The sequence below is a fragment of the Tachyglossus aculeatus genome, chromosome 11 (assembly GCF_015852505.1).
Source record: "Tachyglossus aculeatus isolate mTacAcu1 chromosome 11, mTacAcu1.pri, whole genome shotgun sequence".
NCBI lineage: Eukaryota > Metazoa > Chordata > Mammalia > Monotremata > Tachyglossidae > Tachyglossus > Tachyglossus aculeatus.
The window spans coordinates 16,630,671-16,702,759 of NC_052076.1; the positions used below are offsets into that span (position 1 = coordinate 16,630,671).

General features: G+C 43.1%; 2 protein-coding genes and 1 long non-coding RNA gene across 3 annotated transcripts in view; 1 reads left to right on the forward strand and 2 right to left on the reverse strand.

Moving 5' to 3' along the window:
- Window positions 1-11,173: 11,173 nt before the first annotated feature.
- LOC119934674 (keratin, type I cytoskeletal 12-like) lies at window positions 11,174-22,181 on the reverse strand. Its single transcript, XM_038754239.1, has 10 exons — window positions 22,168-22,181; window positions 21,850-21,910; window positions 21,191-21,334; window positions 20,079-20,161; window positions 16,857-17,013; window positions 14,456-14,617; window positions 14,219-14,344; window positions 13,193-13,413; window positions 11,879-11,949; window positions 11,174-11,271 (listed from the first exon to the last, which is right to left on the reverse strand). The coding sequence occupies exons 1-10, from the start codon at window positions 22,179-22,181 to the stop codon at window positions 11,174-11,176; spliced, it is 1,137 nt and encodes a 378-aa protein (XP_038610167.1).
- Window positions 22,182-51,697: 29,516 nt separating this feature from the next.
- KRT23 (keratin 23) overlaps window positions 51,698-72,089 on the reverse strand; it is a 23,184-nt gene continuing 2,792 nt past the window's right edge. Inside the window, exons 2-8 of the mRNA XM_038753623.1 lie at window positions 62,927-63,009; window positions 62,482-62,638; window positions 59,812-59,973; window positions 59,604-59,723; window positions 58,119-58,339; window positions 55,979-56,010; window positions 51,698-52,011 (exon numbers count right to left, since the gene is read on the reverse strand). Of these exons, the coding sequence (XP_038609551.1) occupies window positions 51,917-52,011; window positions 55,979-56,010; window positions 58,119-58,339; window positions 59,604-59,723; window positions 59,812-59,973; window positions 62,482-62,638; window positions 62,927-63,009 (870 nt within the window). The 3' untranslated portion in view covers window positions 51,698-51,916. The remainder of the gene's footprint in view (window positions 52,012-55,978; window positions 56,011-58,118; window positions 58,340-59,603; window positions 59,724-59,811; window positions 59,974-62,481; window positions 62,639-62,926; window positions 63,010-72,089) is intronic.
- LOC119934205 lies at window positions 62,494-63,664 on the forward strand. Its single transcript, XR_005452879.1, has 3 exons — window positions 62,494-62,659; window positions 62,893-62,989; window positions 63,587-63,664. It is a non-coding gene; the product is annotated as an uncharacterized LOC119934205 (long non-coding RNA).

Sequence of the window (72,089 nt, forward strand, 5' to 3'; positions counted from 1 at the left end):
GGCTCATTGAACCCAGACTCATGATTCACTTTGCAGATAGATTCTTACTTTTCACTTGGGCAGTATAGCGATAACACTCCTGATAACACTGGCTCATTGAACCCAGACTCATGATTCCCATTGCAGATAGATTCTTACTTTTCACTTAGGTGGTTTTATTACAGATGTAGCTGATAAATTTGCGTGTCCTACTTGTTATTCCATAGGTACTATTCTCCAGTTTGGTTTTCATAAAAATTGCTTGAGATAAGACCACCTGGTGCCTACCTGTGGGCGTTGGAGTCACGTCCTGTTTACATGGCCACCCTGGGGATTTGAATGCCAGCCAGGGAACCAACAAATCAGCAGGCTCAGCCTTTTGTTGATAATGACTTTGATCATAAGAATACCAGCCCATGAACTGGATTTTCTCTCATGGACCTGATGGATCATTTCCGGTGAAGTCCAAATGAAGCGCTAGGGTCTTCGTGGATCGGAGTCGTGATCTGCGCAGCCCAGCATTTTAACTCCAACAGTGAAGCAGGATGCTTGAAGGAACTACTCTGGACCCCAACTCTCGTAGTTATGGAAGAACCATCCTACACCTCCAACTCATCCTTCTCCATTTCTCACTCGCCCCAATGGGTAAACCCAGATAGTCAAATACCCCAACTCTCTCTTCTACATCCCTGACTGTCTCCAAACCTTCCCTGAATCCACTGATATTTTTGTCTGCACAGTTTTGTAGGGTAACAATTCTACTTTCACCTAGGTGTTGAGCAAGAGAATGCTGAACCAATACATTTGCCTGGGGGAAAATCCTGGAAAGTTAGTTTAGACTCAGAAACAAATGCTGGAAAGTTGCAGTCTTCTCCCAACCCTCCAAGTCTCTGGCGGAAGGCATTTCCCTCTCCTTGTGACAATTAGGCAGGGACCCTTATGATAATCCCAACCAGACCCCTTCAGCCTGATTTACTGTTGTGTGGGAGCAATGCAGGATTTTAGTGATATGATCTTAACACTTTTTTGCTATGCTCTTCGTGTGGAAATCCTAAATAAGTGTGAAGTCAGCTCTAATTAAGATAGAAACCTGCCTTCTGACCTGGGTCAGTGTACCCAGCTGACCTTTGCAAGCCCTCTCCTTGATGTTTTCTGGGATGAGTGCTTCATGTTTATTTGCTCTGGCAGGAACCCAGAGTGAAACTGTGAGCTTCATTTCTTTTTCCCAGGGCCAGCTGTGCCCTTTCCTTTTGTGCATTTTTTCATTCCAGATCAACTTCTTCAAGTCTAAGCATGATTCAAGCAGATGATTTTCATGTCCTCTTCTTAGTTTGCTTGGTTGGACAATTGGACCAAAGCCAGTACCTATTGTGCAGCATAAAAGCTGATTTTCCTGTCTTCTCCTATTTGTTCTAAAGCTTCTCCGCCTCATATAATTATTCTACCCAATATACTGAATGAGAAAGAAGGATATATGAAGTCAGTAATCTTGGAAATGGCAAGAACAGTGTACATTTTAATAATGGAAATTCCTAAACTGAAATCTTGGCCACTCTTTTATCACCAAAGTGGAGGCCTTCAGCCTGAGAGAGAAACTGCCCAGCCTCCACCACATTGGAGCGTCAAGAAGCAGAGCAGCCTAGTTGTGTGGGCCTGGGTTCTAATTGTGGATTCACCACTTGCCTGTCATGTGACCTTGGACAATTCTCTGTCCCTCAGTTACCTCATCTGTACAATGGGGATAAAAGCTGTGAGTCCCACGTGGGACATGCACTGTGTCTAATCTGTTTGTCTTGTATCTACCCCAGAACTTAGTATATTACCTAAGACATAGTTAGTGCTTAGCAAATACCATAAAAAAAATCCAGTTGGTCCCTGTTTCATCCTGGGGACGATGAGAAGCCATCAACAGCAGTAACAAAGACTCTAGCTGCTCCTTAACCAGTGGCTCAAAAGCCTGCATCCTGATGCTCAGTTGCCCATCAGTCCCTGCTTTAGGCCCAAGAAAGGTGAGGAATCTTTAACAGTGTAGCAGTAGTAATAGCACTTATTAAGTGCTCACTTTGTGCAGAGCACTGTCCTAGGCACTGGGAAAGAGTATACAGGTGAGAATTAGACACGGACCCTGTTCCTGGAAGAGCTAAAAATTTATATGAGATCTTTTCAACTTTGAAGTCAGTGGCGTTTATTATTGAGCGCTTACTACATGCAGAACATTGCAGTAAGCGCTTGGAACAGTCAGTTGGTCAGTCAGTAAATAGTATTTATTGCATAGTTACTGTGTGCAGAACACTCTACTAAGCACTTAGGAGAGTACAACAATATAAAACACATTCCCAGTTCACAATGAGCTTACAGTCTAGAGGGGGTGTCAGGCAATATAAATAAATAATTTACAGGTATGTCAATAGGTGTCAAGGGGCTGGGAGGGGGAATGAATAAAGGGAGCAAGTCAAGGGAGTGGGACAAGAAGAAAGGAGGGCTTAGTCAGGGAAGGCCTCTTGGAGGAGATGGGCCTTCAATAAGGCTTTGAGGGTAGGGAGAGTTAGTGGACCTGTTCCCTGCCCATAATGAGCTTACAGTCTAGAGGGGGAGACAGACAATAATAGAAATAGATAATTTAGCATATGTAATTTAAAGATATGTACATAGGTGTGGTGGGGTTTGGGTGGGGTGAATATCAAATATTCAAAGGTCACAGATTGAAGTGTGATGATGGCGCGGAAAGGAGAGCGAACTGGGGAAGAAAAGGCTTAATCAGGGAAGGCCTCTTGGAAGAGATGTGATCTTAATAATGCTACATGGAGAGGGAGGGAGTTCCAGGCCAGGGAGGATTTGGGAAAGCAGTTGCAAAAGTTTAATTCCATCATTTTCATTTAAATATTTTCAAGAAATAAGAAAAACAAGGATATTTTTTTAAACGTTGTTTTTTATTTCTGAGGAAAATTATGTGTGTGTCTGTCTCTGGGTAATATCTCTTAGGAATTTTTTCAAAGAGTCCTGATCATTTAAATGAATCACAGTAATATCTCCAGGGTCCACCCCTTACTTCCCTCTCAAACAGTTTCATTCTGGCCCAAGCTCTGGTTACATTGTGGTTAGATTATTTCATCGATCTCCTCACTGAACCTCCCTGCCTCCAGCCTTTTCCCCCAACCCGTACTCCACGCTGCTATGTGAATCACCCTTTTGCATCATTGCTTGGCACTCACCTCCCTTCTCCTCAAAAACCTCCAAAGGTTACCTGTCTCCCTCTGCATCAAACACAGACTATCCATTATCTGTTCAGTAGCTCTCCTATTCTTCTCTGTCCACCTCCTCCTCCTGTTACTTCCCAACTCAGCTCTTTTCTTTTCCAAAACTCATTGTCTTACTGCTCCTCACCCTTGGTTCTCCTAGTTCATGCTGATCCCCTGGTCTGGAACTCCCTTCCCTGCCAAATCTACCAAACCCCAGCTCTCCTCATCTTTAAAATCCTCCTAGAATCTCACCTATTTCAGGAAGCCATCCTTGGTTAATTAAAAAATGCCCAGGCTGTGTCAAATGAGTTCTCACCCTAAGTACTTATGTACTTTGATTGTGTCCTTTGAATATATATATATATAGATGCATATATATGTTTATGATTTTATATATATATATATATATATATATATATATATATGCATATATATTTATTTATCAGTACAAGCCAGAATATTTTTTGGCTTCTTTGTCCTGATACGTTTGCACTGCTTCCTGTTTATGGTTTTTCTTCCTCCAGTTTTTATTATCAATAAAAAAGTTGTCTGTCTTCCCCATTAGACTGGAAACTTGAGAGCCAGGAACATGCATCTTGCTGTTATTCTACTCCTCCAAGAGCTTTGCTCATTGCCTAATACTCAGTAGAACCTCAGTAAATGCCACTGATAATGATCACTGTTTGTTCTTTGAGGGCAGGGATTATGTCAACCAACTTTTTATATGGTATTTGTAAAGTGATAATTGTACTAAGCATTGGGGTAGATACAAGATAATCTTTTGGGACACAGTCCATGTCCCACATGAGGCTCACGGTCTTAATCCCAAGTTTCCAGATGAAGTAACTGAGGCACAGAGAAGTTGTGTCTTGCCCAAGGTCACACAGCAGGCAATTGGCAGAACCAAGATTAGAACCCAGGTCCTTCTGACTCCTGTGCCTATTCACTAGGCACACTTCTTCTTGTATTCTAGAATGCTTCGTGAATTCCAACTGTACTGTATTCTCCCAAGTGCTTAGTACAGTGCTCTGCACAAAGCAAATGCTTAATAAATACCACTAATTTATTGATTTATGCTGAAAGAGCTCCATTTGATTAGTTCATTGCTAAAGGCATCTCTGTTCACCACTACCCATGCATCCATCTTAGTACCCCAACTGTTTCCAGGAAATAACTTGGTCCCGTGGGAGAATTGAGATCATTATGAATTTTTAATGACCTGCCTCTTCCGTTGACCTCTCTCTTCCCCCTTAGCTTGATCTTGACCTGGTGATCCACTCTATATGTGGACCTGTGTTCCATGATGCCAAAGATTCTAGACCATCAGTCAGTCATTGATCGAATGATTGATTGACGAAGCAGAAGCAGCAGATAGAAGGCGCATGCGTAGTGAATAGAGCATGGTCCCGGGAGCCAGAGGACCTGGGTTCTAATCCCGGCTCCGCCATTTGTCTGTTGTGTGACCTTGGACAAGTCACTTCACTTGCCTATACTTCAGCTACCTCATCTGTAAAATGAGACTGTGAACCCCACGTGAGACAGAGACTGAATTCAACCTGATGATCTTGTATCTACCCCCGCGCTTAGTACAGCACAAAGTAAGTGCTTAACAAATACCATGATTATTAATCAATCATTCGTCTTTCTTGAGTGCTTACTCTGTATAGAGCCCTATAAGTGAATGGGAGAGTGCAGTATAACAGATTTGGTAGACATGTTCCCTGCCCACAAGGAGCTTACTATCCCTAGAATGCTGCCTTACCTCATTCCAGCCCTAGCTCTCCCCATTGTAGAATTGAAGTAGAGAGTGGTAAGTGTTTGTGGGCATCCCTTCATGGCTCAGAGGGGTCCCTGGAAGCACTTTCAGGCACAATGAGGCAGAATTATATTTTCATAACAACTTCAGAGAAACAGCAGAGTATTAGTTAAAGGGATAGCTAACAACTCAACAATTCATCACTCATCCTGGGACAAAGACCAAAATGCTCAATCCATCTATCTGAAGGCCCTTCCCCCAAATTATAGTGTATCAACTGATAAGTTATCTATGTTTGATGAATATTCAGGAACATTCGTGGTGTGGCCCCAATAAATCATATGTTTGTCCACACCCATAGGAAGTTATACTAGTCATAACGTTAAGCCTCGTTTTCGAAAATTGCACATTGGATTTTTCCAGTTCACAGGCATGTCATAAATGAGGTGTCTCTGGGAGAGGCCCGTGTCTTCCAATGCATTTCATTTGGAGGAAAGGAATTCTGAACATAAGACAAGCGCTCCAAATTGACTGGTTGATTGGTGGGCAAACCGGGAATGGCCTTTGAAATAGATTTGACATCTACTGGAGTCAATGAAGTCTTTGAAAAAAATCTTCTATCAAATTAAACATTCAATAGCCTTAATCCAGGAAGCATTTCATGACTTTATGCAGAAGAAGCACTGTAGGAACTGGGAAACAGTTCTACAGAAAAGGAGTGATTTTTGTTTCCAAATTGCTGTGATTTTCCTCAGAAGCCTTTTATGATGATTATTGTGGTATTTGTTAAGCACTGAACTAAGCTTTGAGGCTCATACAAGATCATCATGCCTCACAGTCCAAGTAGGAGGGAAAACAGGTATTGAATCTCCATTTTACAAATGGGGAAACTGAAACACAGAAAAGTCAAGCGACTTCCCCAAGGTCACACTACAGAAAAATAGAGGAGTAGGGATTAGAACCCAGGTCCTCTGACTCGCAGGTCTGGGCTCTTCCTACTAGGCCACACTGCTCCGCAAGCCTAATACTGTAAGTCTCCATCCCCTCTCCTCTCCCCAGCTGAAAAATAGTACAACCCAGTAGGAAGATTTTTCTTTTAAAATCAGATTTTAACCACAGACCTGTTTTGCTTCTCGTTTGGGGACAGTGTATCATAACAGGGGTTTTGTTATGATCGCCGTAAAAAACAGGGAAGAAGAGGATGATCTGTGAAACATAGGACACTTTAATTGGGTCTGAGTTGGAATCATCACTGTTTCCTGTCAGCCCAAATTCCAACATTTCCATTTCAAATGCTGCTGGCCTCCTCATGAGTAGTTTCAGATTAAGAATGGCAAAATGGATCTGGGTGTCCTTCCAACCCCTAAATTGAGTCTAACTAGTCACCACTGGGGCTATTTAAAGTAGAAATACACAGTATATACCCGGGTGGCCACATCTCCTCAACCAAAGAGCTAGAAACCAAAAGCATAATATGGCTGAGAACCGCAGTTCAAACAATCAATCAATCAATCAATCATATTTATTGAGCACTTACTGTGTGTAGGACACTGTACAAAGTGTTTGGGAGAGTGCCACAGAGTTGGTAGATACATTTCCTGCCCACGAGACTACAGCAGGATACATTCATTCTTTCATTGATTCAGCTGTATTTATTGAGCACGTACTGTGTGCAGAGCACTGTGCTAGGTGTTTGGAAAGTACGGTTCAGCAATAAAGTCCGATTCAGCAGTAAAACATTAAAATTAATTACGGATGGGTATGTAAGTGCTGAGGGGTGAATACCAAGTGCTTAAAGAACACAATCCAAGTGCATAGGTGAGGTAAAAGGGAGAGGGAGTAGGGGAAATGAGGGCTAAATCAGGAAAGCCCTCCTGGAAAAGATGTGATTTTTAATAAGGTTTTGAAGGTGGGAGAGTGCAGGTCTGTTGTACATGAAGGTAGAAAGAGTTGCAAGCCAGGGGGAGGATGTAGACAGTAGGATATAATTAATAGCATGACTTTGTACCCTATAACAAGTGCACAGATTTAACAGAAGTGGATATATCACATGATTGGATTTCATCACGTGATAATTATAATCAGGAACTAATTATGTGCTGGTACAATAATATGTGCAGGTACAATAGATATGTTCTAACCCACACCATAGATCATACCTTTTCAATGTTATGATCATGATACAATTGTGATTTTAAATCATATTATATCATATTATATATCATATTATATTATATCATATTATGTTATATTATATCATATTATTATATTATATTATGTTATATCATATCATAATTATATATTATATATTATATTATATTATATTATATTATATTATATTATATTATATATCATAATATTATATATATATATATCCTAACCCAAGGCCCTGGGCTGCAGACCCCAAAGCACCTGCAGTATTCTAGGTCCACCTAAACCAGTTTATTCCAGTGTAACAATGTGGCCTAGTAGATAGAGCCCAGGCCTGAGAGTCAGAAGGACCTGAGTTCTAATCCTGCCTCTGCCACTTGTCTGCTGTGTGACCTTGGGCAACTCACTTCACTCCTCTGGTCCTCAGTTCCCTCATCTGTAAAATGGGGATTAAGACTGTGAGCCCTATGTGGGACGCGGGCTGTATTCAACCCAAGTAGGTTATATCTACCTCAGCACGTAGAGCAGTGCCTGGCACATAATCACACGGGCTTTGAAGTCAGAGGTCGTGGGTTCAAACCCCGGCTACACCAAATGCCAGCTGTGTGGCTTTGGGCAAGTCACTTAACTTCTCTGTGCCTCAGTTACCTCATCTGTAAAATGGGAATTAAGACTGTGAGCCCCCTGTGGGACAACCTGATTGCCTTGTAACTTCCCCAGCGCTTAGAACAGTGCTTTGCACATAGTAAGTGCTTAATAAATGCCATTATTATTATTATTATTATAAACGCTTGACTAATACCACAGTTATTAATTACATGCCCTAGGTCTATGAAGTTCAAACAATTGTAGAAAGGAGAGCATGACCATTTCCTGTTCAGATTACATTCCCTGCTTTTCTCACACCCTGAAAAAGAACTGATGCAGTGGCTAAATGCCATCGTTCCCAGGCTGTAACATTGCACTCGTCCAAGTTGGGATCTAGTGACATGAATAGATTTGAATCAGATTAGAGTTACCATAAGAGGCGTGTAGGGTAGAACCCTTGCCAGTCTGCAGTTATCTCTTTTAGTCCATAAGTGTCACCCTTTTTTTTTTTATGCCCAGGAAGTCAATAATAATTTCACTCAATCATATTTATTAAGTGCTTACTGTGTGCAGAGCACTGTACTAAGCAATTGGGAAAGAGCAACACAACAATAAGCAGTGACAATCCCTGCCCACAACGAGCTCACTGTCTAGGGGGCGGGAGACAGACATCAATACAAATAAATAAAATTACAGATACATGCATAAATACTGGGGGGCTGGCAGGGGGGGTGCGGGGAAGAGCAAAGGGAGCAAGTTAGGGAGAAGCAGAAGGGAGTGGGAGAAGAGGAAAAGTGGGGTTTAGTCTGGGAAGCCCTCTTGGAGGAGATGTGCTTCAAATGTGCTTCAGTCAAGGAGATGCGAGAAGCAATGTGGCTCAGTGGAAAGAGCCCAGACTTGGGAGTCAGAGGTCATGGGTTCTAATCCTAGCTCCGCCACTTACCAGCTGTGTGACTTTGGGCAAGTCACTTAACTTCTCTGCGCCTCAGTTACCTCATCTGTAAAATGGGGATTAAAAGTGTAAGCCCCACCTGGGATGACCTGATTACCTTGTATCTACCACAGCACTTACAAAAGTTCTCAGCAGGTAGTAAGTGCTTAACAAATATCATTATTATTATTATTATTATTATTATTATTATTAAATAAGGCTTTGAAGATGGGGAGAGTCATTGTCTGATGGATTTGAGGAGAGAGGGCGTTCCAGGCCAGAGGCAGGATGTGGGCCAGGGGTCGGAGGTGAGTTAGGAAAGATCAAGGTACAGTGAGAACATTAGCATTAGAGGAGTGAAGTATGCCTCCTGGGTTGTAGAGGAGAGAAATGAGGTGAGGTAGGAGGGGACAAGGTGATGGGGTGCTTTAAAGCCGGTGGTGAGGAATTTTTGTTTGATACAGAGGTGAATAGGCAACCTCTAGAGATTTTTGAGGAGGGGGGATGACACGTCCTGAACGTTTGTGTAGAAAGATGATCTAGGAAGCGGAATGGAGTATAGACTGGAGTGGGTAGAGACAGGAGGTTGGGAGGTCAGCAAGGGGGCTGATGCAGTAATCTAGGCAGAATAGGATGAGTGATTATATTAATGTGGTAGCAGTTGGGTGCAGAGGAAAGGGCAGATTTTAGTGGTTAGGAATACTGTATCTGAAGAGCAAGGTTTACGCAAGGGAAACACTATGATACACTGACCTATCAGCTCCAAAACTTGTCTGCTGTGTGCTGCAAGTCCCTTCACTTCTCTGTCTCAAAACATTGCCTACCCAACTCCGTATCAAACAGAAAGTCCTCACCATTGGCTTTGAAGCACTCCATCACCTTGTCCCCTCTTACCTCACCTCACTTCTCTCCTCCTTCAACCCAGCCCTCACACTTCACTCCTCGGATGCTATCCTTCTCACTGTGCCTCCATCTCTCCTGTCTTGCCGTGGATCCCTGGCCCACGTCCTACCTCTGGCCTGGAACACCCTCCCTCTTCAAATCTGCCTGACAATTACTCTCCCTGCCTTCAAAGCCTTACTGAAGGCACATCTCCTGCAAGAGGCTTTCCCAGACGAAGCCCCACTTTTCCTCGTCTCCCACTCTCTTCTGCGTCACCCAGACTTACTCCCTTACTCCCCTCTCCCCGCCCACAGCACTTATATGTATATCTGTAATTTTTTTTATTTATATTGATGTCTGTTTATGTGTATTGATGTCTGTCTCCCCCCTCTGGACTGTGAACTTGTTGTGGGCAGGGATTGTCACTCTTTATTGCTGTATTTCCCAAGCAGTCAGTATAGTGCTCTGTATACAGTAAGCACTCGATAAATACAATTGAATGAATGAAAATGAATGAATAGCTTGGCTGGAAGGAGGAGAGGGCAGAGTTAAAGCAGTTGAGGGTGAGTTTAAGATGGGCAAGGTTGGCCTGCTGTCTGGATTTCTGGCAGCAGTGCTTCGTGGCTGAAACCAAGAGCAGAGGAAGCATATCGTGGAGGTGTTCCAGTTCTGCGTATCGGTGGTACGAAATTGACAGAGGGTTAGGGGAATCAGGGAAGGGAGTTTAGTGGACAGGGTGGACTTGAGGCCAAGGATTTGTCCATCAAGAAGAGGTAGGTTTGGTATGGAAACCAAATGGGACACAAGGACAGGGGAAAATTGGAATGGGTCAAGAAATCAGAGGTCCCTGTGGAGGAATAGACCTGTTTTGCAGAGCAGTTTATAGCTGTGGCTTACTGCTGTAAGGCAGGCAAGGTGTGCTAAGGATCGGTCTCTTCAGACATCTCCCCCACCCTCCCAAATGTCCCATTCAGCTCATTCCCAAATGTCCCAATCCAGCTGCACTGGGGACTTTCTTTCAGAAAGGTTAGAGAAAGGCCCATCTGTCCCCAAACAGGAAGTGGGTTGGGTCTATTATGGTACTTGTTAAGCGCTTATTATGTGTCAAACACTGTTCGAAGCCTGGGGTATGTACAAATTGGACACAGTCCCTGTCCCACATGAGGTTCACAGTATAAGTAAGAGGGAGAACAGGTATGGAATCTCCATTTTACAGATGGGGAAACTGAAGTACAGATAAATTAAGTGACTTGCCCAAGGACATATGGCAGGGAAGTGGCAGAGCCGGGATAAGAAACCAGGTCTTCTGACTCCTAGGCCCTCGCTTTTCCCACACAGTCAGACAAAAAGACCACCTGCAGCCCAAGAGCAGCATCTGCCCATCACTGATGTCCACATGGTCACAAAGTCTGCCAGCAGAGCATTTATTGATTCACAGATCAAAGGGAAATAAAAGACAATAGTTGCGGTTTTTCCCAAATGGCCCCTGAAAAGCGAACTGAAACCTCTGAGAGATCAGAAATTAAAAAGGAAGAATTCTAGTCAACTTATCACCCCTGCTTCATAATCAAGGAGTGAATGAGAAAATAGCGTATCTTGCGAACTGCTCCTCCAGAGTTGAAGATTAGCCTTGTTCCAACAGGATTCTTAGATTTGTTCCTCAACTTCTTGCATCTGGGATGAAACTACTTTACCATCCACAGTGTCTTCCACAATTGTTTTGATTTTTCTGGTTTTGTTGGAGTCTAAAGGTGAAATAGCAAAAAAAAAAAAGAGTTCTAAAGAAGGTACTCTTTAAAGGGTTAGGGTTAAAGTACTAATGGCTGGCTTCATTAGAGTGTAAGTATCCTATGAACAGGGAACAGTGCTTTGTGTTACTTTCACATTTCCCAAGTGATGTATTATTGCACTCAGTTGGCTATTAATAAATACTATTACTACAACTCAAGCTTTCCAAGTAGGCTGACCGATTCTGGTGAATTCAGGCCTGAAATTTATAACCCAAGCTCACATTGCTTTCCACGTGTAAGGGGAAAACAGTCTTCCCAACAAACACATGGCTGAATGCAGTACCATGTGTGCTTGCCTGGGATGAAATGGTGTGTTTAAACATTAAGATGTAAGTAAAAAAGGGAAAATCAGACATTTTTTGGTCAGAAAGACCCTTGACAGAGTCCCAGTCGAAGATGAGCTGAAGTTCACAGTGCAGGTTGGAAAACTGAACGGTCCAGTGATGAGGATAAGGGCCAAAGAGGGTCTTGTTTTTCTGTTGTTCACCTTCCAGACCCGAATCTGTCTTCGTGCCCACAGAGATCGGATGGAAAGGAAAGGCAGTTCGAGGATCCGACTCACCTTTGGAAGAATCAAGGGACTGAGCCGGGGAAACTGAGCCTTCTGGGGGCAAGGTTTCATCCAAAGAGTCTCTGGGAAGGAAACAAAGAGGTTCTTGTCAGCTGGAGCTTTCTAGGATCAGGGAGCCAGTGGGAAAATGCTCCACTTGGAGGGGTAGTGTGGCCTTGTGGAAAGAGCATGGGCCTAGGTGTCAGAGGACCTGAGTTCTAATCCTGACTCTTCCACTTGTCTGCTGTGTTCCTTGGACTAGTCACTTCCCTTCTCTCTGCCTCACTTTCCCCACTGGGAAATTGGGAATCAATACCTGGTCTTCCTCCTCTTTAGACTGTGAGCTTTATGTAGAACAGGGACAGGGTTGATCTGATTATCTTGATTCTATCCCAGCACTTAAAAAAGTGCTACACAACTAGTAAGGGCTTAGGAAATATCATGATTATCAATATTAATTCTTAAAAGTAGAGAAAAATGTAATGTCCAGAAAAAAAATCATTAGCTCCCTTGGCCAGTATGTAATAATAATAATAATAATGGAATTAATTAAGCGCTTATTATGTGCAAGGCACTGTTCTAAGCACTGGGGAGGTTACAAGGTGATCAGAATGTCCCACAGGGGGCTCTCAGTCTTAATCCCCATTTTACAGATGAGGTAACTGAGGCACAGAAAAGTTAAGTGACTTGCCCAAAGTCACACAGCTGACAATTGGCAGAGCCAGAATTTGAGCCTGTGACCTCTGACTCCAAAGCCCGGGCTCTTTCCACTGAGTCATGTTGCTTCGCTCGTGGGTTCAAATCCCGGCTCTGCCAGTTGTCAGCTGTGTGACTTTGGGCAAGTCACTTAACTTCTCTATGCCTCAGTTACCTCAACTGTAAAATGGGGATCAAGACTGTGAGCTCCACGTGGGACAACCTGATCACCTTGTATCCTCCCCAGCACTTAGAACAGTGCTTTGCACATAGTAAGCGCTTAACAAATACCATTATTATTATTATTATTATTATTATTATTATTATTATTATTGTCTCAGTAAAGAGAGCCTCCCAGCCCCCTAGGTATAAATGACTGAATGACCAGTCAGTGACTTGTGTCTAAGGTAGCACAGTACAGTGAGGAGACCCCATTTTCCCTCCCTCCCCCTCCATCAAGTTCAGGAGGCATTGACTCCAGGGTCCAATTCAGCTCTGGCCCCAGTCAGAGGTGCGTGTGCGGAGGAGATTTAAGGCATAGAAGGATTTTTCAGCTTCACTCACTTCCCTGCCCCCATATTCATGCCACTTCAGGAAGATGCTTATGAAAGCATCCGTAATCTTAATTACCCGGCCAGTTCCCCCTCCAGCAGGTGGAAATAGGTCTGTATCTCCGTCTCCAGCCTGGCCTTGATGTTGAGCAGTTGCTGATACTCTGAATTCTGGCACTCCATGTCTGCTCGGACTTGGCTGAGCTGGGCCTCCACGTTGCCAATCTGGCATTGCATCTGGGACAGCTGGGAGCAATAGCCTCCCTCGGTTTCTGCCAAAGTGTCTTCGAGGGATTTTTTCTAGGAATTGGTGGATAATTATATTATAGACTCAGGGAGGCAGTGGGTCATCATCATCATTATCACTAACAGCAAATACTGAACATCTTCTACGTAAGGAGCATGGGAGAGAAGAAGTCATCAAGGTTAGAGAAGGGAGAATTAGGGTGTTGGATAGTTTGCCCTGGGATACTGGGGAGAGTCAGGGACGGGGGTGGTGGATGGTCCATTTTGGGTTACTGGGGAGATTCAAGGATGGAAAGAGGAGAGTTAGAGTGTTGGATGGTCCATTCTGGGCCACTACGGAGAATTGGGGGTGGAGAGTGGAGAATTAAGGGTATTAGAGAGGCCTTGTTGGGTTACTGGAGAGAGTCAGGGATGGAGAGCAGGGAGTTAGGGGTGTTGGATGGTCCAACTGTTACCATGAAGTTGGATGTCCAGGAGGACAACCCACACATGATTTGACTAAAAGTCTCTTGCCACTGTCAGAGTCCTGGGATGGATGGACTGAGCATTTCCCAGCAACATTACTCTTCATCTTATATTCTTACAAGGGAAACCTCTGGTTACAAAGTATTTCTTTCTGGGCAAATTTCTGTTTGATAGGTAGGGTAGAGAGAATCTCTGGGCTGCTTAAAGGAGTTTCCCGTCAGGAGTCCAGAGTAATGGTTTTCTCATGTAAAATTGCTGTGGGCAGGGAATGTGTCTGTTGCTGTGTTGTACTCTCCCAAGTGGTTAGTACAGTGTTTTGCACACAGTAAGCGCTCAGTAAATACGACTGAATGAATGAAAGTTACAGGGAGAAGCGGCCTCCCCAGCTTCTCACAATGGCCAGCTGAGACTGGAGGTCGATCTCCAGGTTCTGTAAAGTCCGCCGCAGATCCGTGACCTCGCTCCGGCTTGACTGGAGTTGTTCGCTGTGGGTGCTGATCTCTTTCTTCAGGTCTCCACTCTGCAATACCCAAGGAGAGAAAGCACACACTGTGGTGTGGTGTCTTTGGCCCCTGCACTCGGATCTGGGGAGGGTTGAAGTTCATTCAGTAAGGCAGATGGCTCTGTTTACCTTTTCGATGAACCAAGCTTCAGCCTCTTTACGGTTCTGCTCAGCAATCGCTTCGTACTGGCCCCTCATATCATTCAGGAGCTTGGTGAGGTCAATCCCGGGAGCAGCGTCCATCTCCACATTGACCTGGCCAGGGCCTTCAGTTTGGAAACTAGGGAGCTCCTGGAGAGAGTGAATCATATGAGTGATTTTCCTTGGGGATCAAGAAATTGTTTTTTGTCCCTCAGATTCCTCTGTAGTCACCTTTCCCATTCCTGCCCTGTTTCTCTGAGTGTGGACTTGGTGACCACAATCAGTCAATCAATTAATACTATTTATTGAGTATCTACAGTGTGCAGAGCATTGCAATCTTGGGAGAGCACGGTAGAACCAGTCAGCATGAACCCTGCCCTCAAGAAGCTTATACTTTAATGAGAAAGATATTAAAACAATTTAAGGTAGGATGAAGAGGAAAAGGGAATATGGAGATGAATGAGTGCTTAAGAATTAGGGTTTGTAAGCTGATATATATAGATGTGCACCAGGTGTTTTGGGTTTTTTTTTTTAATGGTATTCATTAAGAACGGAGTATGTGCCAGACACGGTACTAAATACTGGGATAGATACAAGATAATTAGGTTGGACATAGTCCCTGTCCCACTTATCCCACACAGTGCTCAGTGTGGGCAGGGAATGTGTCTGTTTATTGTTATATTGTACTCCCCAAAGCACTTAGTACCATGCCTTGCACACAGTAAGCACTCAATAAATGCAATTAAATGGATAATCCCCATTTTACAGATGAGGTAACTGAGTCACAGAGAAGTGAAGTGACTTGCCCAAGGTCACACAGCAGACAAATGGCAGAGCTGGAATTAAAAGCCAAATCCTCTTACTTCCAGGCCCAGGCTATTTAATAATAATGATAATATTAATAATAATGGCATTTGTTAAGCTCTTACTATGTGCTAAGCACTGTTCTAAGTGCTGGAGGAGATACAAGGTAATCAGGTTGTCCCAGATAGGGTTCACAGTCTTAATCCCCATTTTCCAGATGAGGTAACTGAGGCCCAGAGAAGTGAAGTGACTTGCCCAAAGTCACACAGCTGACAAGTGGCGGAGCCAAGATTAGAGCCCACGACCTCTGACTCCTGAGCCCGTGCTCTTTCCTCTAAGCCACACTGCTTCTTTTGTTTTGAGTATTTAAGTGAGGAGCAGCATGGCCTAATGTAAAGAGCACGGGCACTCAGAGGACATGGGTTTTAATCCCGGCTCCGCCACATGCCTGTTTTGTTACCTTGTGCAAGTCAATTCATTCTCTGAGCCTCAGTTACCTCATTTGTAAAATGGGGAAACCTGTTCCCCCTCCAATTTATCTGATTTTAGATCGGGATTAAGACTGCGAGCCCCAAGTGGGACATGGATTGGGTCCAATCTGATTAGCCTGTATCTACCCCAGCACTTAGTTCAATGCTGGGCACATAGTAAGCCCTGAACAAACACCATAAAACATGAACATGTTAAAGACTGAAAGGAAAGACTCCATAGGCTTTCAAATGATGAGTTCATTCATTCAGTTCGATCACATTTATTGAGCACTTACTTATAATGGCATTTATTAAGCGCTTACTATGTGCAAAGCACTGTTCTAAGCTCTGGGGAGGTTACAAAGTGATCAGGTTGTCCCACGGGGGGCTCACAGTCTTAATCCCCATTTTACAGATGAGGGAACTGAGGCACAGAGAAGTTAAGTGACTTGCCCTAAGTCACACAGCTGACAATTGGCGGAACCGAGATTTGAACCCATGACCTCTGACTCCAAAGCCCGTGCTCTTTCCATTGATTGAGCCACGCTGCTTCTCTGTGTGCAGAGCACTGTGCTAAGCGCTTGGGAAGTACAATTCAGCAACAAATAGAGACAATCCCTGCTCACAATGGGCTCACAGTCTACTCCCCTGTCTAGAAGACCCGGCTTGCCAAGTTTGCACTAAGGGCCAAGAGTTTAGTGCAGTGTTCTGCACACGACAAGCACTCAGTAGCCCCTTCCTTCCTCTCCCCCTCGTCCCCCTCTCCATCCCCCCCATCTTACCTCCTTCCCCTTCCCCACAGCACCTGTATATACGTATATATGTTTGTACATAATTATTACTCTATTTATTTATTTATTTTACTTGTACATATCTCTTCTATTTATTTTATTTTGTTAGTATGTTTGGTTTTGTCTCCCCCTTTTAGACTGTGAGCCCACTGTTGGGTAGGGACTGTCTCTATATATTGCCAATTTGTACTTCCCAAGCGCCTAGTACAGTGCTCTGCACACAGTAAGCACTCAATAAATACGATTGATGATGATGATGATGATGATGATGATGATTGATTGATGAACCTCAGGGATAAACTAAATGTGTAGAAATTCTCTCACCTCCTCATGGTTCTTCCTGAGGTAGATCAGCTCTTCATTCAGGCTCTCAATCTGCATCTCCAGGTCGGCCCGAGCCAGGGTCAGCTCGTCCAGGACATGGCGCAGCCCGTTGATGTCGGCTTCCACGCTCTGACGCAGGGCCAGCTCGCTCTCGTACCTGAAAGGAAAAGTGAATGAATGAATGAATGGTGGTATTTGTTAAGCACTTATTATTTGTAAGCACTATTCTAAGCATTGGGGTAGATACAGGCTAATCAGGTCGGACACAGTTCCTGTCGCACATGGGCTCACGGTCATAATCCCCATTTCACAGATGGGGTAACTGAGTCACAGAGAAGTGAAGTGACTTCCCCAAGGTCACACAGCAGACAAGTGGAGGAGTCGTGGCTTAATCTAAAGAGCATGGGCTTGGGAGTCAGAGGACATGGGTTCTAATCCTAATCCCACCACTTATCTGCTGTGTGACCTTGGGCAAATCACTTAACTTCCCTGTGCCTCAGTTACCTCATCTGTAAAACGGGGATTAAGACTGTGAGCCCCACGTGGGACAACCTGATTACCTTGTATTTATCCCAGCGCTTAGAACTGCTCGGCACAGAGTAAGTGCTAAACAAATACCATAATTATTATTACTATTATTAATCCAGGTCTTTCTGATTCTCAGGCCCATGCTCAATCCACTAGTTCTCCCATGTGATTGGTGGCAATCAGCTGTTTATGTCAGCTTCTCTACTGACCAGCATCTCCACTGACCACTGTTTCTTTGGTCCCAATGTCACAAATGCCATGTTTCATTCTGAGCAGGCCAATTCCCTGAAGATACTCCCATTTCATTTGCAGGTGCAGGAGGGATATCGAAGCCCGTAAGTTTAGACCTTCATTTATTCTTTCAGTCAGTCATATTTATTGAGCCCTTTTTGCATAGCACGGGACTAAGCACTTGCAAGAGTACAAAGATCAGAGTCCTAGGGCAGGCTCTAGTTGCATTTGAAAAATTTCACTTTCTAAACCATTATATTATCTGGTGTTTCACTGTACAGTTGTGCTTTCAGTCTGAGATCTTTAGGCAATTTTAGAGCAAAGATCTCAGCTGCTTCCTGTTCTCCCTCGGGGATGTAGAATAACTAGCTCTTGAATCCCAAGAAAAGTGAACCAGCAGAAGCAGCTTAGTGGTTTAGTGGGTAAATCATGAGCCTGGGAATCAGAAGGTCATGGATTCTAATCCCAAATCGGCCACTTATCTATAGTGTGACCTTGGGCAAGTCACTTTACTTCTCTGGCCCTCAGTTACTTCATCTGTAAAATGAGACTCTGAGCCCCATGTGGGATAGGGACTGTGTCCAACCAGATTTGCTTGTATCAACCCTGGCTCTTAGTACAGTGTCTGGCACATAGTAAGTGCTTAACAAATGCCAGTATTATTATTGTTAAGGCCTTGGACTGAGTGTCTAAGTACCATCTCCCCTGCCCCCAGAGTCAAATACAGAAAACAAAATGATGGCATTTATTAAGTGCTTGCTATGTGCAAAGCACTATTCTAAGTGCTGGGGAGGTTACAAGGCCATGTGGGGCTCACAGTCTTAATCCCCATTTTGCAGATGAGGTAAGTGAGGCACAGAGAAGTGAAATGACTTGCCCAAAGTCACACAGCTGACAGTTGGTAGAGCCATGATTCAAACCCATGACCTCTGACTCCAAAGCCCATGCTCTTTCCACTGAGCCACACTGCTTCTCCTAATAATAATGATGGCATTTATTAAGCACTTACTATGTGCACAGCAGTGTTCTAAGCGCTGGGAAGGATACAAGGTAATCAGGTTGTCCCACGGGGGGCTCACAGTCTTCATCTCCATTTTACAGATGAGGGAACTGAGGCACAGAGAAGTTAAGTGACTTGCCCAAAGTCACACAGCTGACAATTGGCGGAGTAGGGATTTGAACCCATGACCTCTGACTCCAAAGCCCATGCCCTTTTCCACTGAGCCACGCTGCTTCTCCTCCTCCATCCCAGTTCTTACTGAATTTCCTTCCAGATCTTCCCATAGACTCTTTCTTACACCAACTCTTGTATTTTCAGTGCTCTTCCAAGTCTCAAAATGCTTGCCAGCTTCTTCCCTGGGAGAAGCTGGGGGGTGGGGGAAAGACCAGGATGGAGATGGCTCGAACACACACTGCTCAATGAATCAACATTTACTGTGTACTGTATTCAGAATACTGTAGTAAACCCTGGGAGCATACAGGGGAATTAGCATTCATGATCTTTGCCATTATAGAGATTACAGTCTTCTAAGGAGACAGATGCTTAAATCAGTTACAGATAGGATGAAGTAATAATGTGAATAAGAACCGTACAGACTACTGGAGGATGTTATGAACCCAAGTTCTTAGATGGTAGGGAAGGACTCAATTGCCTTTTGTGGGATAGTAGAGATTGATGAGGGAATGAGCTGTGATTTCAGAAGGGTTCTGAAGTTGGGGAGAACAGTGGTCTATTGGATATGGAGGCTGAGGGAACTCCAGGCCATGGGGAAGAAGAGAGCAAAAACGAAGAAGAACGAAGCTCAGTGAAAGCTTGGCTTGTGGGGGCCAAGAGTGCAAGCAGGAAGGTAGAGGAAGACAAGAGGATGTGTTGGGAGAGAGATGGTTGAGCCAGTGGCCCGGTTTCTGCTTGATGCAGAAAGGAATGGGCAATTATTGAAGGTTTGAGTATCAGGAAAACCTTTTCAGAACAACGCTGTAGTAAAATGATTCAGGCAGCAGAGTGATATATGGACTAGAGAGGGGAGAGGCTGGAGGGAGGAAGGTCAGAGAGGAGGCTGAAGCAGAGTCAAGCTGGGATTCATTCATTCATTCAGTCGTATTTATTGAGCGATTACTGTGTGCAGAGCACTGTACTAAGCTCTTGGGAAGTACAAGTTGGCAATATCCAACAACATTGGGTATTATAAGGGGTGGGTCCAGAGTGGTGGCACTTTGGATGGAGAAGTGACAGGGCCTGGAAATGTTGTGGAGGAAAAATGACAGGATTTGGCAACAGACTAAATGTAGGAGTTCAAAGGGAAGGCGGAATTAGGGGTAATGCCTAGCTTACGGCCCTGAGCGGTGGATTGAGAAAGTTAGGTTGGGGGGGTGGTTTGATGAGGAAGATAAGCAATTCAGCTTTGGATATGTTGAGTTTGAGGTGCCCAAGAACCCCCATGCTGAAGAGGCAGGACTACTCACTTCAGTCTGAAGTCATCGGCTGCTAGCTGGGCATTGTCAATCTGCAGGACCATCTGGGCGTTCTTGATGGTAGCTGAAATGATCTAGAAAATGGAGCAGTGCAGAGTCATTCTGCAGCTCAGGTTGCAAGACGTTGTCCAAACGAAGTGCTAGCATGCAAACAATGTACAAGCGGTCTTAACATCTCAATCAATATTAACCAATCAATCAGTGGAAAGAGCTCGGGAGTCAGGGGTCATAGGTTCAAATCCCGGCTCTGCCAATTGTCGGCTGTGTGACTTTGGGCAAGTCACTTAAGTTCTCTGGGCCTCAGTTCCCTCATTTGTAAAATGGAGATTAAGACTGTGAGCCCCCCATGGGACAACCTGATCACCTTGTTACCTCCCCAGCACTTAGAACAGTGCTTTGCACATAGTTAAATGGTTAATAAATAATAATAATGATGGCATTTATTAAGCCATCATTAAGGCTGTTCTAAGGGCTTGGGAAAGTACAATACAACATAATTCCCGGCCCATAATGAGTTTACAGTCTAGAGGGGGAGACAGACGTTAATATTAATGAAGGCAGTTAAGGCATTCTTGTGCAAATGGAGTTTGAAAACTGAGACAGAGACAGTTCTGTTTCAAGTGCAGAATAGTGAATATGCAGTTTGATTTCATGAGAATCAATTTCAGCCGCTTATCTACCAATGGTAACAAGGGCTTGCTGTATGCAGAGCAAAGCGCTGAGGAAAGTACAATACAAGAGAGTAGGTAGAGGCAATCCCTGCCCACAAAGAGCTTACAGTCTACAAGTAGAGACAACTACCAAAATAAATTATGGTTAAGGAAAATAGTGGAGTGTAAAGATAGTTACATCTTTGCACACATTACTTTCCATCACCCCAGAGTTTCCCCACTGGCTTTATTGAGAACAAGTGATAATCTACACAGTTAGAACAAGCCACAAGTATAGTCTGAATGAAATATTTTCAAAGCAGTCTATCGGGGTAGAATGCTAAAACAAGATGCTTTAAGCTTACAAAATTCATTCACGTCAAATTGCAGGTAGAGATTACTTGTGGGGGCACCCAGGTAAGGCAGTGACATCAAATCGCACAGTATTCATACCTTATTCCGAAGTTCTTCGATTGTCGGGTTGTATTTAGTGAAATCACTGCCCGTCCCCAAGGCAATAGCTCCAGGGCCTTGGGCTTCGTACCAGTCTCGGATTTTCCCCTCCAGCTCTGTGTTGGCCTCCTCCAGTGCCTGAACCTTGGCCAGGTAAGAAGCCAACCGGTCATTTAGGTTCTGCATGGTTTCCTTCTCCGATCCAGAAAGAAGACCCCCGTTGCTGCCTCCCAGGACATCTCCTGATCCACCTCCCAATCCCCTAAAACCACCCCCTAGTCCTCCACCAAAACCATAACCAAGTCCTCCACCAAAGCCACTGCCCAGGCCTCCACCAAAACCACCCCCCATTCCTGCTCCAAAACCCCCACCCAAGCTGCCACCACAGCTAGAACTGGAATTGAACAGAGAAGCCATGCTAAAACCTCCACCTGAGCTCCCACCACATCCCAAAGAACTGCCTCCAAAACCCCCTCTCCCACTGGCTGTAGAAATTCTGACAGAACCACCACCCACTCCACCGCGGGGGGAAACCCGCTGGCAGATGCCGAAACTGTGTTTCGAGAGAGATGTCATTTTTAGCCAACGATGCCCTCCCTGAAGCGATCAGCAATATGATGGTTCGAAGAAGGATCCTGGTGGGCTTACCCTTTATATACCTGGGGAAGTGGGTGTCTTCCTTGGCATGTCCATACCTTCTCATCACCGAATGCCCTTTCTCTGCAAGCTCAGCGTCTTTTGGGCTGAATTTGATGGTTTCTCCCAATATGAAATGTTCACTGGGGTAGAAGCAAGGGTGCCCCTGGGGGTTGAATGCACAAATTAGAGATTTGGGTGGAGTAGAGCTAAGCTGTCGTGATGAATTTTATCTTCCACGGAGCAAAGAAAAATGGGTTCATTCCCAGGACCTCTCTCTTTTCCCTCACAGTTGATTTCACTTCTCCCCTCCCTCCATTCCAGGTTTGGGTGGATAGAACCTTCTTTGTAGCATCCCACCCTCTTGTGCTCTTCCTCTTTGGACATTTGTTTTTGGGATGATTAATGCATTAGTGGAGGGAGAGGAAGTGGGGCTGGCTTCAGGGCTCAGTTTTTCCCGTTGGTTGTTGAGATCACTCCTGCAGAAATCAGCGTGGCCTAGAGGATAAATGCATGGAGCTGAGAGCCAGAGGATCTGGGTTCTAATACCGGCTCGGCCACTTGCGTGCTGTGTGACTTTGGACGAATCACTTAACAAATCACCTCCCCTCGCCCCTGCCGAGGGGCTCAATGTTCGGAGTCGTTCTTCAAATGGTGACCCTTGGTGCTGCCTCTGGAATGGCTAGTCTATCTTTAAAATAAGATTGAAACTGTGGAGTCACGGAGAGCCCTTCTTTGGGCCAGAGAAAAAGAAAACGGGGATTAAGTACTTGTTCTCCCTCCAGCTTTCACTCTGATCCCCTTGTAGGTTAGGGACTGCATTTGATCTGACTGTATTGTATATACTCCAGCACTTAGCAAGTGCTTGGCACAGAGTAAGAAATTGCAAAATAACAATAATAATAATACAATAACAATAGATGAAATTATTGTTATTATTATTATTATGTAAGGAACAGAGCCATTATGATGTCCAGCATCATCATCATGGATTAGGGAAACAGCGTAGCTCAATGGAAAGAGCTTGAGCATGGGAGTCAGAAGTCATGGGTTCACATCCTGGCTCCACCAATTGTCAGCTGTGTGACTTTGGACAAGTCACTCAACTTCTCTGTGCCTCAGTTACCTCATCTGTAAAATGGGAATGAAGACTGTGAGCCCCACGTGGGACAACCTGATCACCTTGTATCCCCCCAGTGTTTAGAACAGTGCTTTGCACATAGTAAGCGCTTAATAAATGTCATTATTATTATTATTATTAGAAGGGGAGACAGACAAAATAAATAAATAATATTACAATATATACATACCTGCTGTGGGGCTGGGAGGGGGGTATAGTAATAACAATAATAATAATAATGGTATTTGTTAAGTGTTTACTATGTGCAAAGCACTGTTCTAAGTGCTGGGGAGGTTACAAGGTGATCAGGTTGTCTCACAGGGGGCTCACAGTTTTAATCCCCATTTTCCAGATGAAGTAACTGAGGCACAGAGAAGTGAAGTGACTTGCCCAAAATCACACAGCTGAAAAGTGGCAGAGCCAGGATTTGAACCCATGCCCTCTGACTCCAAAGTCTGGGCTCTTTCCACTGAGTCACACGGCTTCTCAATGATAAATGAGATGGGATGAATAAAGGGAGCAAGTCAAGGCAGAAGGAAGTGGGAGAAGAGGAGAGGAGAGCTTAAACAGGGAAGGCCTCTTGAGGAAGATGTGCCTTCAATATGACTTTGAAGGTAGGGAGAGTTAGTGGACCTGTTCCCCACCCATAATGAGTCTAGAGGGGAATACAGACATTAATATAAATGAATAATTTAGAATATATAATTTAAAGATATGTACATGACTCTTGTGGGGTTTGGGTGGGGAGAATATCAAATATCCAAAGGTCACAGATTGAAGTGCACAGATGATGCAGAAAGGAAAGTGGGCTGGGAAAAAAGGGCTTCATTGGGAAAGACCTATTGGAAGAGATGTGACCTTAACGATGCTCTGAAGGCAGAGAGAGGGGTTGTCTGGCATATATGGAGGGGGAGGGAGTTCTGGGCAGGGGTGGGAGGTGGGAAATCGGTCTGTGGTGAGACAGACGAGATCGGGGGACAGTGAGTAAAGTGGTGCTAAAGAAATGGATTGTGTAGGTTGGGTTGTGGTAGCAGATTAGTGAGGTGAAGTAGAATGGGGCAAGCTGATTGAATGCTTTAAAACTGATTGCAAAGAATTGTGGTTTGATGCAGAGGTGGATAATGATGGTATTTTTTAAGTGCTTACTAGGTGCAAAGCACTATTCTAAGCTCTGGGGGTGGATACAAGATGATCAGGTTGTCCCACGTAGGGCTCACCATCTTAATCCCCATTTGACAGATGAGGTAACTGAGGCACAGAGAAGTTAAGTGATTTGCCCAAAGTCACACAGCTGACAAGTGGCGGGGCTGGGATGAGAACCCACGACCTCTGACTCCCAAACCCGGGCTCTTTCCGCTGAGCTGAGGAGGGGGGAGACATGGACTGAACATTTTTGTTGAAAAATGATCCACGCAGCAGAGTGAAGTACGGACTGGAGTGGGGAGAGATAGGAGGTTGGGAGGTTAGCAAGGAGGGAAAGGCAGTAGTCAAGGGAGGATAGTTCTTGGATCAGCGTGTAGCATCTTGGATGGGAGGAAAGGATGGATTTTAGGAATTGGCTAGTTTGCTCCGGATGCACTTCTGCAGAAAGAAACTCAGAGGGGAATGAAGGCGCTCCCTACATCAGAGCAGCAACCTAGCCTAAAAGATAGAAACTGGGCCTGGGAATCAGCAGGACCTGGGTTCTAATCCCGGTTCTGCCACATGACTGCTCTGAGACCTTGGGCAAGTCTCTTTGCTTCTCTGGGCCTCGGTTACCTCATCTGTAAAATGGGGGCTTAAGATTGTGAGCCCTATTTGGGACGGGTACTGTGTCAAATCCGATTAGCGTGTTAGAACAGTGCCAGGAAGCAGCGTGGCTCAGTGGCAAGAGCCCGGGCTTGGGAGCCAGAGGTCGTGGGTTCTAATCCCGCCTCTGCCACTTTTCAGCTGTGTGACATTGGGCAAGTCACTTCTATGTGCCTCAGTTCCCTCATCTGTAAAATGGGGATGAAGACTGTGAGCCCCCCTATGGGGCAACCTTGATTACCTTGTATTCCCCCCAACACTTAGAACAGTGCTTGGCACATAGCGCTTAACAAATACCAACATTATTATAATAAGCACTTAACAAATGCCGCAGTTATTAGTTATATGCTCTAGGTTTATGAAGTTCAAACAGTTGTTAGAAAGGAGAGCAGCATGCCCATTTCCTGGTCAGATTACATCCTCAGCTTTTCTTAAACCCTGGAAAAGAACTGATACAGTGTCTAGATGCCATTGTTCTCAGACTGTGAGTTTACACTCATTCAAGTTGGGATTAGTGCCATAAATAGATTAAATCAGATTAAAGCTACTTTACAGGGTGAGTAGGGTAGATCCCGGCCCAGCCTGTAGTTATTACTTTTAGTCCGTAGGTGTCAACCTTGCTCTTTTTAATACTAATAATACTAATAATGACATTTATTAAGCACTTACTATGTGCAAAGCACTGTTCTAAGCGCTGGGGAGGTTACAAGATGATCAAGTTGTCCCACGTGGGGCTCACAGTCTTAATCCCCATTTTACAGATGGGGGAACTGAGACACAGAGAAGTTCAAGTGATTTGCCTAAAGTTGCACAGCTAACAAGTGGCAGAGCCGGGATTTGAACCCATGACCTCTGACTCCAAAGCCCGTGCTCTTTCCACTGAGCCACGCTGCTTCTCTTATAATAATAATAATTATTATAATTGAAAAGTGCTTACTACATGCCGAACACTGTTCTAAGCACTGGTAGATACTAGGTAATCAGTTTGCCCCACGTGGGGCTCACAGTCTTAATTCCCATTTTCCAGATGAGGTAACTGAGGCACAGAGAAGTTCAAGTAACTTGCCCAAAGTCACACAGCTGACAAGTGGCGGAGCCGGGATTTGAACCCATGACCTCTGACTCCAAAGCCCGTGCTCTTTCCACTGAGCCACGCTGCTTCTCTTATAATAATAATAATTATTATAATTGAAAAGTGCTTACTACATGCCGAGCACTGTTCTAAGCACTGGTAGATACAAAGTAATTAGTTTGCCCCACGTGGGGCTCACAGTCTTAATTCCCATTTTAAAGATGAGGTAACTGAGGCACAGAGAAGTCAAGTGACTTGTCCAGGGTTATACAGCAGACGAGTGGTGGAGTTGGGATTATAACCCACGTTCTCTGATTCCCAAGCCCATTCTCTTGACACTGGGCCATGCTGCTTCTTATAATAATAATGGTAATTATGGTACTTGTTAAGCACTTATTATGTGCCAAGCACTGTTCTAAGTGCTGGGGGAGATACGGGTTAATCACGTTGGACACAGTGTCCCACAAGGGGCTCACAGTCTTAACCCCCATTTTACAGATGAGGGAACTGAGGCGCAAAGAAGTTAAGTGACTTGCCCAAGGTCACCCAGCAAACAAGTGGCAGAGCTGAGATTAGAACCCAGGTCCTACTGACTCCGAGTCCAAGCTCTATCCTCTAAGTCACGCTTGTTTTTATGCCCAGGAGAGCAAGGTTTACGCAAAGGAAACACTCTGATACAGTTTTCAGAATTTTTTAAAATTTGTTCAGTTGTTCAACGTAGTTCATAAAAAGCAGTGTGGCCTAGCTGAGAGACTGTGAACCCGGGAGTCGGAGTCCAACACTTTTCTGCTGCGTGCTGCAAGTCACTTCACTTCCCTGTCTCTAAACTGAAAGTTCCTTATTGCAGGGAACGGGTCTGCCGACTCTGTTGCATTGTACTCTCCTAAGCGCTTAGTACAGTGCTCCGCTCAATAAATGCCGTTGATGGATTGTGACTCAGGTTCCTCTTCTGTAACGTGACTATTCAATACCTCCTACTGAGACTGTAAGCCCCAAGTGGGAAAAGGACTGTGTCCAATCTGATTAACTTGTACCCACCCCAGTGCTGATAACAGTGCTTGACATATCATCATCATCATCATCATCAATCGTATTTATTGAGCGCTTACTGTGTGCAGAGCACTGTACTAAGCGCTTGGGAAGTACAAGTTGGCAACATATAGAGACAGTCCCTACCCAACAGTGGGCTCACAGGAAGTGCTTAACAAATACCGTAAAAAAAGAGAATCTACAAGTGCAGAGTGCTATCCTGGGCCATGAGGGATATTAAACAGTTGAAAGAAGACACATCCCTTGCCCTTTAGTTTCATGAAGGAGTCGGATCAATCAATCAATCAATTGATCTTATTTGAGCGCTTACTGTGTGCAAGGCATTGTACTAAGCACTTGGGAGAGTACATTTCAAAAGATTAGATACACTTGTTCCCTGCCCATGTGGAAGCAGCGTGGTTCAGTGGAAGGAACTTGGGCTTGGGAGTCAGAGGTCATGGGTTCAAATCCCAGCTCCGCCAATTGTCAGTTGTGTGACTTTGGGCAAGTCACTTAACTTCTCTGCGCCTCAGTTCCCACATCTGTAAAATGGGGATTAAGACTGTGAGCCCCCCGTGGGACAACCTGATCACCTTGTATCCTCCCCAGCACTTAGAACAGTGCTTTGCATGTAGTAAGCGCTTAACAAATGCCATTATTATTATTATTATTATTATTATTAATAATAATAATAATTATTATTATTATTATGTGGAATTTAGAGTCGAGAGCGGGAGACAGACATTAAAATAAAAATTGAAACACAACAGCAAAGAATCTAGATGCCTAATTGCAAAGGCTGAAGTCAATCTCTTCTGTCTCAGTCCCACCGCTCATGATGATGATGATGATGGTATTTGTTAATTCTTTTCTATGTGTCAAGCACTATTCTAAAAGCTTGGGTAGATACAAGCCAATCAGGTTGGTAACAGTCTCTGTCCTACATGGGGCTCAGTCTTAATCCCCATTTTACAGATGAGGTAACAGGCAAAGAGAAGTTAAGTGACTTGCCCAAGGTCACACAGCAGACAAGTGGCGGAGCTGGCATTAGGATTCCCAGGCCCGTGCTCTATTCACTAGGTCACACCGCTTCCCTCGTGCCTTTTCCCTCGTATAGAACTCCCTCCCCCTTCAAATCCCTCAAAACACAAACCTCCTCACCTTCAAAGCCTCCTAAAAAGTCACTTTCTACTAGGAGCTTTTTTCTGAATAAGCCCCATCTCTCTCATCTTGCCATCTTACCATTCATTCAGTCGTATTTATTAAGCGCTTACTGTGTGCAGAGCACTCTACTAAGTGCTTTGGGAAAGTACAATACCACAATAAAGAGCGACTCAACCTGCCCACTGTGAGCTCACAGTCTAGGGGGGCAGAGACAGACATAAATACAAATAAATAAAATTATGGATAAGATGCTGTGGGGCTGGGAGAGGGGGGAATAGCAAAGGGATCAAGTCAAGGTGATGCAGAAGGGAGTGGGAGATGAGGAAAAGTGGGTCTTATTCTGGGATGGCCTCTTGGAGGAGATGTGCCTTCAATAAGGCTTTGAAGGCGGAGAGAGTAATAGTCTGTCGGATTTGAGGAGGGAAGGCATTCCAGGCCAGAGGCAGGTCATGACAGGTGAGACGGGTGAGATCGAAGTACAGTGAGAAGGTTAGCAACAGAGGAGTGAAGTCCACGGACTGGGTTTTAGAAGGAGAGAGGCGAGGTGAGGTAGGAGGGGGCCAGACGATGAAGTGTTTTAAAGCCAATGATGAGAAGTTTTCATTTGATATGGCGGTGGATAGGCAACCACTGGAGATTTTTGAGAAGGAGGGTGACTTCTTGTTCGTTTCGGTAGAAAGATGATCGAGGCAACGGACTGAAGTATGGACTGATAGCACCCGTATATGGAGATGTCAGTGAGGAGGCTGATGCAGCAGTCAAGCCTGGGCGTGATAAATGCCTAGACCAGCTCACGGCCAGATGGATGGGAAAGAAGGGATGGATTCTGGAAATGCTGAGGAGGAAAATCTGTCAGGGTTTGGTGACAGACAATGTGAGAGTTGAAAGAGAGGGAAGAGTCAAGGATAATGCCAAGATCAGTGAATCATACGCTTTCTTTCTCTTTTGGAGGTTTATTTAGATGATCTTTTTTCTCATCAGTATTACTTGAAGTTCAGAGCCAAGGCAAAGACAGCTTACTCTAATGGGGAAGGGACTCAATTTTGAATAAATAAAACAGTAGCTCAAATCTAAGATTACAATTGGCATCAAAAGAAAGGGCAAAAAACCCACAAAGGAATGTGTGTTCATGTGTGTTTGTGTAATGTACATGGAAGTTTGGTTTACCTTACCCATATTGATATACTCAGATAAAATAGATCAATGGGAATTGGTTTTCCCTTTAAATCATTTTACTTTAAATTGTAATAATAATAATGGCATTTGTTAAGCACTTACTATGTGCAAAGCACTGTTCTAAGTTCTGGGGGGGATACAAGGTGATCAGGTTGCCCCACGTGGGGTCACAGTCTTCTTCCCCATTTTACAGATGAGGTAACTGAGGCTCAGAGAAGTTAAGTGACTTGCTCAAGGTCACACAGCTGACAAGCGCCAGAGCAGGGATTTGAACCCATGACTTCTGACTCCAAAGCCCATGCTCTTTCCACCGAGCCACACTGCTTCTGGAAGAAGCTCAGTTCCAACTTCTAGGGAGCTCTACCTGACTGGCATGTCTCCTGTCTCCTAGAAAAGTGTCATCTCATCAAAATACAATTTGAAAGAAGTGAATCCATATTTTCAGGATAAAGAGAAAGGATATTCAACATAGAAATCCACTGCTATAACCTGACTCTCCTTATTAGATAATTACTGTGGTATTTATTAAGCACTTACTACATATCAAGCGCTGGGGTAGATACAAGGTAATCAGATCAGACACAGACCCTGTCCCAGATTGGGTTTACAGTCTAAGTAAGAGGGAGTACAGATGAGGAAACTGAGGCCCAGAGAAGTTAAATGACTTGCTTAAGGTCACACAGCAGGCAAAAACAGCAGAACCGGGATTACAGTCCAGATCCTCTGTCCCTCAGTCCCATTTTCTTTCCACGAGGCCAGGCTACTTCTTGATGATGAGTTTATTTCTAAGTAATTTATGGCAGTGAAATTTTTCTTTAGGTTTTGTTCCACGTGAAAAGTAATGGTGGGCCATCTATAGATTTACTGCTTGCATTTTACTGTCTCTATGTGTTGCCAACTTGTACTTCCCAAGCGCTTAGTACAGTGCTCTGCACACAGCAAGCACTCAATAAATACGATTGATTGATTGATTTTTAATAGTATCTGAGTAGGAGGGAGAACAAAGCAGGAGTGGGCAAAATGAGGCCCATCAGCTGAGACCCCCGAGGATGCAAGTGAGCAGGGAACGTCAGTCAGTCAATTGTATTTATTGAGCACTTACTGTGTGCAGAGCACTGTACTGAGCTCTTGGGAGAGTACAATATAACAATAAACAGATACATTCCCTGACTATGATGAGCTTACAGTATAGAGGGAACATGTCTACCTACTCTTCATATTGTACTTTCCCAAGAACTTAGTACTGTGCTCTGCACACAGTCCATGGTTAATAAGTATGGATGATTGATTGATAATCCCCATTTACTGATAAAGAAACTGAGGCAAAGAGAATTTAAGTGATTGCCCAAGGGCACACATCAAGCAAGGGAGAGAGGTGGGAATATGGCCTAGTGGATAGAGCACGGTCCTAAAAAGTGGGGGAGTATTTTTGCAACATAAGACCAATGCATAACTGGCAATCCATTTCTTCAAATGGTATTAATAATAATTATGGTACTTGATAGACACTTAGTATGTGCCAGGCACTGTACTAAGCGCTGGAATAGATACAGGTTTATCAGGTTGGACACAGTCCCTGTACTGCATGGGGCTCACAGTCTTTAGTCCCCATTTTACAGATGTGGTAACTGAGGCACAGAGAAGTTAAGTGCCTTTCCCAGTGTCAAGCAGCAGAGAAGTGGCCAAGCTGGGATTAGAACCCAGGTCCTTCTGACTACCAACCCCGTGCACCATGCCAGGCTGCTTCTTTGCAGCTTTGTTGTGTATTGTGTGCACATAAAGATTGCTCCTTGCTGCTCTGTTGTCTTATTAATCCAACTATAATGGAACTAAAGCAAGAAAGGGTATAGTGTGTACATTTGTGTTGTAATTTGGCTTGTCGTCCTGTGGCTGGTGCTCGAAAGTTGCGTTTAGGTCCGTGAAATCTGACGAATCTATTTTCATTCTTAGGGCAGTGAGCCCGCTGAGTTTGCAGGCTCGTTGGCTGAAATTTTCAAAAGACGATGTTATTCTTTCTGGTATTTTTTTTCAGTTATTATTTTCTCCCAGTAAATCTCTTTCATACTGAGTCAACAACCAAATTCTGTTGCAGGAGGGATTTACCGGTGGAATTTTTAATGTAAGTCTGAAAACCATCATTACTGACTTCTCATCAAAAAGCAAAATTAATTATAGTCTTCAAATACCTGCAGAAATGAACAGTTTTACAGCTTCTCTGGGTTGATATATGTTTGAGAAGTGGTGACATTCCTAGATCAGCTCTAAAATAGTTCTGTATAAAACGGAAAAAAATACTTAAATGCCAAACTATTACTGATTTTTGGTGATAGGTTTTAAAACATGCTTGTGAGAATCTATTTTCTCCTCTTTCTAATATCCTCCCAAGAAGCCGATTCCACCACCGTACTTGGTAAGCGTGGCTCAGTGGAAAGAGCATGGGCTTTGGAGTCGGAAGTCATGGGTTCAAATCCCGGCTCCGCCAACTGTCAGCTGGGTGATTTTGGGCAAGTCTTCTCTGTGCCTCAGTTCCCTCATCTATAAAATGGGGATTAAGACTGTGAGCCCACTGTGGGAAAACCTCATCACCTTGTAACCTCCCCAGTGCTTAGAACAGTGCTCTGCACATAGTATTATTATTATTAATAATCCATTTTGGAATTGAACAATCTATACTCTTGGAAATTTTCCTGTAGATCTAAACTAGATCTCCTGCTGCAAACTAAATAAGCAATTGGTTGTCACCCTTGGTCTCACTAGCAAATAATAATAGTAAATGATAATTATGGTATTTGTTAAGTGCTTACTATGTGCCAAGCTCCGTTCTAAGCACTGGGGTAGATACAAGGTAATCAGGTTGTCCCACGTGGGGCTCACAGTCTTAATCTCCATTTTACTGATGAGGTAACTGAGGCCCAGAGAAGTTAAGTGGCTTGCCCAAGGTCACACAGCAGAGAAGTAACAGAGCCGGATTAGAACCCACTAAGCCACACTTCTTCTTTATATACATGAGTGAGCAGGAGGGAGGAGAAAGGGATGAGGGGGTAAAAAGGATGCGGAGAGGGAGGTTGCATCATCAAATCAATCACTCAATCACATTCTCACAACGCTCCCAGAATGAAACAAATTGAGATTGGGGGCTCACAGGACCCGAGGAAGGAGGGAGGGGGATTTGCAGTGCTGTTAAGAAACAGGCAGAGAGAATCAATCAATCAATCATATTTATTGAGCGCTTACTGTGTGCAGAGCACGGTACTAAGCACTTGGGAAGTACAAAGCCACCAAGCCCCCAAGAAATAGGCCAGTGAGAATCACTAACAGGGGGAGCAGGAAGCAGGTTAGGGCTGCCATTCCCAGCAGTTGTTGGGGGCTTTGGCTCACTCCACTCATTTTCTTTCTCCCTCCAGAGAATTTCATTCATTCAATCATATTTATTGAGCGCTTACTGTGTGCAGAGCACTGTACTAAGCGCTTGGGAAGTACAAGCTGTCAACATGTAGAGATGGTCCCTACCCAACAACGGGTTCACAGTCTAGAAATCATCATTATAGAGAAGCAGTGTGGAAAGAGCCTGGGCTTTGGAGTCAGAGGTCATCGGTTCAAATCCCGTCTCCCCCGCTTGTCAGCCGGGTGACTTTGGGCAAGTCGCTTCACTTCTCCGGACCTCAGTGACCTCATCTGGAAAATGGGGATGAAGACTGGGAGGCCCCTGGGGACAACCTGATCACCTTGTATCCCCCCCAGCACTTAGAACAGTGCTTTGCACATAGTAAGTGCTTAACAAATGCCATCATCATTATAGAGAAGCAGCGTGGAAAGAGCTCGGGCTTTGGAGTCAGAGGTCATGGGTGCAAATCCTGGCTCCACCAATTGTCAAGCTGCTTCCTGGGGAGTGGTGACATCTGCTCTGTCCTCCCAGGGCTAGCGGAGATGATTTTGTGTGATTTTCATTCTAATTTTCAAGGTCATTCTAGGGTATTTTTTTCCCCAAATGGCACTACGCTGTCACAACTGTATTATTATCATTAATATTATGGTATCTGTTAAGCACTTACTATATGTCAGGCACTGAACTAAGCGCTGGGGTGGATACAAGAAAATCAGGTTGGACAGAGGCCCTGTCCCATGTGGGGCTCACCGTCTCAATCCCCACTTTACAAATGAGGTAACAGAAGCAGTGTGGCTCATTGGAAAAGAGCCCGGGTTTTGGAGTCAGAGGTCATGCGTTCAAATCCTGGCTCCGTCAATTGTCAGCTGTGTGACTTTGGACAAGTCACTTCACTTCTCCGTGCCTCAGTTCTCTCATCTGTAAAATGGGGATTAAGACTGTGAGCCCCCAGTGGGACAACCTGATCACCTTGTAACCCTCCCAGTGCTTAGAACAGTGCTTTGCACATAGTAAGTGCTTAATAAATGCCATTATTATTATTATAAACCCAGAGAATCAATCAATCAATCAATCGTATTTATTGAGCTCTTACTGTGTGCAGAGCACTGTACTAAGTGCTTGGGAAGTACAAGTTGGCAACATATAGAGACAGTCCCTACCCAACAGTGGGCTCATAGTCTAAAAGGGGGAGACAGAGAACAAAACCAAACATACTAACAAAATAAAATAGAATAGCTATGTACAAGTAAAATAAATAAATAAATAAATAGAGTAATAAATATGTACAAACATATATACATATATACAGGTGCTGTGGGGAAGGGAAGGAGGTAAGATGGGGGGATGGAGAGGGGGACGAGGGGGAGAGGAAGGAAGGGGCAGAGAAGAGAAGTAACTTGTCCAAAGTCACACAGCAGACAAGTGGTGGAGCCGGGATTAGAACTCATGACTCCTATGCCCATGCTGTATCCATTACATCATAGTTCTCTTTGGAGAAGCAGCGTGGCTCAGTGGAAAGAGCCCGGGCTTTGGAGTCAGAGTTCATGGGTTCAAATCCCGGCTCCACCGATAGTCAGCTGTGTGACTTTGGGCAAGTCACTTAACTTCTCCATGCCTCAGTTATTTTATCTGTCTAATGGGGATTAAGACTGTGAGCCCCCCGTGGGACAACCTGATCACTTTGTAACCTCCCCAGCACTTAGAACAGTGCTATGCACATAGTAAATAAATGCCGTTATTATTATTATTATTACCATAGACTGTAAGATCATTGTGGGCAGGGAATGTGTCTTCTTCTTATTATATTGCACTCTTCCAAGTGCTTAAGGCAGTGCTTTGCACACAGTAAGCTCTCAATAAATATGATTGAATGAATGAATTACAGCTACTGATTAGTGGCCCACCAGAACAGCCAGTCAGGGTTGGGGGTGCAGGGGACCGGAGTGTAAGCCCCCTCTGACCCGCAGGGCTTCATGTTGGCCTGATTAATTGTCTCTTTGGGACAGCCCTTTCAGAAGTACATGATCTTACAGGAAAAAACCTGTCTTCATGATGTCACCCAGCCTTCCAGCACTTCTACCTTAAGTTATGTCTTAAGCACAGTAATGAATCCACCTTCTGTTGGATGACTAATAAAGTAAAATTTTAAGAAGCCTCTCAAACCCGCAACCTCGTGTAGAAAGCCACTCATTAACGTTGGCGTGGACCACCAAAGCCCTCATCAGTACAAGGTGGCAAGATGTGGGACGGTCTCAGCGGGCTTTGGGGACCTGTTACTAGAATCACGAAAAAGCCAATAGTTGGAATTTGGGCTTATCTTTCATTTCCCAGAGGAAAAGCTATCGAAGCTATCAAGACTTGGGGGAAAATGACCGGTTTGGGCTAGTGTGTCCCAGGGAATTTAGAGTTCTTGAGAAGTTTATCCAACCTCAACCTCATTATTTTGTGGTATTTCATGATTCAAGGACAGCTTCCTCTGCCATTTCAGAAGTATCTTCATTGTGACAAGTTGTCTCGGAAGAACCAGAACTGTAAATGCAAGCAGCACAAAAAGCAGCATTTCCTAAGTGAGAGAACATGGGCCTGAGAATCAGAAGGACTGGGTTTTCATCCCGGCTCTTCCAATTGTTTGCTGTGTGACCTTGGACAAGTCACTTCACTTCTCTGTGCCTCAGTTCCCTCCTCTATAAAATGGGGATTAATACTGTAACCTCATCTGAGACGGGGACTGTATCCAATCTGATTAACTTGTATCTATCCCAGGGATTAAGAAAGTGCTTGGCACATAGTAAGCGCTAAACGAATACCATTAAAAAAAGCAGGGTGGTTGTAAGGAGGTAGCTTGGGGCTTCTGAACTAAGGTATGCACTTCATTATGTACTATTATGTATTATGTACCTCTCAAATGCTTTAAGCTTTTTGCCATCTGCCAACAAATTTCAAAATCTTAGAGAAGGCGCGTGGCCCAGGCGAATGAGCAAGGACCTAGAAGTCTGAGGACTTGCTTCTAATCCCAGTTCCGCCACTTTCTTGCTGTGGGTGACCTTGGATAAATAATTTAATAATAATAATAATACAAATTGTGGTACTTGTTAAGCATTTATTGTGCACCACACATTGTACTAAGTGCGGGGGTGGATACAAGCGAATCAGGTTGGATGCTGTCCCTTTCCCGCATGGGACTCGCAGTCTTAATCCCCATTTTACAGATGAGGTAACTGAGGCAGAGAGAAGTGACGTGACTTGCCCGAAGCCACACAGCAGACAAGTGGAGAAGCCAGAATTAGCATCTATGACCTTTTAACTCCCAGACTTGTGCTGTATGCACTCTGCCACGCTGCTTCCCTTAATGATGGTAAGGCACTGTACTAAGCACTGGGGTGGACGCAAACAAATCAAGTTGGGCAAAGTCCCTGTCCCAAATGGGGCTCACAGCCTTAATCACAGTCTTAATCACAGAGAAGCAGCGTGGCTCAGTGGAAGGAGCACGGGCTTTGGAGTCAGAGGTCATGGGTTCAAATCCCGGCTCCACCAATTGTCAGCTGTGTGACTCTGGGCCAGTCACTTAACTGGGCCTCAGTTGCCTCATCTGTAAAACGGGGATTAAGATTGTGAGCCCCCTGTGAGACAACCTGATCACCTTGTAACCTCCCAGCACTTAGAACAGTGCTTTGCACATAGTAAGTGCTTAATAAATGCCATTATTATTATTATTATTATCCCCATTTTACAGATGATGTAATTAAGGTATAGAGAAGTGAAATGATTTGTCCAAGGTCACACATAAGACAAGTGAGAAACAGCGTGGCTCAGTGGAAAGAGCCTGGGCTTGGGAGTCAGAGGTCATGGGTTCTAATCCCGACTCGCCGCTTATCGGCTGTGTGACTTTGGGCAAATCACTTAACTTCTCTATACCTCAGTTACCTCATCTGTAAAATGGGGATTAAGACTGTGAGCCCCAGGTGGGATAACCTGATCACCTTGTATCCCCCACAGTGCTTTGCACATAGTAAGTGCTTAAAAAATACCATTATTATTATTATTATTATTATTATTATTATTAAGTGTACATGTTCCCCTTCTGTCTGTTCCACAAAGCAGGTAGGGGCAGCTTCACCTCAAAGTTGATAATAATAATAATGATAATTATGATATTTGTTAAGTGCTTATTATATGCCAGGCGTTATACTGCTATACTATACTACTATACTACTATGCTATACTACTACTCTGAGGTAGACTCTCCCCCTTCTAGACTGTGAGCCCGCTGTTGGGTACGGACCATCTCTATATGTTGCCAACTTGTACTTCCCAAGCACTTAGTACAGTGCTCTGCACATAGTAAGCGCTCAATAAATGCAATTGAATGAATGAATGAATGAATAGACACAAGTGAATGGGGTTGGACACAGTCCTTGTCTCACATAGTCTTAATCCCCATTTTACAGATGAGGAAATTGAGACACAGAGAAGTGAAGTGACTTGCCCAAGGTCACACAGCAGACAAGTGGCAGAGCCAGGATTAGAACCCATGGCCATTGCTCTAGCCACTAGCCCACGCTGCTTATTCTGTACATCCTAGGTGTAGGTCTCTAAGCCCAAATAGATATAGGCTGGAATCAGCAACTGGGCTGACCATGATGAGGCAAGGTGAGAAGGTGACAGGATGAGGAGGAGAGGGATGCCAGACAAGGTTCTTCTTGATGAAAATAATAATGATAGTATTTGCTAGGTGCTTATTATGTGCCTAGCACTGAACTAAACCTTACAATACATATCCGGCCATCAGGTCAGCACAATTCCTGTCCCAAATGAGGTTCAGTCTAAGTAAAAGGGAGAACGGGCATTGACTGCCCATTTTACTGATCAGGAAACTGAAACCCAGAGAAGTTAAGTGACTTGATCATTCATTCATTCATTCAATCGTATTTCTTCATCATCATCATTCGTATTTATTGAGCGCTTACTGTGTGCAGAGCACTGTACTAAGCGCTTGGGAAGTACAAGTTGGCAACATATAGAGACAGTCCCTACCCAACAGTGGGCTCACAGTCTAAAAGGGGGACCCACAAGTCTAGATGGGTAGCCAGTCACAAAACACCTGGTTTTGCTCATCAGGGCCCCGTAAACTCATTGTGGTCAGGGAACATGTCTACCAACTCTGTTACAGTGTACCCTCCCAAGTGCTTCTTACAATGCTCCTCACACAGAAATTGCTCAGAAATCCTGTGGGCTGATGATTACAGCCAGATGGTAGTTCCTAGGAACAGCACAGGCAGTAGCACTGATTAAGCCCCTGCTGTGAGCAGTGCACTGTAAGGCAGAGATATCCTTCAGTTTCAAGATGCAGATACTGACAACCACAAAAGTGAGTATCTCTGAGTGAGAATCTCTTGCCCCCTGCACCCTCTTACCAGGAAAATACAGCAGGGCACCTTTCTGTTAGCCAGGTGAGCACTGCTCAGGCACCAGTGATTATGAAGGGAAAGGTACATCCCAACATTAGCAGGACATGGGCTTGAGTTTTTGCTATAGCGGTGATGATTAGTGCTGAATCATCCACACTCTCTCGCCTGGTCTGTGCTATACTGTTCCAGGCACCTATACTGCAATATAAGGTAGTGTCCCTATCCTGTTTTGAGACCATGCTGTTTCAGAATGCCCAATGTCAGCCAACAGAGTGCTGTTATTGCACTGTCCCTCTTAGCCACCTACCCTAAGGAAAGCAGTTTCAGTTCTCCTGAACTCGGTAGAAAGCAATTTTTAGAAGTCCAACCTCAGTTTGTATCTCTGATCCACTTGCTGTTGAAATGACTTTAACCAGCTTTGCACATTTTTCATGAATAAATGACTCCTACAGTCCTGCTGTTCTACTGCAACTCATCAATTTTCCTGAGTTTAGCCCAAATGCAGAGATTTGTTCTTGTCAGAAATCTTCTGTGCCTTTTGGCTTCCTCTGGGGGATATTCTCTGTGATTTGCTGATGTTTTCCCTGCACAGTGATTTTTTTTTTATGGCATTTGTTTGGCGCTTATATGTGTCAAACACTGCTCTAAGCTCTGGGGTAGATACAAGTTAATCAGGCCAGATACAGTCCCTTTCCCATATAGGGTTCCCAATCTAAGTAGGAGGGAGAACAGGTATGCAATCCCCATTTCACAGATGAGGAAACTGAGGAACAGAGAAGCCAAGTGATTTGCCCAAGGTCATATAAAAGGCACAGGTGGGGTTAGAACCCAAGTTCTTTGGCTCATAGGCCCATGCTTTATCCACTAGGACACATGCTTCCTCTACTCCCCTAGAAATTTTTGAATCTGTAGAGAAGGACTGTATTGGTAATTATGAAGCACGTCTTTCTGGGTTTTCCAATGGTCTCATCCCTTCCCAAAGTTCTTTCACAGGAGCTGAAGTAGCAGACAAGTGACCTCAGAGGTGACATTATGTTACAGAGAATCAGGCAAACTGCAGTCCTGGAGATGCAGACAGATTCATGTGCTTGCTCTTTGACCTTTCTGCTCCTTGTAATAATTTTAACCTTTTCAGAATTCTTTGAGACATATAGATAATAACACAATGCAAATCCACTTATTAAACACTTACTGTGTGCAGAGCACTGTACTAAGCGCTTGGGAAGTACAAGTTGGCAACATATGGAGACGGTCCCTACCCAACAGCGGGCTCACAGTCTAGAAGGGGGAGACAGACAACAAAACGAAACATATTAACAAAATAAAATAAATAGAATAAATAGAGTAATAAATACATACAAACATATATACATATATACAGGTGCTGTAGGGAGGGGAAGGAGGTAAGGTCGGGGTGGAAGGGGAGGGGGAGGAGGGGGAGAGGAAGCAGGGGGTTCAGTCCGGGAAGGCCTCAGCCAAGAAGCAGCAGATCCAGAATTAGAGTCCAGGTCCTCTGACTGGCAGGCCCGTGCTCTCTCCACTAGGCCACATTGCTTCTCAATTTAAATTTTCGAATTCTGCCCTTCCTGATTTATAAGGTAGCCAAGCGGAGCATTTTAGGTGGAGCTTTGTCCTTAAGAGACCCACGTCACACGTGACACGCGGACTGACTCTTTAATGGGAGATCCACTGCCTCGGCCTGGAGTCTGCCACATAGCTGATTAGTGACACAGAAGTCATTAATGGTGCCCTGGGACTTGCCCAGATCCCTACATTAAAAATGACTGTGTTGTCAACCCATCACTTGGGTAATGATTACCGCTCTCACAGACAACATTCCATAGGATCATTACGGGAAATCCAGGGCTTAATGCCTGGAGAGTTTAGACAGGGGACTTAAGACCAGTATTTAGAATGGACCTAATGAAGCCAGGTAAAAAGGTCAATAGTAATTGTAGTATTTATTAAGTGGTTACTGCATGCCAGTCACTTAACTTCTCTGCGCCTCAGTTCCCTCATCTGTAAAATGGGGATTGACTGTGAGCCCCCCGTGGGGCAACCTGATCACCTTGTAACCTCCCCAGCGCTTAGAACAGTGCTTTGCACATAGTAAGTGAAGTTAAGTGACTTCATCCAACGCTCCCAATCCAACGCAATGCCAATACAATTTGTCTGTTAAAATAGTATGGGTGACTGACACTGCTGTTCTCTAAGCAGCATCAATTAGTGACAAGAGCCCGGGTTTGGGAGTCAGAGGTCATGGGTTCTAATCCTGGCTCCACCATTTGTCAGCTGTATGACCTTGGGCAAGTCACTTCACTTCTCTGTGCCTCAGTTACCTCATCTGTAAAATGGAGATTGAAACTGTGAGCCCCACATGGGACAAGGATTGTGTCCATCCTGGTTTGCTTGAATCAATCAATCAATCAATTGTATTTATTAAGCACTTCCTGTGTGCAGAGCACTGTACTAAGCGCTTGGGAAGTACAAGTTGGCAACATATAGAGAAAGTCCCTACCCAACAGTGGGCTCACAGTCTAGAAGGGGGAGACAGAGAACAAAACCAAACATACTAACAAAATAAAATAAATAGAATAGATATGTACAAGATCTACCCCAGGACTTAGTACAGTGCCTGTCATAGGGTAAGCACTTAACAAATACCACAATTATTATTATCATTGTTAAGCACCTACTCTGTGCCAAGCACTGGATTAAGCACTGTACTAATTTGGAAGGACACCGTCCCTGTCTCCACAAGGCTCACAGTCTAAGTAGGAGTTACTTCCTATTTTATAGATGAAGAAGCTGAGGCACACAGAACTTCAGTTGACTTGCTCAAGATCACACAGCAGACAAATGGCAGAGACAGAATTAGAACCCAGATCCTGTGTCTCCCTGTGTTCTTCAGACTAAGCCAGGGTGCTTTCATTGCAAAAGCAATCGTGCCCTTGTGCAATGACAGTATCCTTATCCCTTCCTGAAAGTACTGAGTGTAGGTAAGAATCTGGAGCACGTGTGAGTAAGCGGTATTTTCCCAGAGGCATTAGATGACAGGTTTTTGGGGCTCTCCCAATGTACCACCATCACCACCTCTGTTTCCCTGGCTCCCAAGTCTCAAAGCGGGAGGTTAGCTGGGTGACAGTAGGAGTTTAGGACCTTGCCCAAAACTGGACCTGTATCCAAAGAGCCAGGCAATTTTAGTTCCAGAAATTTCCGAATCGTTCCCATCAGCCTGCCCCATCTCGGTTTAAATGTGCAGGATTGGTGAGGCTGGGGCAGTGCTGTCAGAAGACCTGGATTCTCAGAATCCTTGTAGGAGTCTGTTTCCCCATCTAGTCAGCGAGTCAATCGTATTTATTGAGTGCTTCCTGTGTGCAAAGCACTGTACTAAGTGCTTGGGAGAGTATAGTATAACAATATAGCAGATACATTCCCTGCCCACAGTGAAGTTACAGTCTAGAGGGGGAGACAGACATTACTATAAATCAATAAATTACAGACATGTATTTGAGTGCTGTGAGGTTGGGAGGGGGGATGAATAAAAAGGGAGCAAGTTAGGGGGATGCAGAAGGGATTGGGAGAAGAGGAAAGGAGGGCTAAGTCAGGGAAGTCCTCTTGGAGGAAATGTGCCTTCAATAAGGCTTTGAAGTGGGGAGAGTATGTAAACTCATTATGGTCGTGGAACATGTTGGCTAATCCTCTCCCCTTCATCCCCCTCCCCATCCCACCCGCTTTACCTCCTTCCCCTCCCCACAGCACCTGTATATATGTATATATGTTTGCACATACTTATTAATCTATTTATTTTATTTGTACATGTTTATTCTATTTATTTTATTTTGTTAATATGTTTTGTTTTGTTCTCTGTCCCCCCTTCTAGACTGTGAGCCCACTGTTGGGTAGGGACCGTCTCTATATGTTGCCAACTTGTACTTCCCAAGCGCTTAGTACAGTGCTCTGCACACAGTAAGCGCTCAATAAATACGATTGAATGAATGAATGAATTGTGTTGCACTTTCCCAAGAGCTTAGTACAGTGCTCTGCACACAGTGAGCACTCAATAATTGCCATTGATTGACAGCAAATATTCAACATTTTCTCCTTAGAAAATAACTATCTTCTGTCAGGCTGCTCTTTGTATGTGAGTGTTCTGAAAGTGGTAAAAGATTTCATGACTTTTTCTCCCATACCCCATACAGTTGATTCTGTACCACAGCTGTTGTTTTGTTATTCACTAAGGCAGGAGACAAACCAGGAAGGAAAGGCAGCACCATGAAAATAATTGCATCAGACACAAAGAATGCCCAATAGCAAAACTCATAAGGGTGATGAACTCATCAGGAATTTAAATATGTTATTAACCACTTGGGCCGCTCCCATCTGGATTACCTCATGGTGAAGCCATCCTTAATGCTCCTCAGTCCACTTCAGAAAGGTGCTTAGGGATAAAACATACTCTAGTAAGCTCCCTGTGGTCAGTGACCATGCCTATGCCCAAGTGCTTAGTACAGTACATGGTAAGTGCTCAATAAGTACATCTGACCGATAGTGAGAACCCACCTCCAAATTGTGAGCCCCATGTGAGGCATAGATGAGTCCAACCTTGTATCTATCCCAGTGCTTAGTACTGTGCCCGGCACATAGTAAGTTTTTACCGAACACCTTTAAAAAACAACAACACGGAAACACACACACAAAAGTGAGCTAGGTATTGAGTCAACGGCCACTGAATCTTGGCAGGAAGGAGAGCTATCATTGCTAGGAGACGGAGAGATGTCAGACAGAGGTGCAATTTTGTGCTAGTAAACCTATCCCTGGCCCTGTTTCCCCTTTTCTAAGTCTTCCCAGGGTTGTATGCACTTACAGTTTCAAGTGAAATGTAACCAATAGGATGGGTGATTATGAATACTAGGGGGCATTCCTAAACTGCCTTGCCCCTTTGAAACTCGACTTGATCCATCGCACTTTGGAAATTTTTTCATGGCAGGTGTTATTTGTGTTTTTTCCTATGGTGTAATGAAGACTTGGAGAGGTGCACTTCCCCTCGAAGATCCCACAGGAAATGGCCAGAGCCAATAATTCGTTCATGGCAATCTCCTCTTCTTGGTGGCATTTTCGACTCTTGGACGGAATCTGATCAGTATTCCCGGGTTGTGGACTAGATAGAACAGTGCTTGGCAGATAATAAGCACTTAACAAATACCAGAATTGTTATTATTATTATTATTATATCAGACAAAAAGGACTGTGGACCTTTCAGAATAATGTTTACAGTCCAAAAACAGCACTGTTATTAGTGGTGCTATTCAAATTATAATAATGGTATTTGTTAAGTGCTTACTGTGTGCCAGGCACTGTGCTAAGCACTGAGGCACTGTATGCTGTACTGGAATTAAGAGCTTTCTGTTTGTATTTCTCTGTCTTCTAGTATATCTGCTTATCTTGCTAATATATTCAAAGGCAGGGGGTTCAGTTGTTTTGGATGTTTTTCTCACTGGATTAAATAAGGAGAACTTTCACCCTCAGTGCTACAATCTTTGCTAAATAAGTAGTGCATGCCCTAGTATTACCTTCTTTTTCTTAAAGGTTTGCTAAGAAAATAATACAGTACTACAAAGTGCAGGTATGAAGTCCCACCTCAGCTTCGCCCTTCATTCTTTTGTAGTGGTTTCAAGTTGGTGAGATATTTTCCCAATTCCTTTGGCTTCCCACCAATTCCCAGAACTGTAGCTGGCTCCCTTCACCTGTTTATAAAACAGGTGACATTGTTCATCTCTCCCATGCTGTGAAAGGGGACAAACATCTTTTGTTTTTGAAAGGTTCTGCTTTCTTTTTACTTAAATCTCTACTTCTATTCTTCCATTTTTTTCCAAGTTGGGAGTTTTGTTATTCTTTTGAGCCCTTCTAAGTTTTTTTTAATTTTATAACTTTTTGTGGTAGAGCAAACCGCACGTCCTGACTCACACACAGTATTCTAGTTAAAGCTCGGAAGAGTGAAGGCTGGATAGTTGGGAAATAGCGTCAAGGTCATTGCTGAAATTATGACTTATTTACTTCCTACAATTGATTTTAGGTTGCTTCATTTAATTCACTTGGTTTTAGGAGTGTCTAACAATTTGGATATCAGTTTCAGATCTGTTAACATTTTAAAATACCGTGTGGATAAGTATGCTACAAGGTTTTCTTGTCATGAGCAGTATAGAAAGAAATCAGATGGATAGACCTTCCCAAAGTGAGTACCGACCTGGGCTGCATTGTAGTCTTCCAAGTGCTTAGCACAGTGCTTTGCAAACAGAAAATGCTTAATAAATCATCATCATCAACCACGGTATTTATGAGCATTGTGTTGCAGAGCACTGTACTAAGCATTTAGTAGAGTACAGTACGACAGAGTTGGCAGAAACGTTTCCTTCCCCCAACAAGCTTACACCCCAGAGGAAGAGACAGACTTTAATATAAATACACAATTTATAATATATAATTTATAGATGTGTATGTAAATTCTGTGGGGCCGAAGGTGGGGTGAATATCAAACGTTTGAAGATCACAGACCCAAGTGCGCAGACTACAAAAGGGAGAGGGAGCCAGGGAAAAGAGGATTCAAATGGGGAAGGCCTTCTGGGGGAGATGTGACCCATCAAAGAATACCTTTTGATTGATTTTTTTTATTTATCGATTGACTTGCCAGAAGCGTAACTGGTGAATCTGCAGGGGTCATCAATATTGCATAGAAGACAGGGAGAATTTGTAGATTCTGGATGGAAGTAAAGAGAGCTGTGTGCAACCTTCAAATACAGATAACCATAGGTTTAGCTTAATTTAGGGCAGAAGTTATTCATGTTTACTTACCTATTTCAAACTTCATTGTCATCAATCTTTATCACATAAAATCACATCTCCTCCAAGAGGCCTTGCACTTAGATTTGTACTTTTGGAGCGCTTAATATTCACCCACCCTGAGCGACCACAGAGCTTATATAAATATCCGTACTTCATTTGTCTATATTAATGTCTGTCTCCCCCTTATAGCTGTTATCTCCTTATGGGCAGGGAGCGGGTCTACCAATTCCATTGTAATAAAATAATAATAATAACTGTGGCATTTGTTAAGCACTTACTGTGTGCCAGGCACTGTACCAAGCGCTGGGGTGGATACAAGCAAATCATTTTGAACACAGTCCCTCTCCCACATGGGGCTTGCAGCCTCACTCCCCATTTTACAGATGAGGGAACTGAGGCCCAGAGAACTGAAGTGACTTGTCCAAGGTCACACAGCAGACAAGCGGCAGAGCCGGGATTAGAGTCTCCCAAGTACTTAGTACAGTGCTCTACACACAGTAAGCGCTCAATAAATACCATTGATTGATTGATTGATGTCTGTCTCCACTTCTAGACTGTAAGCTCCTTGCAGTCAGGGAACAGTCAAGCAACCCTTTTGTCCTGTATTCTCCCCAGCTTTTAGTACAGTGCTCTGCACACGGTAAGTGCTCACTGAACATCCTTGATTTATTCATGGGCTGATCACAACCTCAATATTTGGCTAGGCAGTATGCAACACTGGTAATCCATTCTATCCATTCAGAAGTTGTGCCCAGAAGCGATTCTACTGTGCTACTTTTCCCATGAAATAATAATAATAATGATTACAATAATAGCATTTGTTAAGCGTTTACTGTGTGTCAAGCACTGTTACAAGAGCTAGGGTAGATACAACCTAATCAGGTTGGACAAAGTCCCTGTTCCGTGTGGAGCTGAGAGTCTTAATCCCCATTTTCCAATGAGGTAACTGAGGCCCGGAGAAGTGAAGTGACTTGCCCAGGGTCACACAGCAGGCAAGTGATTAAAACCCAGGTGCTTTGAGAAGCAACGTGGCTCAGTGGAAAGAACACATGCTTTGGAGTCAGAGGTCATGGGTTCAAATTCCAGCTCCGCCGATTGTCAGCTGTGTGACTTTGGGCAAGTCACTTCACTTCTCTGTGCCTCAGTTACCTCATCTGTAAAATGGGGATTAAGACTGTGAGCCTCCCGTGGGACAACCTGATTACCTTGTAACCACCCCAGTGCTTAGAACAGTGCTTTGCACATAGTAAGCACTTAATAAATGACATTATTATTATTATTATTACTCCCAGGCCCATATTCTATCCACTAGCCCACACTGCTTCAGCCTTTGGGAAATCGTAATGAAAATACTCTAATCCTTCACTTGTAGCCATATTACTTTGGAGACTACATCAAATTAAAAGAATGAACCAAAGGGAAAAAAAAGAGTATCGCCCTTAATTATTGATTTCTTGTACCCACAGCTGTGCCAAGGCCTGTGTCACTGAGGCATATCCCACAGTGGGCCTCCTCACGGTTAGATTGAAGTGCCCTAAAACCTGCGTGTGGGAAATGAGGTAATGAATGTGGGGGGTATCCCTTAACCCTTTTTTCATTCATTCATTTGTATTTATTGAGCACTTACTGTATGCAGAGCACTGTACTAAGTGATTGGGAGAGTATTTTCTCCCACCATATTTCCGCCTCTCCTGCCACCCAACTCAGCAGGGCCAGTGAAAGGAAATGTGGGGTAGGGGTAGCTTCTCATGAAGCCCATGATTGTAGCCCTTCTTCAAAGTCTTAACGAAGGGACATCTCCTCCAAAGGGCCTTTCCCAACTAAGTCCTCCTTTCTTCTCCCTCTCCCTTCTGCGTCACCCTGACTTGCTGCCTTTATTCATCCCCCCTTCCAGCCCCACTGCACATATGTACGTATCTGTAATTTTATTTATTTATATTAATATCTATCTCTCCCTTTAGACTGCAAGCTTATTTGGTTAGAGAATGTGTCTGTTATATTGTACTCTCTCAAGTGCTAAGTACAGTGTGCTCTGCACGCAGTAAGTACTCAATGAATACAATTAACTGACTGGTTGGAAAAAAGTATTGGGGAAAACGCAGGCAAGCAGAAGTCTTTCTGGGTACCAGATCTGGAGTTGTTGAGAGGCTCCTGGTGATCCTTTAAAATGAAGACTCAGATAGACATTTCATCACCCGGGCAGTTGTGCAAAATCATTGACTGAATTGATAATCACTGAGACCAGGAACACAACAAGTGGTATAAAAATAAATGTTTATTGATGTTCAGTTGATGCTTTGTGCATTGATGGATTAGCCAACGATTTGTTCAGTAGTGTGGGTTTCTGGATTTCTCAGGAGTGGTGAAAACTATTTCTCATGAAGTGGGTGTGTGTGAGTTTGTGAAAGCCCAATACAAATAAACTGACTTTATGGCATCCATCCACACCCTAAACATTGAATTGAATTGAATACATACACTGAAAAGTTCCTGTAGGAGTTAGATTCAGGGGAGAGAGAGAGGTGTATCGTGAAAGACTTGCTCTAATTCCCAAGTGAGGAGCTTCTAGATTCTCATTCCAGCTCTGAATTGTGAAAACATGTGGATCTTTTCACTTTCCTCAGTAAAACTGAGGGAGGTATTTTAGGTACATTCGTGAGTTAATTTCTGCAAAATAGTTTTTGTTGGGTGAAAGAAATTATAAGCCTTACATTTTTCCATTTTATGATGAAATCACAAAAAATATGATAATGATTAACTGGATTTTTGGATAGCAGCTTCCAGAAATTAGTGTTGGCCCTGTGTTTTCCTTCAGTTATGATAATTCACCTCTCAATGAATCAGATTCTCAGTGAACCATCTTTAAAAGCTTAGCTAGATAATTAGTATGTGTACGCCTCTACAAATTCTGTTGTACTGTAGTCTCCCAAGCACGTAATACAGTGCTCTGCCCACAGTAAGTGCTCCATTAATATGACTGATTGATTGATTGATACACAAATGCTATCTTCTCTGTACTACAGATAGGGAAAGAGGCACTTAGGTGCCTCTGAAATTTTACTAGTATTGTGTTATTTGGAGATTATACATATCTCTTTGATGAAAGAACACGCACTAATAAAGCAAATCTGATTAGGTGGAGGGTGCTGAGGTGGCATTGGGAGAGAGAACTCATTTGAACAGAAAACAAATAGCATGTAATATCCAAACCAAATAGACAACTTGAAGAATTGTCATTTCAGAATTTTGAGAGTCTCATATTTTATTTTGCAACTCCTGCAATATTTCTAGGACACCTGGGATAAGTTTTAGCATGAAAATAGAGCACGTATCATAGAACTGTTCATTAATTTGTCTTCCTTTGCATTCTAACCTTTGCATATCTCCCCCACCATCTTTTAGTTGCCCGTATTGTGTAAAACCTCAAAGGCTTCTTCAGAAAGAGGTGATGATTCCTTTTTTCCTTTTGATCTACTCTCTGGATTAAAATCTCTTTGAGCAAAGCAGTGATGTGAAATGGTGTAAATGATACCGTGTGCGAAGAGCCTCCCAGGTCCAATCATCGTTGCTTCATAACACCAAAGAGGAGGCAGCTCAATTAGTCAATAGTGCCCAGTCAGCCCAGTTTTGCCAGTTATTATCTAGTTCAGATAAAACTTTAGACTGTAGACTGTAAGTCTAGAGTGTAAGCTTGTTGTGGGCAGGGAATGTGTCTACCAACTCTGCTGGGTTATACACTCCCAAGTGTTTAGTACAGTGCTCTGCACACAGTAAGCACTCATTAAATGCCATTGATTGATTGATTTAGGTAATCTGGTCTAAAAGATAGATGGCTCTGCTCTTAACAAAAGAAACAAGTTATCAGTCCTTGTGGTTAGCCTCACGTCTAATTCCCACTGTGTGTTCTTTCCCAGTGCTTAGTATAATATTCTGCTTTGTATCCCAACTGGATTACTGCATCAGCCTCCTCTCTGATCTCCCATCCTCCTGTCTCTCCCCACTTCAGTCTATACTTCACTCTGCTGCCCAGATCATCTTTGTGCAGAAACACTCTGGGCATGTTATTCCCCTCCTCAAAAATTTCCAGTGGCTGCCTGTCAACCTACGAATCAAGCAGAAACTCCTCACTCTCGGCTTCAAGGCTGTCCATCACCTCGCCCCCTCCTACCTCACCTCCCTTCTCTCCTTCTCCAGCCCAGCCCACACCCTCCACTCCTCTGCCGCTAACCTCCTCACTGTACCTTGTTCTCGCCTGTCCCGCCATCGACCCCCGGCCCACGTCATCCCCCGGGCCTGGAATGCCCTCCCTCCACACATTCACCAAGCTAGCTCTCTTCCTCCCTTCAAAGCCCTACTGAGAGCTCACCTCCTCCAGGAGGCCTTCCCAGACTGAGCCCCCTTTCCTCTCCTCCTCCCCATCCCCCCCACCCTACGTCCTTCCCCTCCCCACAGCACTTGTATATATATTTGTACAGATCTATTACTCTATTTACTTGTACATATTTACTATTCTATTTATTTTGTTAATGATGTGCATATAGCTTTAATTCTATTTGTTCTGACGATTTTGACACCTGTCTACATGGCTTGTTTTGTTGTCTGTCTCCCCCTTCTACACTGGTGGATTAATCATCTTTTAGTGTAGCTTGACACCCATCTCTCTACTCCTCAGGAGCCTCAGAGGGTTAGCCATCTCCCTCTGTATCAAGCAAAAACTCCATATTATATGCTTCAAAATGCCACACCAATTACATCCATTAATCAATGGTACTTATTGAGTGCTTACGGCATGTACAGCATTATACTAAATGCCTGGGAAAGCACAGTGCAATAGAGTTGGCTGATGTAATCCCTGTCCACAAGGATCTTATAGTCTACAAGGGGAGATAGACTTTAAATGTGATTACAGATAGGGGAAATAGTAGAGTAAGGGTGTGGACTTAAGTGCTGTGGTGCTGTGGTAAATATCAAAGTACACAGTTGATGCAGAAGGGGAATGAAAGGGAAAATGAGGGCTTAGACAGGGAAGGCCTCTTGGAGGAGATGTGATTTTAGGAGAGTTGTAAAGGTGGGAAGAGTGGTGAATTGTCGGATATGAAGGGGAGGATGTGGTCAAGGGGCTGTCTTCATTTGCTAATCTCCATTTTATGCTCTTCACTCCCCCCAGTGTCACCTTTTAATTGAACTTTTCTCTCGACTCTCCCATCTCTGACCCCTAGCCTATGCTTCCCCCAAACCTGGAACTCTCTTCCCTTGCTAATCTGGAAAACCATAGTTCTTCCCAGATTTAAAGTGCTCCTCAAAAACCACCTCCTACAGGAAGCCTTCCCTGATTAATTCCCAACATACCAGTCATGACAGACCAACACCCATCCTTCAGATGTGTATAGTTTAATTCTATCCCCAGCACCCAGGCATACTTGCATATTTATATCTTCTTTACTCTTCGAGCTCCAACCGTCTGTTCGGCTTTTTCAGCTTGATGTGTTTGTACTTCTTCCCACTTCACAGTTGTCCTTTCTACAGCTTTCACTATCGATCATTTTTGCCTGTCCTCTCCATTGGGTTATATGCTTCTTGATGGCAGCAAGCATGTGTCTCGCTGTTGATGAATTCTACCAAGGGCTTAGTACAGTGTCTAGCACCCAGTAGGAACTTAGTAAATTCCACGGATTGATCAAGCATAATATTCTAACGGCCTTTCTACTGACATTTCCCTATGTAATTTTCTTTCCCATGATAGTATTATTCAGACTCTAGACTTTAAGCTCCCTGTGGGCAGGGAACATGTCTACCAACTCAGTTATATTGTACTCTGCCAAGTGCTTAGTGTAGTATTCTGCAAAGAGTAAGTGCTCAATAAATATGATTGATTGATTGATACAGGGTAGAACTCTCTAGTCTGCGATTCTGGAGTTAACGTTATGGGATCCAAAACATTTAGGTCACTTAATAGCTATCTAGTCCAGGCAGTCTCTTTTCCTTCCCATTTCTAGATTTTCTTTCACATAGTTGAGTGCAATATTTTTGTGTTATATCAACTCTGATGTTCTGCATCTACACTTCCTTCATGGCTCCTTATGTCTCTCTCCCTTTGGTTCAGAAGACAATTTCTCAGGCCTCTTAAATATTTCCTCTTTATCTGTCGTTTTGCTCAGGGATCATGTTCTTGGATATAGATGATAGAAAATCCATTAACAAGCCAGATAGATAAGATCTAGGGCATTCTATTTTAAGGTGGACACACAATTGATTGGAGAATTGCTTTCAGAGCAGTTATGTGACTCAGTTGTTGAACTGGAACATACCTAGCAACATTCTGTAAGCGTCTGTGTGTGGTGACAACTTGGAAATGCAGTTAACTGGAGCATAGCTTGTAAGAGCCATAAAAGAATCCTGACCAACACCATATTATTTAGTTCTTCATTTGGGAATTCTCCCCAGTTTAAAGAAACTGAAGCAAATATAGAAAAGATCCAAAGAAGGGCAGTGAAAAACAGAAATCACATGGGAGTTTAGCGAAAGCTATGAGTTGTATAAATAACAATCACAGTTGCGAAGTTTCTGAAGAGCTGGTATGAAGAGATGGAAGTTGTACTAGCTGTACTCCTTTCACCGAGGAAAGCACAAGTAAGAATGGAATAAAATTACATAAAGGTTAGGTACAAAGTTTGAGTTGTAAGACTAGGATAGTAAGTGAAGCTGAATAATCTTTGTGAGATGGATGGTGTTTATTTTGGAGGAGGTGGAAACATGCTGGGAGTTAAGCGTAAGAGCTAGCTAAATCCTGAGTTTCTGCCTATCTATAAAATCACAAAAGTATACTTAATGCAGCTGATAGGAAATTGTATTGGAAAAAATAGAAATTCATCGTGATAAACTTCCGAATGTTACAATGCAGTGGAGAGATGGGGGGCAGAGGAGGAGCTTGGGAAAACTCTCTGGGATGTCAGTCAGGGCTTGAAGAACAAGACTTCGGGTTGATAAATTTATAGCTCCCAATCCACCACGTAGAACACACCCAGAAGTGTTCCTACCCAGGCAGGGCAGGAAAAGCAGCATCGTATTTCCTGTTTGTCAGGAAGGTTTCTTTGCTTCATATGCTCTACTGGATCTCGCTCTCTTGGGAAAGGACCACTCTCCCATTCACACTGTCCTGCATGATAGCCTTGATCTTTGGTGCAGCAGATTTAGTGGACTCTGAAGGGGAAAAAAAAACAAAAAACATGAGAGTCTTGTTATAGGACAGTTTGCAGATGTCCTTAACTTATTTATATGGATAAGCAGCATGGCGTAGTGGATAGATAATGGGTCTAACAGTCAGAAGGTCAAGGGTTCTAATCCTAACTCCACCACTTATCTGCTTCTTGGCCTTAAGTCAGTCACTTAACTTCTCTGTGCCTCCGATACCTCATTTGTGAAATGGGGACTAAGACTGTGAGCCCCACGTGGGACAGGGACTGTGACCAACCCAATTGGTTTGTTTCCACCGAGCGCTCAGTACAGTGCCTGGCACATAGTAAGCACTTAAGCAATACCACAATTATTATTATTATTAGTGTTGGCTTGTTCAGTGTCTGGCCAAATGTCTTCATCCAAAGCAAATTACAAGCTTAGGGTTGCTCAGGTGATTAGCTTTACTTTCTAACATATTTCACACCTTATTAAGGCTGAAAAGTCCTTCCTAAACTAAGGTAGTGCTCCCTGAACTGAGTGTCAGAGCTTTCTTTCATTCTGTTGAGGGCCCAAGGAGCTAATCTATTGGCTGTTTAATCAGGACTATCCTTTCCAGGGCTCCTAAGAGTTCATGTCTTAGTTTGTATTATGCTCAAGTCACTAGTTAACAGGCAAACTCAGAGCCTCTCTACCTCTCTCCGGTTTAATGAGGAAGGAAGGACCCAAGTGCACATTTTTGGACCCTTCTGGACTGTTAAGCAAGACTCCTGGGATTACCTCGACTTCCCTCTGGATCATCCCATGGCTTCTCTCTGGAACTGCACCATGACAGTGGAGTTAGAGAACACAGGTAGCAGGAGCTGATCTGCACAGCCATCTCTGCGTCTGTGAAAGTTGGATTCTGAACCTTGAGGAGACTGAAACTCTGTTCCTTTGGCCATAGTACCCTATTGCTTTATTTATACTTATTATTTTACATCTCTTTTATTTTTAAGAGCTCTGTACACAGTACACACTTAATAAGTATGAATGATTGATTGATTGAAAATTTCATCTTTTCTTATGCATCTGATGCTAACCGTCCTTTCCTTATTCTTAGACTGGAAGTCTTTTGAGAGTCAGGGGGCTTTGTCTAAATCCTCGTGTTTAGTAGAGCAGCGTGGCTCAGTGGAAAAGAACACGGGCTTGGGAGTCAGAGGTCATGGGTTCTAATCCCGGCTTTGCCACTTATCGGCTGTGTGACTTTGGGCAAGTCACTTAACTTCTCTGTGCCTCAGTGACCTCATCTGGAAAATGGGGATTAAGGCTGTGAGCCCCATGTGGGACAACCTGATTACCTTGTATCTTCCCAGTGCTTAGAACAGTGCTTGGCACATAGTAAGTGCTTATCAAATACCAGTAGTAGAGGGTTTGCATACAGTAGGTGCTTAATAAATACTATAAATAATAATAATAATAATGATGGCATTTGTTAAGTGCTTACTATTTGCAAAGCACTGTTCTAAGTGCTGGGGGGAATACAAGGTAATTAAGTTGCCCCATGTGGGGCTCACAGTCTTAATCCCCATTTTACAGCTGAGGTAACTGAGGCTCAGAGAAGTTAAGTGACTTGCCCAAGGTCACACAGCAGATATTACTATTCCTCTTACTGAACAAGATGCATTGTGGCAGCAGCATCTTAAGGTTTCTCATCTAGATTGAAAGCTCCTTGTGGGCACAGAACATGTCTACTAAGTCTATTGGATCATCCTCTCCCAGGTGCTCAGCACAGTGCGCTGCACACAGTAAGTGCTCAATAAATGCTATTGATTGATTGATGGGTAAGATTGTTTCTATACCTGGGAATTTTTTCATGGTATTTGTTAAGCGCTTACTATGTGCCAGGCATTGAATTAAGCACTGGGGTAGATGTAAGACAGGTTGGACAAAGTCCATGTCCCCCATGGAGCTCACAGTTTTACTCCCTGTTTTACAGATGAGGTAACTGAGGCATAGAGAAAGGAAGTGATTTGCCCAAGGTCACACAGCAGAAAAGTGGCAGAGCTTAGAATCCAGGTCCTTCTGACCCCCAGGCTTGTGCTCTATCCATTAGGCCATGCTGCATCATATGTGTTGTATTTTCTCTTTCTGGATTTTTCACTAGAAAGACCCACTTGGGGCATAGATCCATTCAGGCAAGGCTGATGCCTTGAATCTAACCAAAGCGTTTGGGGTTTGGGTTGAATGAATAGATTCAATATTCTGTTAAGAAAGTACACTCTGTGCCATAGAACCAGCTCCAGAACTCCAGTGCCAGCATATCCACCTGCTAGACCAAGGAAAACTCAAGTTTTTCCAGATTTCTCCTGTTATTTCTCTCTGCTATTGTTGCTCTAAATCACCTCTGAACAATCCTTCCTAGGTTGGCACTGGGAAAGGGAGTCAGCGAAGGAAATAAGCTGTAAGCATTCTCAAGGATCAGCTGCCTGACGTATATATTCTCTGGCCTACATGGACTTATATGGCCTATATGGAACACTCACTAGAACGCACCAAAGCAGATAGGCTGTCTAGTTGTGAGCCCAACCTCATTTTCCTCAAAGTAAACTACTGTATCACAACCAAAAACACCAGTTTTCAGTTTTTTACTGGACGAAAATGAGGTTGGGAATGTTTTCGAGGTTAATCAGCTAAATGGATCTGCTTCTATTTTTCATAAATGGCAAGTCATTTAGACTCACAGAGCACAATCAAAATCGTATATTTGATAGCCTAAGGCAAGAAAGGTTTGGCTCGACAATTTGTTAGAAGCAAAATGTTGATGTCGGCGCCAAATATAAGGGTAGAGAACTTTTCTTCTTGTGGGTGTTACCTCTGAGAAAAAAAGCTAGAGGGAACAGTAACATCCCACACATTTTCCAGATTACGGAGAGAGTTTGGTGATCTGGTCCTACAATATCTCAAATTTGTCTTTTATTTTCTCAAAGTGCATTCATGTTGCTTCCATTCATATTTATTGAATACTTATCAGGTGCAGAGCGCTTTACTAAGATATAATAATAATGATTATGGTATTTGTTAAGCACTTACTAGGTGCCAAGCACTGTTCTAAGTGCTGGGGTAGATGCAAAGTAATCAGATTGACCCACGTGGGACTCACAGTCTTCATCCCCATTTTACAGATGAGGTAACTGAGGCACATAGAAGTTAAGTGACTTGTCCAAAGTCACCCAGCAGACAAGCGGTGGAGCCAAGTTTAGAACCCACATCCTCTGACTCCAGCCCATGCTTTTGTTGTCTCTATCTGTTGCCGAATTGTACTTTCCAAGCATTTAGTACAGTGCTGTGCACACAATAAGCGCTCGATAAGTATGATTGAATGAAAGAATCAATGAATATTAAGCATTGTGCTGTGGTCGATACAGGGATAATCAGATCGGACATGGTCCCTGCTTCCTGTGGGACTTACATTTAATCCCCATTTTACACTTGAGGAAACTGAGGCACAGAGAAGTTAAGTGACTTACCTGAGATGGAGCCAGGATCAGAGCCCAGGCCTCCTGACTCCCGACTAGATTAGTTATTACACTAGCTTAGTTACTTTACCCTTACATCTCTATGAGGTGGTGAGCAGCATGTATTATTCATTCACTCGTTCATGCATTCAATCTTATTTATTGAGTGCTTACTGCGTGCAGAGCACTGTACTAAGTGCTTATTATCGCCATTTTACAGATAATTAGGCTGGACCCTATCCATGTCCCACATGGGGCTCATGGTCTTAATCCCCATTTTACAGATGAGATACCTGAGGCACAGAGAAGTTAAGTGACTTGCCCAAGGTCACACAGCAGACAAGTGGCAGAGCCAGGATTGGAACCCATGTCCTTCTAATCCCCTGGCCTATGTTCTTTCCACTAGGCCATGCCGCTTCTCATCTTGAAACAAAGTTTGTCTTGTCCCGGTCACCATCTTACTAAAGAAACAAATATAGTAATAAAAGGGTTTTTACCTTTCCTAGTTGATTTAGAATCATCCATCCCCCTGTAAGAGCAATAAGATAAAAGCTTACGTGTGGTTTTTGTTAGAGCTATAAATCAGGCAAAATTATTCCATTAACAACCTCGTCCTTTTCACCCATTAGTGAGTGCCTAGGTTTGTTGCATTAGCAGTTGAGCAATTAGGGCTGGGTTAAGAATGATGTGAATTTCTTGTTTTCTCATCAAGAGACTCAGAGACTCAAAGGCTTAGTCCAAAGACATTTTCTCCAATCCTCCTTCCTTTTGTTTTTTTCCTAAAATAAGACCAGAAAATTGCACTAAATTTCCTCTCCAAACTGCTGATTTTTGGTATTTCCAATTGAGTAGCAGCGAGGTTGTAAATATCGCAAGGAAACCACATCCTTTAAAATAAAAAAGGTAAATTTTAGACTCATTTTTAAGAGAAGACTATTTTGTATCTGTATTTTTTGGTGGGGGTCACAGCTGATAAATTTGCTCCTCAAACTACTAGCATTTAGTGAAATTGTTAGAACGTGTTATAATAAATGATTCAAGGATAGTTATTTCTGGTATAAGAGAATACTTGTGTTCATGTAGAATAAATAATAATAGTGATGGCACTTGTTAAGCGCTTACTATGTATGAAGAACTGTTCTAAGTGCTGGGGGGGGGGCGGGGGGGCATACAAGGTGATCAGGTTGTCCCATGTGGGGCTCACAGTCTTAATCCCCATTTTACAGATGAGGTAATTGAGGATCAGAGAAGTTAAGTGACTTGCCCAAGGTCACACAGCAGACATGTGGTGGAGTCGGGATTAGAACCCATCACCTCTGACTCCCAAGCCCATGCTCTTTCCATTGAGCCACGCTGCTTCTCTATTATAGTACGGAAAAAAGTCACATTATAGTAGTCATTTATTCAGTGGGAGTTGACAGGTTAGGAGAATGTGGTTTGAAGATATTATTGCACATGGCATTTTTTGATACGAATTCCTGTAGTATTTTAGACTTTTAGACTGTGAGCCCAATGTTGGGTTGGGACTGTCTCTATATGTTGCCAATTTGTACTTCCCAAGCGCTTAGTACAGTGCTCTGCACATAGTAAGTGCTCAATAAATATGATTGATTGATTGATTGATTAGTATCAAGTCGAATGCTTGGCAACCTTACACCTCATTGTTACTTTCCTCTGCTAAATCCATTTAAGTTGCAAAAACATAATGAAACAAACATTCCTGTATCGTACAGTACAGTGAAACTGAGGCGGAGGCTGGGAAGTGTAGCAACATTGTATTTTCACCTACATTACACCCATGTGCACAATGGCTTCTTGCGTCAACTTGTGGATTGTTGTTGCACAAACTTGGGTTTTGAAAAAAATATTCCTTCATACCTCTGTCGTGCTGAATTAAAATCATGTAACGAAAAAGGATTTTATGATAGCAAAGCACACAGTGCCCTGGGAGCCAAAAATTTGCCTTCATTGCTTAAATTTAAGACTGGGGCTGGTATTGATTTCGAAAAGAGGCTGCACTTTGAATTTTGGAGGTACTCTGGAGATATGTTTGGAGGTACTATTGAAATAAAGCACTGTCCCCTTGCATTAGGTATGTAAAAAATACTGATTGAAAAAATAAATGTTTTTTACAGACTTCCGTTTATAAGCAATCTTCATAGTAGTCCAAATGTGTTTTCATATCTTCAAGTGAAATAATAATAATAATAGTTGTCGTATTGGTTAAGCACTTATTTTGTGCCAAGCACAAACTAAGCAATGGGGTAAATACAAAATAACAGGATCAGACACAGTCCACATTCTACACGAAGCTCACAATCTAAATAGGAGGGGAAACAGGTATTGAATTCCTGTTTTACAGATGAGGAAACTGAGACATAGAGAAGTTTAAGTGACTTGCCCCGGGTCATAAGGCAGGCAAGTGGCTGAGCCAGGATTAGGACACAAGTCCTCTGACTCACTAGACTATGCTTCTCTGATGTAAAAAATAATGTGGAAAAACAATTAGGGTCTTTTCAACACATAGAAAACCTTATATTCTTCAATCATCCCACACATCCTCCACTTAGAAAGCAAACGAATAAAGCACACGTTTTCTCCCATGCCTTGCCAGCTTCTTGTCAACCCCTGACTTACCCATTATCCTCTCCCTCCATGAGCTGATGGTATGTGGCAATCTCCTTCTCCAGGTGTGTTTTGATACCCAGAAGGATCTTATACTCATTATTCTGCCGTTCTAGGTCATGGCGCAGCTGTGCCAGTTGTGTCTCATAGTGGGAGATGACCTGTTGCATGTTCTGAAGTTGGCAGGAGTTGCGACATTTAGTCTCAGCCAGCATTGCTTCCAAGGCACTCTTCTGAAAGAGGAAGTAATATTCCAGAAAGGTCACTTTTAATCATAATTAAGTCAGATGTAAAGAGACAGAAGATTGGAGTTCATGTATTGATCGATTTCAGGATTCATAGACCCTGCTGGTCACGTATATTGTATATGCTCAGTGACTGACAAATTGTCAGCAACACAAATGTCATATTTCATAACCACTGGCTAATCAGACGAATGCAGTAGGAAGAGCACTTTATCAATCAATCAATCAATCATATTTCATGAGCGCTTACTGTGTGCAGAGCACTGTACTAAGCGCTTGGGAAGTACAAGTTGGCAACATATAGAGACAGTCCCTACCCAACAGTGGGCTCACAGTCTAGAAATCGATCAATCAGTCCACTCTATTAATTGAGCACTTATTGATTTGAGAGAGTATAGTAGAGTAGGTAGGTACATTCCCTGCTCACAATAAGCTTGCAGTTTAGTCTTATAAACTCTAGTTTTATAAACTTACAATTCCCTACTTAATAAATTGGTTCTACAGTCTGTAATGGCTTTCATTTCCTATAAGTGGACACATTCACTGTACCTTGATCTTGCCTATCTCACTGCTGATTCCTCATCCACATCCTGCCTCTCCCTGAAATTCCTTCCAGCTTTATATACAACAGACCATCACTCTCTTCCCCTTCAAAGCCTTATTAAAATCACATCTCCTCCAAGATGCCTTCTCCAAGTAATCCCTCATTTTCCCTACTCCATCTCCCTTCTGTGTCAGCCTTACACTTTTATTCATGCCACCCTCAGCCCTACAGCACTTATGTACACTTCCATAATTTTAATATCTGTCTCCCTCTCTAGATTGTAAGCTCCTTCTTGGCAGAGAACTCATGTACTAACTCTTATTATATTGCACTCTCCCAAGCAAAGGCTCATCCTTTAGTAAAGGGCTCAGCACACAGTACACACTCAAATAATACAATCAATTGATTGATTCCTTCAGTCGTATTTATTGAGTGCTTACTGTGTGCAGAGCACTGTACTAAGCACTTGGGAAGTACAAGTTGGCAACATATAGAGACGGTCCCTACCCAACAATGGGCTCACAGTCTAGAAGTATTGGTTGATATTCCTTTATGCACTTCTCTTTTCCTTCAAATCTTATACAGTGATAAAAACTCCAGCTTTTCTTTTCAAGCCTCCCATGTGCGAAATGATAGACCGATCATACATTCTGCTTTGTAGAAATGGGACTAAAGCTTGGAATTACGGGATTCTGAACAGAGACTCACTGTGCTTCTCTGGGCTTGCAGGTCAATCTCCAGGGCCTGGAAAGTCCGCCTTAGCTCATTGATGTCACTTTTATTGGTCGTCACAACTTCTATGCCCGTGCCCTGGGAAACGGAGGCTGACTTTGGGGTGGAAACAAGGGATAGAATGCATTAGTAACTTTGTCACAAGATAATTGAATCTTCGAAGTTCTGTGCCTCTTTCTTTTACCTTTTCTTTGTACCAGGTGTCCAAATCTTTGCTTCTTTTCGTAATGATGACCTCATATTCCTTCCTCATATCCTCTAAGATCTTAACAAGATCTTCCCCAGCAGTTGCATTCACCTTTACGTTGACTTTGAAGTCATTTGGCATGGAATGGGTCTCTATTTCCTGTTCAGTTTTATAATGAAGAGAAAATTAACCAATCAAATGAGGAAAAAAGGTAATAAAAAGCATTGGATTTCCTAATGATCAGATGCAGTATGTAGATTATTTATCTCCTGCTTTTTTGCTGCTAGTGACAACAACAACAACAATAATAATAATAATAATGATGAATTCATTCAATCGTATTTATTGAGCACTTACTGTGTGCAGAGCACTGTACTTGGGAAATACAAGTTGGCAATATATAGAGACGGTCCCTACCCAACAACGGTCTCACAGTCTAGAATGATATTTGTTAAGTGCTTACTGTTTTCAATTCAATTCAATTCAATCATGTTTATTGAGCGTGAACTGAGTGCAAAGCACTGTACTAAGTTCTTGGGAGAGTAGAAAACAAAAACAATCAGACACATTCTCTGCCCACAGTGAGCTCACAGTCTAGAGGGGGAGATAGATATTCATATAAATAAATCAATCAATAAATAAATTACAGATACATACATATGTGCTGTTGGGGTGGGAAGGAGGATGAATGAAGAGAGCAATCAGGGTGATGCAGAAGGGAGTGGAAGAAGAGAGGAGGGCTTAGTCAGGGAAGGCTTCTTGGAGGAGATATGCCTTCAATAAGGCTTTCAAGTGATGGAGAGCAATTATTTTTCTGATATGAGGAGGGAGGACATTCCAGGCCAGAGGTAGGATGTGGGTGAGAGGTTGGTGGAAAGATAGATGAGATGAGGTTAGCATTAGAGAAGCAGCATGGCTCAGTGGAAGGAGCACGGGCTTTGGAGTCAGAGGTCATGGGTTCAAATCCTGGATCCGCCACTTACCAGCTGTGTGACTTTGGGCAAGTCACTTAACTTCTCCATGCCTCAGTTACCTCATCTGGAAAATGGGGATTAAGACTGGGAGCTCCCCGTGGGACAACTTGATCACCTTGTAACCTCCCCAGTGCTTAGAACAGTGCTTTGCAAATAGTAAGCACTTCATAAATGCCATCATTATTATTATTATTAGAGGAACGAAGTCTGCAGGATGGGTTGTATTAGGAGGGTAGTGAGGTGTGGTAGAAGGGGATGAGGTGATTGAGTGCTTTAAAGAATGTTTTTTACTATGTGCCAAACACCATACTAAGGATTGGAGCAGATACAAGATAATCAGTTTGAATATAATCCCTGTTCTACATGGGCTCACAGTCTACAAAGGAGAGTGAACAGAAAGTGAATCCTCATTTTACAGGTGTGGAACCTGAACCACAAAATGGTTAAATGACTTGCCCAAGGTCACACAAGAGGCAAATGGCAGAGCTTGGCTGCCAGGTTTTCTGACTGCTAGGCCCATGCTCTTTCCACTAGGCCTCACTGGTGTTCTTACATTGGGTAGATTAAATTTTCCTTTCAATTCCATAAACCAAGGGAATAAATATAATATAATTATGCCTGAAAATGAATTTTTGCATGCGATTGTCATTCCTGCATTAGAAATGCTCCAGGAAGAATTTATCTGATTTAGAGCATAACATTAACCCCCGTTCACATCCACCAAAGCCATTCTTTTGATTGAAGTTCTTGCATGAAGGAACGGTTAAACTTTAAAGTAGGAGACACTTTTGTAACCAAAGCCAGAAAGGTATAGTGACTGTTTAAATCTGCTCTTTGCTCATGATCATAAGTCAACTCCCACAAGGAAATTGAATGAACTTAGCAGCAACAGGACAAGTTTAATGATTAGTCATTGTCTTCTGAGAAGGTAGTAAGAAATTGTATTTCTCCAGGGTCTAGAAAACTGCTCCTTTGATTCTCAGTGTTTCTCTGTTTTCTGTTTTTAGGAATACTGTCCATAAGAGAATACCGATTAGCTGGGACATTTTAAAGGTAGCCTGGGGCCCTAGAAAGGTAAGTCTACGCATTATTAACATAAGTTTTATACCTGGAGCACTGTGATCTCACCAGTATGTTTCCACATAAAAAACACTGAAAGGAGTTCAGTCTGAGATAGTCTGGGATTTTTCAGACTTAATTTATTCAGTTAAGCATTGTGTCTTGTGTATTATCCACATCTCTTGCCTATTACCCTATCTGTTTCTACATTTCATATGCTGTTCAATAATTTATGAAGATGCAACATATAAATATTTCTTATTCTGTGATTAAATTCAAACATAAATTCATACTGAGAATAATATGATAACCCATTAAACTGAGTCATGGATTATCTACATTTTAGTGATGTGGTAAAGTATGGGAAATACATAACTGGGACCTTATATGTTTGTTGTTTATAATTTATTTTAATGTCAGACTCCCCCTCTAGCCTGTAAGCGCATCATGGACAGGGAATGTGTCTACCAATTCTGTTATTTTTGTACTCTACCAAGGTGCTTGGTACAGAGCTCCTGCACAATGCAAGTGCTCAATAAATACCATTGATTGATTAAGTAATTGATCATGTGGCCTGAAACTCTTTGTTAACAAACTGCATAAATATCATTTTTAACTAAAAGTTTTTCCTCACCTGTTCATGTTTCTTCTTCATGAGGATGAGTTCCTCCCTCATACCTTCAACCTCCATTTCCAGATCTGTGGTGGTAATGGTCAGACCATCTAGGATCTTACGCAGTGCCTCAACTTCAACTTCCATGTCTTTTGTGAAGAAGAGCTCATTCTCATACCTTTGGGAGAATTAAATGAGGGTAAATGCATTTGATGTTAAGTTGTAGCATTTGTAATGTGAAAGTAAACATTCATGTTTATGAAAAAATTGGAACGAAGATTTCTAGGTTGTCTTTTTTTCAATGCTCCTTGCTTGTTGCTTGCTGAAACATGATTAATTCTGCAACAATTGAGTTACCACAGAGATGAAACAAATGTAAAGTAGGATCTATTGAGGGGCTGGCCAAAATCATTTTCTTATATTTTCCTTTAGAAAGAATAAATAATGTCGACAAGAATGAACTTACTTGAAACCGAAGTCATCTACTGCCATTCTGGCATTGTCAATCTGAAGGATAATCTTGGCATTGGTAAGCTTGCCATCCATGATCTGTAAAACACACAAAAGGAGTCATTACAAGATATTCTGGCAGTGCCAGATGGGAGAGGTAACTCGCTAGCCCACATTGCTTATGTTTTCTGGGTAAATAGCAGTAGTCTTAGTCATTAAGGAACATCTTTTCTGGTTGTCAGACAAGGATAATCATTGTAAACACTGCCTGATTCTCTGACAAGGATAATCATTGTAAACATCTCCTGAGACAGAGGCGGATATGGTAATATCAAGTGTAGGGGTGTAGAAATCAGTCCCTCCCTTTTTTTTTTTTCAAGGATGAAAAATTTGGTCATTCAGAACTGAAGGATCTTCAGAAGAAAATACTTAGTTGGCCTATTACAAAGCACTTATGGCAAAGGTATATCAATTCAGAGTGCTTTCTAACTTTGGTGGCCCTGACAACATATCTTCTCCTTGTCCCTGAGTTCTTCTAGGTTTGCAGACACAAATGAAGAGTAGAAACTCCATTGCTGATTCTTGACTTGGATTTTTCAGCTTGGATTGATGGGAAAAGCATGATGAATGGTGGTTATCATGGGGCTTGTTTGAAGTGTGAACCCTCCTCTTCTAGGCTGAATTGGATGAAGACCAGCAACTGTATTGGTGGGATGATGCCGACCAGAGGATGGCTGACAGCAAACTAAGTCGGTCAGTCAGTCAGTCATATTTATTGAGCATTTACTGCATGCAGAACACTGTATTAAGTGCTTGGGAGAGTACATTATAACAATATACACATTCCCTGCCCACAGCAAGCTTGCAGTCTGGAGGGGGAGACAGATATTAATATAAATAAATACATTTCAGATATGTACATGACTGCTTTGGGATTGGGAGGGGAGATGAATAAAGGGAGCAAGTCAGGGTGACGCAGAAGGGAGTGAGAGATGAGAAAAAGTGGGGCTTAGTCTTGGAAGGTTTCTTGGAGGAGATGTGCCTTCAGAAGGCTTTGAAGAGGGGGGAGAGTAATTGTCTGTCGGGTTTGAGGAGGGAGGTCGTTCTACAGTCAAGACAGGAGCAGGGATGGTGGTGAAGGAGGGCAGGAAGCCCTGGTGGTGAGAGTTATGGGGAGGGCAGAGAGAGAGGAGGCCCAGGGGACTGATTAGAAATCTGACCATGGGGAACCATTTTAGCTTAGAGGAAGATAAGCATGGCTCATTGGTTGGCTGAGAGGATGACTATTAAATCTTTTTTCCCAATTGACACAAACAACCCATAGCCTAAGGGATAAAGCACAGGCTTGGGAGTCAAAGGACCTGGATTCTAATCCCGGATTTATTCCTGGAGGAGATGTTTTCAGCCAAGACCCAAGCCCAACTCCCAAGCCCGTGCTCATTCCATTGAGCCACGCTGCTTCTCTTACTACAATTCTCTCTATTCCAAAGGTCATCAAGTACTAATGAATTAATGCCTGAATAGGTTTAAATGTTGAGACTTTTGTGGCATGGCTACTACAGTGATATCTGTCACATTCACTTCTCTTCAATGCTGGTTTGCTTTCCACAGAATAATTTGCCGTAATAATAATAATGATAATAATAATAATAATAATAATAGTATTTATTAAGCGCTTCCTAAGTGCAGAGCACTGTTCTAAGCACTGGGGAGGTTACAAGGTGATCAGGTTGTCCCACGGGGGGCTCACAGTCTTAATCCCCATTTTCCAGATGAGGTAACTGAGGCCCAGAGAAGTTAAGTGACTTGCCCAAAGTCACACAGCTGACAAGTGGTGGAGTCGGGATTTGAACCCATGACCTCTGACTCCAAAGCCCGTGCTCTTTCCACTGAGCCACGCTGCTTCTGGAAAGTAGTACCCCCAAGGAAATTAGATCAAGATTCTGATTCTTTCACTGGACACAGCAATTATTCGGGGAGAGATCAGAGTCCTGCCCCCCCAAATTGGGACGTTTAGGGTGTTCTTTAAAATTACTCTTTTTCTGGCACTCTTTGAAATAATGAGTAAAGAAAGTTTATGTATATACACTATAATAATAGAAATAATAATAATTGTGGCATTTGTTAAATGCTTACTTTGTGCCAAGCATTGTATGAAGAGTTGTGATAGACAGAAGTTAATTAGGTTGAATTCAGCCCCTGCTGTACATGAGGCTCCCAGACCAAGTGGGATAATAATAATAATAATAATAATAGTGGCATTTATTAAGCACTTCCTATGTGCAAAACACTGTTCTAAGCACTGGGGAGGTTACAAGGTGATCAGGTTGTCCCACATGGGGCTCACAGTCTTAATCCCCATTTTACAGATGAGGTAACTGAGGCAGAGAGAAGTTAAGTGACTTGCCCAAAGTCACATAGGTGACAATTGGTGGAGCCGGGATTTGAACCCATGACGTCTGAATCCAAAGCCCGGGCTCTTTCCACTGAGCCACGCTGAAGAGGTATCGAATTCCTATTTTACAAAACAGGTAACTGAGAAGTTAAGTGACTGGTCCAAGGTCACTTGCTCAAGGCAAGAGGTGGAATTGGGATTAGAACCCACATCCTCTGATTCTGAATCACTGAGTCTGATTCTTCGCGCTGCAGTTCACTTGTGGGAATGCAGACCTTTAACAAGGAGTATCACCTGAGGATTCTGTTTGTGGTTGGATTTGAGATGCACTGAATCAGAAGGAGCATTATGCAATAAGTACCTAGGTTACTGCAGTAATTTTGTATTAGAGCTGAATCATTGTTAGTCTAAGTGTGCTATTAATATTTACCCACTAGGGTTTGGACAAAGGAGGATTCAGAACCACTTAGTCATAGTCAATAGATATTCATAGTGCCTATGGAGTCATATATACAGTTGGGAGTACATATATTTCACTAATGATGAAATTCATCTTTGCCTGTGATGTGGCTGAAAACATCTCCTCCAGCAAGCCTTTTTTTTTAAAAAAAAAAAGGTATGTGTTAAGTGTTTACTAAGTGCCAGACATTGTACTAGGGGCTGGGGTAGATATGAGATAATCAGGTTGGAAATAGTCCATGTCCCATGTTGGCCTCACCGTCTTAATGCCCAATTTACAGATGAGGTAATTGAGGTACAGAGAAGACAAGTGACTTGTCCAAGGTCACACAGCAGACAAGTGGGGGAACCCAGAACAGAACCCAGGGCCTCTGACTCTTAGGCCTAAGCTCTTTCCATTAGGCCACACTGCTTCCCTGATTAAGCTTTCATTCCCGCCACCCTTACCCATGTATTTAGTCCCACCCCCAAGAACTTAGATAACACCCCACTCCTAACCCCATAGCATTTATATACATCTCTTTATACTCTGTTGGTTCCCTTACCTCTAATTAATTTTACTGTCTGTCTTCCCCACTAGACTGTAAACTCCTTAAAGGCAGGGATCATGTCTACCAACAGCACTGTTTATTTCCCAAGCACTTTGTATATTGTATTCTCCCAAGTGCTTAGTACAATGTTTTGCACAAAGTAAGAGTTCAACAGATATCCATCACCACACAGTTCACCCATGAAATTGTCCCTTTTAACAATAATAATAATGGTATTTGTTAAGCGCTTTCTATGTGCAAAGCACTGTTCTAAGTGCTGGGCACTGAAGTGATTTTGGTGCTGTTGTGCTTATAGATAGAAGCATCTGCCATTTTTGCTTTTGTCTTCTTGTCTCACAGTTCATAAAATAATAATAATGATGATGGTACTTGGTAAATGCTTAATATGTGCCAAGCACTGTTCTAAGAGCTGGAGTAGATCATCATCATCATCATCAATCGTATTTGTTGAGCGCTTACTATGTGCAGAGCACTGTACTAAGCGCTTGGGAAGTACAAATTGGCAACATATAGAGACAGTCCCTACCCAACAGTGGGCTCACAGTCTAAAAGGGGGAGACAGAGAACAAAACCAAACATACTAACAAAATTAAATAAATAGGATAGATATGTACAAGTAAAATAAATAAATAAATAGAGTAATAAATATGTACAAACATATATACATATATACAGGTGTTGTGGGGAAGGGAAGGAGGTAAGATGGGGGGGATGGAGAGGGGGACGAGGGGGAGAGGAAGGAGAGGAAGAGTAGATGCAAGGTAATCAAGTTAGACATAGTCCCTATCCCACATGGGGCTCACAGTCTTACTCCCCATTTTGCAGATGAGGTAACTGAGGCCAGAGAAGTTAAATGACTTGCCCAAGGTCACACAGCAGGCAAGTGGCGGAGCTTTGCACCATGTTTTGGTGATTGTATTTTCAGCTTAGATGCAGCACCATCTGAAGCTTCGTTTTACCATATCCTCAAAATGTTTCTTCTCTCCTTGCTTTCGGTTTCCCAATTTCAGCTCAGTTAATCAACAATGGTATTTATAGAACCCTTACTAAGTGCTAAGCCCCTAGGGGAGTATAATACAACAGAGTCAGCAGACATGATCCCTGCCCACAAGAAGCTTACAGTCTAGAGCTCACTAGGCAACCGCTGTTTGGGTATTCTGTTGTCCATTCTCTTCACATGTTCCACCCAGTGCAATGAAGAGGAACATTGCTTTTATGCTAGGAGATTGGCTTTGTTCAGGGACTTTGTTGTCTGTGATCCGGTCTTGCCACTTGATATTGAGTATGGCCCATAAATGACGCAAGTGGAACTGCTCAAGGAATAGGATTTGTCATGGGTTGGGGGTCCTGAAAGTCATAGAGAAGGTTGGACAACACTTCAGCTCCCTAGATTTTTATTGTTCGTCTGGAGCCTGATACCTGATAAACTGCCCCCACCTTCTGTTAAATAGCGACCCAAAAGAATACGCTAGGTGTCCTGATTTGTTTTTTCTACTTTCTGGTCTATCATTTGCATTGTTGGCTAGCGTTTTGCCTAGAAGAAGAAATATAGAAGTCTTCTCCAATTAAGACCTCGTTCCCCCTACTCTCTCTCCCTTCCTCATCACCTATGCACTTAACATTCACCCCTCCACCTCTTCCCAGCCTCTCTGCATTTATGTACATTCTCACAATTTATTTTCATATCCGTCTCCCCCTCTAGACTAAAAGTTCCCTGTGGACAGGGAACATGTCTACCAACTCTACTGTATTGTAATCACCCAGGCACTTAGTGGTGGGTTCTGCACAATAGATGCCACTAATTAATTCACTGATCACAGCTCTGATCCAAAGGTCGCACTGTGTAGTCATGCATTTTGAGATTCAGGGAGGATAGAGCAACTCTCTTCATCCCCTTCCCATTGTCCTCTAGACTATAAGCTCCTTGTGGGCAGGGAAGGTGCCTGTCAACTCTGCTATATTCTACTCTCCCAAGGGTCTGGTACAGTGCTTCTAGACTGTGAGCCCACTGTTGGGTAGGGACCATCTCTATATGTTGCCAACTTGTACTTCCCAGGCGCTTAGTACAGTGCTCTACACACAGTAAGCACTCAATAAATATGATTGAATGAATGAATGCTCCACACACAGTAAGTGCTCAATAAATACCATTGATTTATTGACGTGTAGGTTACAAGCTGAGCATTCCTGTGCTTCCTGGGGGATTGGTGTCTCTGCTGTTTCCCACATCAACAGTTAAGGGCTGGGTTGAGAAGGTGTTATGAGGAGAGGAACTCGCCATGCACTTAAAAAGCCTGTTCCCTCCATAAACAGAAGTTGACCGATAATGTCATTTCACCAAATAAAATTCACTGCATTTCCCTGCATTAGCCTTCTTTCATTCGTTCATCCAATCATATTTATTGAGCGCTTTCTGTGTGCAGAGCACTATACTAAGCGCTTGGAAAGCACAATTCAGCAATAAAGAGAGCCAAGCCCTGCCCACACTGAGCTTACTGTTTAGAAGGGGGAAGACAGACATCAAAACAAGTAAACAGGCATATTAATAAATAAATAGAATTATAGAAATATACATGTCAAAGCAAGGAAACCTCCGTTCCCCTACACAGCCCATACTTTACTCTGCTGCCTGGATCTGGGCTTGGCAGTTAAAAGATTTAAGTTTCAATCCCACACTTCACTACTGTGCGAACTTGGGCACAAAAGACACAAAAAACTTCACTTCTCTGTGCCTCAGTTCCCTCACCTTCAAAATGGGGGTGCAATACCAGTTCTCTTATTTAGACTGAGACCCCCCAATGCTTAGTACAATGCTTGGCTTAACAAATAAGGGCTTAACAAATACCACTATTACTATTATTCTCACCATTTTTCTGAAACATCATTTGGCACACATTCCCCCCCACCCTCCACCCCCACCACACCAAGAAGCAGCATGGCCTAGTGGATAGAGCATGGGCCTGGCACTCAGAAGGAGCTGGGTTCTAATCCTGGCCCCGCCACTTGTCTGCTGTGTGACCTTGGGCAAGTCTTTTAATGGAGATTAAATCTGTGAGTCCCATACGGGACAGGAACTCTGTCCAACCCAATTATCTGGTGTCTAGCTCCATGCTTAGTATAGTGCTTGGCACATAGTAAGCATTTAACAAATACCATAAAAAACCCCCCAAAAACATGCAATGGCTGCCCATTCCTCAACAGATGAAGCAGAAACTCTTGACTTTTGGTTTCAAGGTATTCGATCTGCTTTCCCTCCCCACTACAATGAGAAGCAGCATGGCTCAGTGGATAGAGAATGGGCCTGGGTGTCAGAAGAACCTGGGTTTTCATCTTGACTTTCCCTTTTGTCCTCTGTGTGACCTTGGGCAGGTCACTTAACTTCTCTGTGCCCCAGTTACCTCATCTGTAAAATGGAAATTGAGAACGTGAGCCCTGTGTGGGACAGGGATTGTGTCCAACAGGATTATCTTCTATCTACCCAGCACTTAGAACAATGCCTGGCACATAGTAAGTGTTTAAAAATGCCACAATTATTATTATTATTACTACTAATAATAATCCTGGCTCTCCCTCTACACCCCAGCTAACTCATTTTCCTCCCTTCAAGTCAGTTTGCATGCTGGAGTTACAGCATGGCGTAGTGGATAGAGCACGGGCCTGGGATTCAGAAGGTCATGAGTTCTAATCTTGACTCTGCCACATGTCTGCTGAGTGACCTTGGGCAAATCACTTCATTTCTCTGTGCCTCTGTTACCTCATCTGTAAAATGGGGATCGAGATTCTGAGCCCCACGTGGAACAGGGACTGTGTCCAACCTGATTTTCTTGTATTCACCCCAGTGCTTAGTACGGTGTTTGGCACATAGTAAGTGCTTGACAAATACCATAATAATATAATACAATTATTATTGTTATTATTTTTATTCTGGGCCTCATCCTCATCTCTCTCTCCACTGACCTTGCTCATTCCATCCCTTCTGTGTGAAACTCTCTGTCCCTTCACATCAGGCAGACCACTGCTCTCCCCATCTTCATGGCCCTTCTAAAATCTAAGCCCCCCTTTTCCTCTGCTCTCCTCCCCTCCCCATCACCTCACCTTGCTCCCTTTGCTCTAAGCCCTGTTCCCACCCCACAGCTCTTGCGTATATATGTACATATTTATAATTATAATCCTATTTATTTTTATTAATGATGTGTACATATCTCTAAATCTATTTATTTATAATGAACTACTGAGGCCTGTTTACTTGTTTTGACATTTGTCTTCCCCCGCATCCCCACCCCATTCTAGATTGTGAGCCTGTTGTGGGCAGGAATTGTCTCTTTTTGTTGCTGAATTGTACTTCCCAAGCGCTTAGTACAGTGCTCTGCACACAGTAAGTGCTCAGTGAATATGATTGAGTGAAATCACATCTCTAGCAGGAGGCCTTACCTGACTAATCTCTCATCTCTCCGGTCTATTTTTTTTCTAATGGCATTTATTAAGCGCTTACTATGTGCAAAGCACTGTTCTAGGCACTGGGGAGGTTACAGGGTGATCAGGTTGTCCCACAGGAGGCTCACAGTCTTCACCCCCATTTTACAGATGAGGGAACTGAGGCCCAGAGCAGTGAAATGACTTGCCCAAAGTCGCACAGCTGAAAATTGGCGGAACTGGGATTTGAACCCATGACGTCTGACTCCAAAGCCCGTGCTCTTTCCACTGAGCCACGTGCTTAACAAATGCCACAATTATTATTATTTACTTTACCACCAATCCGTGGTAGTTACTAAGTACTTGATGATATTGAGTGCTTATTGTGTGCAGACATTGTATTAAGCACTTAGGAGAATACATCAATATAACAGATTTGGTAGACACGTTTGCACACTTTCTATGTGTAAAGCACTGTGCTAGATGTTAAAATACATTCCAGATAGGGGAAAAAGCAGAATATAAGGATATGCTGCCCGTTTGCTTGATTTAGTACTACTTTCCAGTTTTCGCCTGAAAATATGTCCTTGAAGGATCAAGAATCATTAAGCATCTCCAAGTCTCCCCACTCCAAAGCCAAAACATCATTTTTAAACACAAACATAGTTAGGATTGTTGAGTCATCTTGTTTTTCTCTGAAGACAGCCATGCACTATATAGTTAAGTTAGTTTTCCAAGTAGTGATTAAGTTGATTATTCAGTAATTAGGGTTCATTACAAGAACGGATTTATATTATCATACTTAATTCCTCCTTCATGCAAGTTGGTAAGATGAAGTGTTTAGTGCCATAGTATAAATTATTTTGAAGACTTCAAGCGGTCCCTTCAGGCCTAGAAGACAGTCTCTTCTTTTGGAAACTTCTGTTCTATCTTCCAGTTCAGGTTAAAACTCAATTTGCCGGGACAACTTTAATAATTACAAAATAGTAATATCATTTTGCCATTTAGTGGGCACTCTTTTAGGTTATTTCAGCAGCGCACTGTCCTTTCTTCACTTCCTGCCAAAGCCACTGTTGACTGGGAAGGATTCTGCAAAGCACTGGATAATTTTGCAGGGATGGGAGGGAGGTCATTTACCACTCACTTCCCCATTTATACTATTGAAATGCCATCACATCAATTTTAACTGTTCTTGATGATGATGATGATGATGATGATGATATTTGTTAAGTGCTTACTATGTGCAAAGCACTGTTCTAAGCACTGGGGGGATACAAGGTGATCAGGTTATCCCACGGGGGGCTCACAGCCTTAATCCCCATTTCACAACTGAGGCCCTGAGGGATTAGTAATAATGGCAT

Excerpts from the sequence above, each read along its gene's own strand:
- LOC119934674 (XM_038754239.1), bottom strand. Across the intron at positions 17,014-20,078 it reads GCCGATGACTTCAGACTGAA|GTACGAGAGCGAGCTGGCCC; the intron begins GTGAGTAGTCCT and ends TTTTCCTTTCAG. Across the intron at positions 13,414-14,218 it reads TCCAGTCTCAGCTGGCCATT|AAAAAATCCCTCGAAGACAC; the intron begins GTGAGAAGCTGG and ends ACCAATTCCTAG.